This window comes from Triticum aestivum, chromosome 6A, assembly GCF_018294505.1.
Source record: "Triticum aestivum cultivar Chinese Spring chromosome 6A, IWGSC CS RefSeq v2.1, whole genome shotgun sequence".
In the NCBI taxonomy this organism is placed as follows: domain Eukaryota; kingdom Viridiplantae; phylum Streptophyta; class Magnoliopsida; order Poales; family Poaceae; genus Triticum; species Triticum aestivum.
The window spans coordinates 29,286,956-29,359,044 of NC_057809.1; the positions used below are offsets into that span (position 1 = coordinate 29,286,956).

General features: G+C 46.0%; 2 protein-coding genes and 3 pseudogenes across 2 annotated transcripts; 3 read left to right on the forward strand and 2 right to left on the reverse strand.

Moving 5' to 3' along the window:
• Nucleotides 1–5,106: 5,106 nt before the first annotated feature.
• On the forward strand, nt 5,107–5,245 carry LOC123132810 (uncharacterized; annotated as a pseudogene).
• A 3,912-nt stretch (nt 5,246–9,157) lies between these two features.
• On the forward strand, nt 9,158–9,296 carry LOC123132808 (uncharacterized; annotated as a pseudogene).
• Nucleotides 9,297–14,109: 4,813 nt separating this feature from the next.
• Nucleotides 14,110–14,248, forward strand: LOC123132805 (uncharacterized; annotated as a pseudogene).
• A 9,209-nt stretch (nt 14,249–23,457) lies between these two features.
• On the reverse strand, nt 23,458–24,884 carry LOC123130122 (putative F-box/LRR-repeat protein 23). The gene is made up of 2 exons (XM_044550070.1): nt 24,418–24,884; nt 23,458–24,229 (listed from the first exon to the last, which is right to left on the reverse strand). The coding sequence occupies exons 1-2, from the start codon at nt 24,837–24,839 to the stop codon at nt 23,593–23,595; spliced, it is 1,059 nt and encodes a 352-aa protein (XP_044406005.1). The 5' UTR covers nt 24,840–24,884; the 3' UTR covers nt 23,458–23,592.
• Nucleotides 24,885–31,738: 6,854 nt separating this feature from the next.
• On the reverse strand, nt 31,739–37,654 carry LOC123131802 (GRIP1-associated protein 1). The gene is made up of 8 exons (XM_044551482.1): nt 37,347–37,654; nt 37,180–37,255; nt 36,800–36,858; nt 36,148–36,708; nt 34,426–34,682; nt 32,494–32,697; nt 32,266–32,403; nt 31,739–32,173 (listed from the first exon to the last, which is right to left on the reverse strand). Exons 1-5 carry the CDS (start codon nt 37,632–37,634, stop codon nt 34,626–34,628), a joined length of 1,041 nt encoding a protein of 346 aa, XP_044407417.1. The 5' UTR covers nt 37,635–37,654; the 3' UTR covers nt 31,739–32,173; nt 32,266–32,403; nt 32,494–32,697; nt 34,426–34,625.
• Nucleotides 37,655–72,089: the final 34,435 nt, after the last annotated feature.

Consider the following 72,089-nt stretch of genomic DNA (forward strand, 5'->3'; position numbering starts at 1 on the left):
GGTTCGGCATGAACCGGCACTAAAGTGCCACCACGTGGCTTGAGCTCACGTTACCAACCGGTACTGAAGGTTTTTTTTTTGAAAATTTTGAAAAAAAAAATTTGATTTTTTTTATTTTTAATTTTTCTGAATTATTTGATGATTTAGTCCCTAATCACCTCTCTTAACTCCTAAAGTGTGGATCACTCATTCCAAATCATCTAACTTCCCGATCGGTCACCCACCCCTCTCACTACTCCAGCCCGAGCACGCTTAACTTTCGGGTTCTATTCTCCTTCATTTCCAAGTCTGCACTTATTGTTTTTCTGACAATAGTAAGATGTTAATCCTATTAACCCTCAGGAGTTTAACTTGAGCATGAACTCACACATTTCACCGTTTGAGTTTGAAACTATTATTCTAAAAAAATAGTAATTATTTAGTAACGCTAATATTTCTTGAATAAGTTTGACCATAGTTTGACCACAGTTTGACCATAGTTTGACCAGATTTGACCAAAATTCAAAAAATTGAAATAATTATTTAGTAACACTAATATTCTTGAATAATTATGTAGTAACATTAATACTTCTTGAATAAGTAGTTTGACCAGATTTAACAAAAAATTTAAAAAAACTGAAATTTGACTGTATCTTTTTTTCCTTTTGGAATTTGAGGATTCTAAAAAATTCCAAACAGGCCGTAGGCCGTCTCCATCGGATGCGGATTTTCGTGCTGAATTTTTTGATATATTATACGTTTTTTTACATCGTATGCAAAAGTTATAGCCGTTTTACATTTTCCCTACACTTTTTGCAAAACATGTCCAAATTTAAGTTTTCAAATTTTCCTAACTAGTAGATGTAGTAATATAACTACCTCTCGAAGGATTTTATTTTTTGAAGTTTTTATCATTTTCTTTTGATTTTTTCAAAACTGAAATGGTGATACACGGGGGGGAGGGGGGGGGGTAGAGTTTGAAAATTGCCCTATAGTACCAGTTTGTGTCTTCAACCGGGACTATAGGTTAAGACTCTGTAGTGCCGGTTGGTGACGCAAACCGGTACTATAGGTTAGACCTTTAGTACCGGTGTGTGTCACAAACCGTCACTAAAGGGGCTCGTGGGGCCCTGGCCTGACGCCAGCCTGCCACTACCCCTTTAGTACCGGTTCGTGACACGAACCGGTACTAAAGGTTCATTACGAACCGGCACTAATGCATAGCCATTCGAACCGGCACTATTGATCACATTAGTGCCGGTTTTTTTACAAACCGGCACTAATGTGCTTCACGTTTGACCCTTTTTCTACTAGTGAGGGTGCGATGCCCATTCGTCCCGGTTGGTGGCACCAACCGGTACTAAAGGTTAGACCTTTAGTCCCGGTTGGTGCCACCAACCGGGACTAATGGGCTTTGAGGCATTAGTACCGGTTCATGGCACGAACCGGTACTAAAGGTCCCATTTTCAAACTCCCCCCCCTGGACCGTCTTTTCAGTTAAAAAAAAGAAAATGATGGAAATGTCAAAAAAATAAAATAAAATAAGTTTCCCATGTGATATGTGGTCTAGTTGTTGGGAAAATTTACAAATATGAATTTGGACTTTATTTACAAAATCTCTCTGGAATTTGTAAAATGGGCATAACTTTTGCATACGAACTCGGATTAAAAAGTTTTTTATATGAAAAATCATCTACTCAAAAAGTTACATCCGATGGAGACCGCCTACGCTTTGTTTGCAAATTTGTAGAATCCTCAAATTCCAAAAGGAAAAAAGCTATGCTCAAATTTTAGTTTTTTTAAATTTTCATTAAATCTGGTCAAACTATGGTCAAACTACTTATTCAAGAAGTATTAGTGTTACTAAATAATTATTCAAGAATATTAATGTTCTTAAATAATTATTTCAGTTTTTTGAATTTTGGTCAAATCTGGTCAAACTATGGTCAAACTGTGGTCAAACAATGGTCAAACTACTTATTCAAGAAATATTAGTGTTACTAAAAAATTATTGTTTTTTAGAACAATAATTTCAAACTCAAACAGTGAAATGTGTGACTTCATGCTCAAGCTAAACTCCTGAGGGTTAATAGAATTGACATCTTACTATTGTCAGAAAAACAAGTGCAGACTTGGAAACGAGGGAGAATAGAACCTGTAAGTTAAGCGTGCTCAGGCTGGGGGAGTGGGAGGATGGGTGACCGTCCGGGAAGTTAGATGATTTGGAATGATGAGTGGTGATTAGAGATTAGAGGTTAAAATAATTCAGAAATTTGAAAATAAAAAAAAAGTCAAAAAAATTCAAAAAGACTAAAGGTGGACCGGCCACGTGGAGGGCCTTTAGTCCCGGTTCTGGTTTGAACCGGGACTAAAGGGTCAGGGCATTAGTACCGACCAGGAACCGGGACTAAAGGCCCTTACGAACCGGGACAACATGCCCTTTTTCTACCAGTGCCAACCGGTTACCCTAGACCCAAGTGTGGTGGTTTTGGGTAAATAACTCGCATTTTGTTAGTCTCTTATGGCTTTTGTTTTTGTGGGCTTTAACTAATTAATCTATTTGTTAATTAGGATGATGCCCATAGTGTTACTGATGCGGATGATGATGAGCAGAATGGAAGTGATGAGGATGGTGACGAACAGAGTGGAAGTGATGAGGATGGTGACAAACAGAGTGGAAGTCATGAGAATGCTAATCAGCAGAATCGAAGTGACGATGATGATGGGCAGAGTAAAAGCGATAAGCATGATGAGGATGGGGACGAGGATGAGCAGAGTGGACGTGATGTGGAAACAATGAGTAATGCAGTTCAAAAGCCTCTCTGGAACATCAAGAGGAAGAGAGATGTTCGTAACGCCCAGGTCGCCAACAGCAAAAGCCACATGGAAAGCAATGGGTAAATACTTAACTCCTGCTGCAATGTTTATTTTTTACAGTGGCATGTAGAGCACGTATTTGGCCATAGTCGACTATGAAAATTTAGACCTTTGTTAGATAGTGCCTGTCAAATAAGTGGTAACATCTGGTGGAAGTCGACATATAATTACATGCAGCACAACCTGCCATCTAATGCCACACACAATCCTTCATACATGCTACATAAGCTCTTGGAAACACTGCGCCCTTAATGTGCATTGGGCTCTTAATTTATTCTTTCGTTTTTGATAATGAACAACTGGAACATACTGGCAAACTAAACTCAGGCGTACTTCTGCCATGAGTAGGAAGATATGTGAATCAAAAACATTAGCAAGCCCAACTGATAATGTCTAGTTCTCTCAAAAGTCAATGTTCGTGATATATTTTATCTCTAGATATACCTTGTTGTAGAGAGTAAGCAGGCAGCAAGCACAGTTTTTTTCTAGATATCATTATACAAAGAAGCATAATGCACTTTGGAACTGTGGTGTTCTCGGTATTCTTTCTTTTAATTTTCTTGCGCAAGCTGATATATTTTTATTCTCGTGAATTCTGATGATTACAAGCTGTTGCCAATCTAATTTTATTGTCTTTCTATTCTTCATGGTGTTCCCCGTTTGATCCCCTTGGACCTTGGTTGTGTAGGGTGACTGAGAGGAGCTTGTCATACAAGCCTCCGGAACCACTGCACTGCCACAGGCTGGTTACTACCCAAGACCGACGTTCTGTGTTGTCTAGTGGTAACTGGATGCAATACGTCAGCGATGTGAAGGACAGCTTGGCGGACCAACCTGTCAAGCTCAAGCTGTTCCTCTGGTTCCTACGCAATTTCAAGAACTGGACGTATGTCATGCATAAGCAGTAGCATTAACAACAATTTATCGATTCTTCCTGTTTTTGTGTTGTGGTCGACTGAAGTTGAATCCTGCTACTTTTGCAGAATTAATTTTGCAGCCAGCTCAATAAAGGCCGTGTTAGATGGACACCCCAAGCTCATCCATCGGTTTAACGAGTTCTTCCCTAACAATCATCAGATCGAGGACAGCACCTCAAGGAGCAGCCGGTCTGACCATCCATCTTTGGCCATTCATAGCTCCTGCTTGGTAGGAAACACCTCGTATCATTGATTCCTGCCGCTGGTCTCTCTTTTGAATTTGTACTGCGTGTTTTGCAGTGGAAATATCACGGTCGCGGCCAGGGCCAGGGCCATCCTTTGCCCAAAGGAGCACAGCATCAGCCTGTGATGAAGCTCAAGGAGAAGTAACAGCAGCCGAAGATGGTTGATGAGTGGAAGCCTGTTAACTAGGAACAAGTCATCTGGCGGTTGCCGCCGCTTCTTGTAAATGTACCTATGCATGCATGCCATGCCTGTGCGTGTTGCTGGATGGATGAGAATGATTTACCGATGGTGGTAGTAGTAGTAGTAGTTGTTGTTGTTGTTGTTAGATTTGAATGTTAAACGTAGCATTGTAGAGATAGACTAGGGATAGATGTTTAAATGGTTTCGGTGGATATAACCGAATCCTTCCTCTCTCTTATCCCTTCTTCTCCAAGCAATGTAATCTTAACAAACTCTTGTATGCGCTGTTATCCAGGGAGGTGCGCCCCTGCCATATAAACACGCAACGCGTCCCTCCAACAAGGTAAGACGCTTCCCGCATATCGCACATGGTAATCAGAGCCCTTCCTCTCTCCATCTAGCTATCCTGATTCCATCTAGTGCCATAGCCATGTCTTCATCCGGCGCCTTCCAACCTAGCCTCAATGGCCAGGTCACCGAGAAGCTCAACCGCATGAATTACGTGCTCTGGCGCACGCAGGTCACACCCCACCTGTGGGGCGCCGGTGTCTTCGGCTACGTCGACGGCACCTCGCCGGAACCGGCCAGACTCCACGTCACCAAGGACAAAGACGGCAAGGAGACTTCTGAGCCCAACCCTCTCCACCCACTTTGGGTCAAGGAGGACCAACAGGTGCTCGGCTATTTGCTGAGTACGCTGTCCAGGGAGGTCTTGGTCGCGGTCACCGCGATCACCACGGCGCGTGAACTTTGGTTGGCTTTGGCGGGCATGTTCTCGTCCCAATCCCTCAGCCGCGTCAACAACATCCGGACTGCGCTCATCAATGCGCAGAAGGGCAACCAGTCCGTTGCCTCCTACTTCGCCTCCCTCCGCGGCCTCGCTGATGAGCTCGCCGCCGCCGGCAAACCCATCCAAGACGACGAGTTGATCTCGTACATCCTCCATGGGCTGGACGTCGACTACCAGCCGCTCGTCTCCGCTCTCGATGCCCGCGTCACGGCTGTCACCCTCGATGAGCTCTATGCCATGCTGAGCAACTTCGATCAGCGCATGGCCCAATTTCATGGCTCCTCCGGCGGCTACAAGTCCTCGGCCAACACCGCATCTCGCGGTCGTGGTCGCGGTCGTGGCTCTCCCCGCATCAAAGGGTGGCCTGGCGGCTCCATCAATGGTGGTGGCTCCTCCAACTCCCGCGGCGGCCGCTCCCCCAACTCCAAACCTCGCCGTGGCGGCAGCTCCGCCAGGTCCTGTCTAGATGCCCCTCGCTGCCAGATCTGTGGCAAGCTTGGGCACACGGCCAAAGACTGCTGGTACCGCTACGATGAAGATGACTACGACTCCCAAGACAAGGACAAAGTTGCTGCAGCTGCGGAAGGCTCCTACAGCGTCGACAAAAATTGGTATGTCGACAGCGGGGCCACTGACCACATCACCAGCGAGCTCGAGAAGGTGACCACACGGGAGAAATACCGCGGCAAGGACCAGATCCACACGGCCAATGGTGCAGGTATGAGGATTCGTCACGTTGGTCATACGGTTATTAAAACTCCCCATCGTAACCTTCATCTAAATAAAATCTTGCATGTCCCTAGTGCTAGTATGAATCTTCTCTCCGTTCATAGAATTGCCATTGATAATCATGTCTTTCTCGAGTTTCATCCTTCTTTCTTTTTGATCAAGGATCAGGCAACGAAGAAAGTGCTTTATCAGGGTAGATGGGTTCGAGGGCTCTACCCATTGCTTCCGGAGTGTCAAAGATTCAATAAACGAGCCTACGGTGTTGCCAAGCCTTCGTCAACCCAATGGCACGATCGATTAGGCCACGCCTCTTTTTCTTTAGTTGAAAGATTGCTTAGGAAAAATAAGCTCCCGTTTGTTGGTGAGCGCAATATTGAAACAGTTTGTGATTCATGTCAACGTGCTAAGAGTCATCAGTTACCCTATCCTTTATCAACTAGTGTGTCTACAAAACCATCGCAATTAATCTTTTCTGATGTTTGGGGTCCTGCCCCTAGCTCTGTTGGTCGACACACTTACTATGTGAGCTTTATAGATGACTACAGCAAATATTCCTGGATCTATCTTCTTAAGAAACGATCCGACGTTTTTCAAGTCTTTCAAAACTTTCAAGCTCTCATTGAGCGCAAGTTTGACAGCAAGATTATTGTTGTTCAATCAGACTGGGGGGGAGAGTACGAAAAGTTGAACTCTTTCTTCCAAAATCTTGGTATTTCTCACCATGTATCATGCCCTCATACTCACCAACAAAACGGCTCTGCAGAACGTAAACACCGACACATTGTTGAGGTAGGACTAGCCCTCTTAGCCGGCGCCTCCATGCCCCTCAAGTTTTGGGATGAGGCTTTCCTCACGGCTGTCCACATCATCAACATGCTTCCTACTCGTGTTATCAATAATGAAACTCCAGTAGAGAGGCTTCTTCATGTCAAACCTGACTACAAGTCACTTCGTGTGTTTGGCTGTGCGTGTTGGCCCAATCTTCGTCCCTACAATAATCGTAAGCTCATGTGCCGCTCAAAGCAATGTGCGTTTCTTGGCTATAGTCCACTTCATAAAGGTGTCAAGTGCCTTGACATCTCCACCGGCCGTGTCTATATCTCTAGAGATGTGGTTTTTGATGAAACCAAATTTCCTTTTGCTGATCTTCATCCTAATGCCGGCGCTAGACTCCATCAAGAAATACTTCTTTTGCCACCTCATCTATCCGGCCTTGATCACGGGGGAGAAAATAATCGTGATGATCCAATGATGACTAACCCTCCTAACCATGCACATGAGCTTTGTGATGATGCAGGAGAAAACGGATGAGAAAATAGAGAAGAAAATGATGCACAAATTACTCCCCAAGTGCCATATTTCATGTGTCACGATGGGGGGAGCAAATCTGCCTCGGAGTGCGCTGGATCCGCCTCGGGATCTGCGCGCGCTGACGCACCAGAACCGACAGCGGGTCCGCCCGCCCGTGCGACCGGCAGCGACTCCGCGGGTGCCACGCGCCCGTTCGCAGCTGGAGCTGACCCCGCGCCTGCCCCGCACCACTCAGCAACCGACAACTGGCAGCATCCGGGTGGTCGAAGCGGCGCGCGCTTTCCGGACGTATCGTGCTGCTACAAGCGGCGTGTTGAGGCGCGGCTGACAGGCGTTGAATTCGGTGCAGATTCGCGCGGGCCCGCGCAATCGCGTGCGCCTGACAAGCAGGTTGGGAGGCCGGGATCTTCTGCGACGCATACAACACCTGGTTCATGAGCCGAAGCCACAGAAGATCCGGGGCGAGCACAGAGGATTTGAGTACAGACTTTGCTCTTAAGGATCTTGGAGATCTTCATTATTTCCTAGGCATTGAAGTGAAGAAACATGATGATGAACTTCATCTCTCTCAGGAAAAATATGCCACTGATTTGGTAAAAAAGGCTGGCTTGCAAGGTTGTAAACCCTCACCCACTCCTTTGTCAAGTTCTGAAAAACTGTCTCTTACAGAAGGTACACCTCTTAGCAAAGAGGACAACACTAAATATAGGAGCTTAGTTGGTGCATTACAGTACTTAACTTTGACACGACCTGATATCTCGTTTGCTGTCAACAAAGTATGCCAGTTTCTTCATGCACCCACCACTGTTCACTGGACTGCTGCTAAACGTATAGTTCGATATGTCAAAAATACTTTGAGCATTGGTCTCAATTTCAGCAAGTCACCATCTACCTTGGTTAGTGCCTTCTCTGATTCTGACTGGGCAGGCTGCCTGGATGATAGGCGTTCCACTGGTGGATTTGCAGTGTTTTTTGGTCCCAACTTGATCTCATGGAGTGCAAGGAAACAGGCAACGGTGTCTAGATCTAGTACAGAGGCAGAATATAAAGCATTGGCAAATGCAACAGCAGAAATTATATGGGTTCAATCTATTCTGAAGGAACTTGGTGTGAAAAATACCAAAGCTCCATGTTTGTGGTGCGATAAACTTGGTGCTACCTATCTGTCTGCCAATCCCGTGTTTCATGCCAGAACAAAACATATAGAGATAGATTTCCATTTTGTCAGAGAAAGAGTTGCTAACAAGCAACTTGACATTCGGTTTGTTCACTCTAAAGATCAAGTTGCCGATGGATTCACCAAGGCTTTGCCCACATGGAGTTTTGAAGATTTCAAGCATAATATCAACTTGATGAAGTTGTGATTACGGGAGGGTGTTAAACGTAGCATTGTAGAGATAGACTAGGTATAGATGTTTAAATGGTTTCGGTGGATATAACCGAATCCTTCCTCTCTCTTATCCCTTCTTCTCCAAGCAATGTAATCTTAACAAACTCTTGTATGCGATGTTATCCAGGGAGGTGCGCCCCTGCCATATAAACACGCAACGCGTCCCTCCAACGAGGTAAGACGCTTCCCGCATATCGCACATGATAATTAGAGCCCTTCCTCTCTCCATCTAGCGATCCTGATTCCATCTAGTGCCATAGCCATGTCTTCATCCGGCGCCTTCCAACCTAGCCTCAATGGCCAGGTCAACGAGAAGCTCAACCGCACGAATTACGTGCTCTGGCGCACGCAGGTCACACCCCACCTGCGGGGCGCCGGTGTCTTCGGCTACGTCGACGGCACCTCGCCGGAACCGGCAGACTCCACGTCACCAAGGACAAAGACGGCAAGGAGACTTCTGAGCCTAACCCTCTCCACCCACTTTGGGTCAAGGAGGACCAACAGGTGCTCGGCTATTTGCTGAGTACGCTGTCCAGGGAGGTCTTGGTCGCGGTCACCGCGATCACCACGGCGCGTGAACTTTGGTTGGCTTTGGCGGGCATGTTCTCGTCCCAATCCCTCAGCCGCGTCAACAACATCCAGACTGCGCTCATCAATGCGCAGAAGGGCAACCAGTCCGTTGCCCCCTACTTCGCCTCCCTCCGCAGCCTCGCTGATGAGCTCGCCGCCGCCAGCAAACCCATCCAAGACGACGAGTTGATCTCGTACATCCTCCATGGGCTGGACGTCGACTACCAGCCGCTCGTCTCAGCTCTCGACGCCCGCGTCACGCCTGTCACCCTCGATGAGCTCTATGCCATGCTGAGCAACTTCGATCAGCGCATGGCCCAATTTCATGGCTCCTCCGGCGGCTACAAGTCCTCGGCCAACGCCGCATCTCACGATCGTGGTCGCGGTCGTGGCTCTCCCCGCACCAAAGGGCGGCCTGGCGGCTCCATCAACGGTGGTGGCTCCTCCAACTCCCACGGCGGCCGCTCCCCCAACTCCAAACCTCGCCGTCGCGGCAGCTCCGCCAGGTCCCGTTCGGATGCCCCTCGCTGTCAAATCTGTGGCAAGCTTGGGCACACGGCCAAAGACTGCTGGTACCGCTACGATGAAGATGACTACGACTCCCAAGACGAGGACAAAGTTGCTGCAGCTGCGGAAGGCTCCTACGGCGTCGACACAAATTGGTACGTCGACAGTGGGGCCACTGACCACATCACCAGCGAGCTCGAGAAGGTGACCAAGCGGGAGAAATACCGCGGCAAGGACCAGATCCACACGGCCAATGGTGCAGGTATGAGGATTCGTCACGTTGGTCATACGGTTATTAAAACTCCCCATCGCAACCTTCATCTAAATAAAATCTTGCATGTCCCTAGTGCTAGTATGAATCTTCTCTCCGTTCATAGAATTGCCATTGATAATCATGTCTTTCTCGAGTTTCATCCTTCTTTCTTTTTGATCAAGGATCAGGCAACGAAGAAAGTGCTTTATCGAGGTAGATGCGTTCGAGGGCTCTACCCATTGCTTCCGGAGTGTCAAAGATTCAATAAACGAGCCTACGGTGTTGCCAAGCTTTCGTCAACCCGATGGCACGATCGATTAGGCCATGCCTCTTTTTCTTTAGTTGAAAGATTGCTTAGGAAAAATAAGCTCCCGTTTGTTGGTGAGCGCAATATTGAAACAGTTTGTGATTCATGTCAACATGCTAAGAGTCATCAGTTACCCTATCCTTTATCAACTAGTGTGTCTACAAAACCATTGCAATTAATCTTTTCTGATGTTTGGGGTCCTGCCCCTAGCTCTGTTGGTCGACACACTTACTATGTGAGCTTTATAGATGACTACAGCAAATATTCCTGGATCTATCTTCTTAAGAAACGATCCGACGTTTTTCAAGTCTTTCAAAACTTTCAAGCTCTCGTTGAGCTCAAGTTTGACAGCAAGATTATTGCTGTTCAATCAGACTGGGGGGAGAGTACGAAAAGTTGAACTCTTTCTTCCAAAATCTTGGTATTTCTCACCATGTATCATGCCCTCATGCTCACCAACAAAACGGCTTTCAGAACGTAAACACCAACACATTGTTGAGGTAGGACTAGCCCTCTTAGCCGGCGCCTCCATGCCCCTCAAGTTTTGGGATGAGCCTTTCCTCACGGCTGTCCACATCATCAACATGCTTCCTAGTCGTGTTATCAATAATGAAACTCTCGTAGAGAGGCTTCTTCATGTCAAACCTGACTACAAGTCACTTCATGTGTTTGGCTGTGCGTGTTGGCCCAATCTTCGTCCCTACAATAATCGTAAGCTCATGTTCCGCTCAAAGCAATGTGCATTTCTTGGCTATAGTCCACTTCATAAAGGTGTCAAGTGCCTTGACATCTCCACCGGCCGTGTCTATATCTCTAGAGATGTGGTTTTTGATGAAACCAAATTTCCTTTTGCTGATCTTCATCCTAATGCCGGCGCTAGACTCCGTCAAGAAATACTTCTTTTGCCACCTCATCTATCCGGCCTTGATCATGGGGGAGAAAATAATTGTGACGAGCCAATGATGACTAACCCTCCTAACCATGCACATGAGCTTTGTGATGATGCAGGAGAAAACGGACGAGAAAATAGAGAAGAAAATGATGCACAAATTACTCCCCAAGTGCCATATTTCATGTGTCACGATGGGGGGAGCAAATCTACCTCGGAGTGCGCTGGATCCGCCTCGGAGTGCGCTACATCCGCCTCGGGATCGTCGCAGGAGCAGCAGCACAGGCAATCTTCGCCGGGATCTGCGCGCGCTGACGCGCCAGAACCGACAGCGGGTCCGCCAGCCCGTGCGACCGGCAGCGACTCCGTGCGTGCCACGCGCCCGTTCGCAGCTGGAGCTGACCCCACGCCTGCCCCGCACCACTCAGCAACCGACAACTGGCAGCATCCGGGTGGTCGAAGCGGCGCGCGCTTTCCGGACGAATCGTGCTGCTACAAGCGGCGTGTTGAGGCGCGGCTGACAGGCGTTGAATTCGGTGCAGATTCGCGCGGGCCCGCGCAATCGCGTGTGCCTGACGAGCAGGTTGGGACGCCGGGATCTTCTGCGTCGCATACAGCACCTGGTTCATGAGGCGAAGCCACAGAAGATCCGGGGCGAGCACGAGGCGAATCTGCCTCAGAGTCTGCAGCGCCCAGATCTCCTGCAGTGTCCGGAACTCCTGTTCCTGGCCCAGGATTCTCTGTGGCTGCCGATTCTGCTGCACCGTTACAACGACAAACACGACTACGACAAGGTGTGATCAAACCTGTTGATTATAAGCATATAACAAAGTATGGCCTAGTTTGTTCTACAGGTGAACCAGGTGAGCCAGCTACACTTGAGCAAGCACTTCATGATGAAAAGTGGAAAAAGGCAATGAAGGAAGAATATTTGGCACTTGAGAAAAATAAGACGTGGCATCTAGTCCCTCCACACCAAGGTAAAAACCTTATTGATTGTAAATGGGTCTTCAGGATAAAAAGGAAATCTGATGGAACCATTGATCGGTACAAGGCAAGACTTGTTGCCAAAGGTTTTAAACAACGGTATGGAATAGACTATGAGGACACCTTTAGTCCCGTTGTTAAAGCTGCAACCATACGCCTTGTTTTTTCCATTGCTGTTTCTAGGGGCTGGAGTCTCAGGCAGCTAGACGTTCAGAATGCGTTTCTGCATGGCATTCTGGAAGAGGAGGTCTATATGAAACAACCTCCTGGGTTTGAAGATGAAAAAGCACCCTCATTTGTATGCAAACTTGACAAAGCACTGCATGGGTTAAAGCAAGCACCAAGGGCATGGTACTCACGCCTCTTTCATAAGATGCAGACACTTGGCTTTGTTCCTTCCAAGTCTGACATGTCACTGTTCATTTACAATAAACTGAACACGTACATATTTGTTCTCATTTATGTTGATGACATTATAGTTACAAGTTCATCTGATGAAGCAATAACTGCATTGTTGAAGGATTTGAGTACAGACTTTGCTCTTAAGGATCTTGGAGATCTTCATTATTTCCTAGGGATTGAAGTGAAGAAACATGATGATGAACTTCATCTCTCTCGGGAAAAATATGCCACTGATTTGGTAAAAAAAGGCTGGCTTGCAAGGTTGTAAACCCTCACCCACTCCTTTGTCAAGTTCTGAAAAACTGTCTCTTATAGAAGGTACACCTCTTAGCAAAGAGGACAACACTAAATATAGGAGCTTAGTTGGTGCATTACAGTACTGAACTTTGACACGACCTGATATCTCGTTTGCTGTCAACAAAGTATGCCAGTTTCTTCATGCACCCACCACTGTTCACTGGACTGCTGCTAAACGTATAGTTCGATATGTCAAAAATACTTTGAGCATTGGTCTCAATTTTAGCAAGTCACCATCTACCTTGGTTAGTGCCTTCTCTAATTCTGACTGGGCAGGCAGCCTGGATGATAGGCGTTCCACTGGTGGATTTGCAGTGTTTTTTTGTCCCAACTTGATCTCATGGAGTGCAAGGAAACATGCAACGGTGTCTAGATCTAGTACAGAGGCAGAATATAAAGCATTGGCAAATGCAACAGCAGAAATTATATGGGTTCAATCTATTCTTAAGGAACTTGGTGTGAAAAATACCAAAGCTCCATGTTTGTGGTGCGATAACCTTGGTGCTACCTATCTGTCTGCCAATCCTGTGTTTCATGCCAGAACAAAACATATAGAGATAGATTTCCATTTTGTCAGAGAAAGAGTTGCTAACAAGCAACTTGACATTCGGTTTGTTCACTCTAAAGATCAAGTTGCCGATGGATTCACCAAGGCTTTGCCCACACGGAGTTTTGAAGATTTCAAGCATAATCTCAACTTGATGAAGTTGTGATTACGGGAGGGTGTTAAACGTAGCATTGTAGAGATAGACTAGGGATAGATGTTTAAATGGTTTCGATGGATATAACCGAATCCTTCCTCTCTCTTATCCCTTCTTCTCCAAGCAATGTAATCTTAACAAACTCTTGTATGCGCTGTTATCCAGGGAGGTGCGCCCCTGCCATATAAACACGCAACGCGTCCCTCCAACGAGGTAAGACGCTTCCCGCATATCGCACATGGTAATCAGAGCCCTTCCTCTCTCCATCTAGCTATCCTGATTCCATCTAGTGCCATAGCCATGTCTTCATCCGGCGCCTTCCAACCTAGCCTCAATGGCTAGGTCACCGAGAAGCTCAACCGCACGAATTACGTGCTCTGGCGCACGCAGGTCACACCCCACCTGCGGGGCGCCGGTGTCTTCGGCTACGTCGACGGCACCTCGCCGGAACTGGCCAGACTCCACGTCACCAAGGACAAAGACGGCAAGGAGACTTCTGAGCCCAACCCTCTCCACCCACTTTGGGTCAAGGAGGACCAACAGGTGCTCGGCTATTTGCTGAGTACGCTGTCCAGGGAGGTCTTGGTTGCGGTCCCCGCGATCACCACGGCGTGTGAACTTTGGTTGGCTTTGGCGGGCATGTTCTCGTCCCAATCCCTTAGCCGCGTCAACAACATCCGGACTGCGCTCATCAATGCGCAGAAGGGCAACCAGTCCGTTGCCTCCTACTTCGCCTCCCTCTGCGGCCTCACTGATGAGCTCGCCGCCACCGGCAAACCCATCCAAGACGACGAGTTGATCTCGTACATCCTCCATGGGCTGGACGTCGACTACCAGCCGCTCGTCTCCGCTCTCGACGCCCGCGTCACGCCTGTCACCCTCGATGAGCTCTATGCCATGCTGAGCAACTTCGATCAGCGCATGGGCCAATTTCATGGCTCCTCCGGTGGCTACAAGTCCTCAGCCAAGGCCGCATCTCGCGGTCGTGGTCGCGGTCGTGGCTCTCCCCGCACCAAAGGGCGGCCTGGCGGCTCCATCAACGGTGGTGGCTCCTCCAACTCCCGCGGCGGCCGCTCCCCCAACTCCAAACCTCGCCGTGGCAGCAGCTCCGCCAGGTCCCGTCTGGAAGCCCCTTGCTGTCAGATCTGGGGCAAGCTTGGGCACACGGCCAAAGACTGCTGGTACCGCTACGATGAAGATGACTACGACTCCCAAGACGAGGACAAACTTGCTGCAACTGCGGAAGGCTCCTACGGCGTCGACACAAATTGGTACGTCGACAGCGGGGCCACTGACCACATCACCAGCGAGCTCGAGAAGATGACCACGTGGGAGAAATACCGCGGCAAGGACCAGATCCACACGGCCAATGGTGCAGGTATGAGGATTCGTCACGTTGGTCATACGGTTATTAAAACTCCCCATCGCAACCTTCATCTAAATAAAATCTTGCATGTCACTAGTGCTAGTATGAATCTTCTCTCCGTTCATAGAATTGCCATTGATAATCATGTCTTTCTCGAGTTTCATCCTTCTTTCTTTTTGATCAAGGATCAGGCAACGAAGAAACTGCTTTATCGAGGTAGATGCGTTCGAGGGCTCTACCCATTGCTTCCGGAGTGTCAAAGATTCAATAAACGAGCCTACGGTGTTGCCAAGCTTTCGTCAACCCGATGGCACGATCGATTAGGCCATGCCTCTTTTTCTTTAGTTGAAAGATTGCTTAGGAAAAATAAGCTCCCGTTTGTTGGTGAGCGCAATATTGAAACAGTTTGTGATTCATGTCAACGTGCTAAGAGTCATCAGTTACCCTATCCTTTATCAACTAGGGTGTCTACAAAACCATTGCAATTAATCTTTTCTGATGTTTGGGGTCCTGCCCCTAGCTCTGTTGGTCGACACACTTACTATGTGAGCTTTATAGATGACTACAACAAATATTCCTGGATCTATCTTCTTAAGAAACGATCCGACGTTTTTCAAGTCTTTCAAAACTCGTTGAGCTCAAGTTTGACAGCAAGATTATTGCTGTTCAATCAGACTGGGGGGAGAGTACGAAAAGTTGAACTCTTTCTTCCAAAATCTTGGTATTTCTCACCATGTATCATGCCCTCATGCTCACCAACAAAATGGCTCTGCAGAACGTAAACACCGACACATTGTTGAGGTAGGACTAGCCCTCTTAGCCGGCGCCTCCATGCCCCTCAAGTTTTGGGATAAGCCTTTCCTCACGGCTGTCCACATCATCAACATGCTTCCTAGTCGTGTTATCAATAATGAAACTCTAGTAGAGAGGCTTCTTCATGTCAAACCTGACTACAAGTCACTTCGTGTGTTTGGCTGTGCGTGTTGGCCCAATCTTCGTCCCTACAATAATCGTAAGCTCATGTTCCGCTCAAAGCAATGTGCGTTTCTTGGCTATAGTCCACTTCATAAAGGTGTCAAGTGCCTTGACATCTCCACCGGCCGTGTCTATATCTCTAGAGATGTGGTTTTTGATGAAACCAAATTTCCTTTTGCTGATCTTCATCCTAATGCCGGCGCTAGACTCCGTCAAGAAATACTTCTTTTGCCACCTCATCTATCCGGCCTTGATCACAGGGGAGAAAATAATTGTGATGATCCAATGATGACTAACCCTCCTAACCATGCACATGAGCTTTGTGATGATGCAGGAGAAAACGTACGAGAAAATAGAGAAGGAAATGATGCACAAATTACTCCCCAAGTGCCATATTTCATGTGTCATGATGGGGGGAGCAAATCTGCCTCGGAGTGCGCTGGATCCGCCTCGGAGTGCGCTAGATCCGCCTCGGGATCGTCACAGGAGCAGCAGCACAGGCAATCTTCGCCGGGATCTGTGCGCGCTGACGCGCCAGAACCGACAGCGGGTCCGCCCGCCCGTGCGACCGGCAGCGACTCCGCGCGTGCCACGCGCCCATTCGCAGCTGGAGCTGACCCCGCGCCTACCCAGCACCACTCAGCAACCGGCAACTAGCAGCATCCGGGTGGTCGAAGCGGCGCGCGCTTTCCGGACGAATCGTGCTGCTACAAGCGGCGTGTTGAGGCGCGGCTGACAGGCGTTGAATTCGGTGCAGATTCGCGCGGGCCCGCGCAATCGCGTGCGCCTGACGAGCAGGTTGGGAGGCCGGGATCTTCTACGACGCATACAGCACCTGGTTCACGAGCCGAAGCCACAGAAGATCCGGGGCGAGCACGAGGCGAATCTGCCTCGGAGTCTGCAGCGCCCAGATCTCCTGCAGTGTCCGGAACTCCTGTTCCTGGCCCAGGATTCTCTGTGGCTGCCGATTCTGCTGCACCGTTACAACGACAAACACGACTACGACAAGGTGTGATCAAACCTGTTGGTTATAAGCATATAACAAAGTATGGCCTAGTTTGTTCTACAGGTGAACCAGGTGAGCCAACTACACTTGAGCAAGCACTTCATGATGAAAAGTGGAAAAAGGCAATGAAGGAAGAATATTTGGCACTTGAGAAAAATAAGACGTGGCATCTAGTCCCTCCACACCAAGGTAAAAACCTTATTGATTGTAAATGGGTCTTCAGGATAAAAAGGAAATCTGATGGAACCATTGATCGGTACAAGGCAAGACTTGTTGCCAAAGGTTTTAAACAACGGTATGGAATAGACTATGAGGACACCTTTAGTCATGTTGTTAAAGCTGCAACCATACGCCTTGTTTTGTCCATTGCTGTTTCTAGGGGCTGGAGTCTCAGGCAGCTAGACGTTCAGAATGCGTTTCTGCATGGCGTTCTGGAAGAGGAGGTCTATATGAAACAACCTCCTGGGTTTGAAGATGAAAAAGCACCCTCATTTGTATGCAAACTTGACAAAGCACTGTATGGGTTAAAGCAAGCACCAAGGGCATGGTACTCACGCCTCTGTCATAAGATGCAGACACTTGGCTTTGTTCCTTCCAAGTCTGACACGTCACTGTTCATTTACAATAAACTGAACACGTACATATTTGTTCTCATTTATGTTGATGACATTATCGTTACAAGTTCATCTGATGAAGCAATAACTGCATTGTTGAAGGATTTGAGTACAGACTTTGCTCTTAAGGATCTTGGAGATCTTCATTATTTCCTAGGGATTGAAATGAAGAAACATGATGATGAACTTCATCTCTCTCAGGAAAAATATGCCACTGATTTGGTAAAAAAGGCTGGCTTGCAAGGTTGTAAACCCTCACCCACTCCTTTGTCAAGTTCTGAAAAAATGTCTCTTACAGAAGGTACACCTCTTAGCAAAGAGGACAACACTAAATATAGGAGCTTGGTTGGTGCATTACAGTACTTAACTCTGACACAACCTGATATCTCGTTTGCTGTCAACAAAGTATGCCAGTTTCTTCATGCACCCACCACTGTTCACTGGACTGCTGCTAAACGTATAGTTCGATATGTCAAAAATACTTTGAGCATTGGTCTCAATTTCAGCAAGTCACCAACTACCTTGGTTAGTGCCTTCTCTGATTCTGACTGGGCAGGCAGCCTGGATGATAGGCGTTCCACTGGTGGATTTGCAGTGTTTTTTGGTCCCAACTTGATCTCATGGAGTGCAAGGAAACAGGCAACGGTGTCTAGATCTAGTACAGAGGCAGAATATAAAGCATTGGCAAATGCAACAGCAGAAATTATATGGGTTCAATCTATTCTTAAGGAACTTGGTGTGAAAAATACCAAAGCTCCATGTTTGTGGTGCGATAACCTTGGTGCTACCTATCTGTCTGCCAATCCTGTGTTTCATGCCAGAACAAAACATATAGAGATAGATTTCCATTTTGTCAGAGAAAGAGTTGCTAACAAGCAACTTGACATTCGGTTTGTTCACTCTAAAGATCAAGTTGCCGATGGATTCACCAAGGCTTTGCCCACACGGAGTTTTGAAGATTTCAAGCATAATCTCAACTTGATAAAGTTGTGATTACGGGAGGATGTTAAACGTAGCATTGTAGAGATAGACTAGGGATAGATGTTTAAATGGTTTCGGTGGATATAACCGAATCCTTCCTCTCTCTTATCCCTTCTTCTCCAAGCAATGTAATCTTAACAAACTCTTGTATGCGCTGTTATCCAGAGAGGTGCGCCCCTGCCATATAAACACGCAACGCGTCCCTCCAACGAGGTAAGACGCTTCCCGCATATCGCACATTGAATTCTTTGTATGCTTTAACGGCATCTCGCTGCTGCCTTGCGTCGCGACGAGCACCGTGGTGCATTGTGCGAGGTCGTGCGCTGCCACAGTAGTGAGGTTTACGAGCAGACCCAGTTTGTCGAGCTCTCGATACATTTTGCCCCTGCAATCCTCCTTTGTTCCATGTCGCAGCGGCAGGCCTCGGTGGTGTGGCTCACACTGGCAATTTTCCTTTGAATGTGCATGCATTTCGTTCCAGCCATATTTGCCATGCAATCAGGGCGATCATTGATTTGGTGCATATTGATGCTTTTGTGGTCAAGCCCGGCCGCGAGTTGAATAGGTGCTTGGATTTGAATTCCGTCAAAGACCTCCTGCGTGTAGAGCAAAATTTGTCCTTGTTGACAAAACTGGAATAGGTGTCTCTGCTTGCTGTGTTTCACACAGTCAGAACCACGCGGGGGTGCACTCTTCTTCTTTTCTTTTTTTGCGTGGTTAAAAGCGATTTCATTTCTTAAGCTGGATGGAGATCCTCTGAACATAGTTGTTGCCATGGTTTTCACTTTCAGTGAGGTTTCGATGAAATTCACTGAATTTACACTTAAATAATTACGTTTCGGCCAAAATATTTCAGCAATTTCAGTACTGCACAAGAATTCAAAAATAAATAAAAATAGTTTTAAAAAATGTCAAAACTTTAAGTGAATTCAAATAAATATTTCATTCATTTGGCTGAAATGCAAAAAGAAATCACTAAAATTCACTGAATTTCGGTGATTTCGGTTGGTGCTGAAATTTTTATGAAACTGGGAATTGAAAACTATGGTTTTGGTTTGTGGTACATTAACAGAGCCAGACCGAAGCCAACTGATGTCCTAGCTTCTACACGACCAAAGGAAGCTAATCTATGACTGGCAATATTTTGGTGCCTGCTAATACGAGCAATAGAGCTACGCCTTTCACCTAAAATTACCTTGACTTCGCTAATCATCATCGCGTTCTGTGACCAGTGCTCAGTCCGTGCCCAGATTGATTGTACCGCATCAAGGCAGTCCATCGCCACATCAACCGGGAGCTGTGACCATTGCATAGCAAAATTCAGACCTCCAAACGAGCCAAGAGCTCCGCTTGTAGAGGTTCGGCGCAGTTGTGCACACTCCTACACACTGACAAGATGATGGCGTCGTTGGTGTCTCTCAGGACCTTGTCAGCGCCCGCCTCACCCAATTCCTCACAGAAAGATCCGTCGACGTTCAGCTTCACACATCCTTGGGCAGGGGGTTGCCACCGCGAAGATGGAGATTTTTAAGAGAAGGTGCCCTGAAAGGTAGCATGAAATAAGATAATGCTTTGACTAATAATTAGGTACGCAATTAGGAGTTTTGCTTTGTACACCCACTTAAAAATTTACATGAATTTAAAGTTACTTAAAAGGGCATTCTCATACATTCATGATCAGCTAAGTCTAATCCCTATTCTTCCAATGCCTTTACCAATAGATCAGAACAATCTATATTTTTGATTGAAAGGGTAATTTCTAATCTTGGAGGCGCTACCAAGGCCTTTAGCTGCGCCCCTCTTTGGGGTCAGGGGGAACCCTACGCCTGGGTCCCCGTACCGGATAGTGACAGCATCACGGTGTCGTCTTCCTTCTTGAAGGCACTATTGCTTGCTCGCAGTGTCCCTGATTTTGGCTCAACGTTGTTTAAATTCTTGTTAGTTTGGCATCACCACTCTTAGCTCGGGTTTGGTAGGTTAGCTGTGATGTATCCTCTGTTCGGGCCGAGCATCCCTTGTCTCTTTGCTCCGAGCACCATGTTCATGCCTGCCTGCGTTCGTGTCATGTGTACTCCACTGTACTCATTCTTCTCCTTCTATCAATGAAATGATACGCAAGTTTTGCATATTTGCGAGAAAAGAATCCTCGTCGTTAATTTGCATCAAATTTGTGAACTTATCTATGGATGTACCAAAGAAAAACTCTGCAATTAGTTAGGAGACGTTACCCTTCAAATAAAACTGCATGTATTCTCCCGCAATTCAATAATACACATTGAGGGTTTGAGGATAATAGTTAATTATTAGGGAAAAGAGAAGAAGGAATGAAACCGTACTTCTTTTAAATTGGCTTGCAGGAATCTTTGAAGAGGTTGATGGGGTGGTTCCAATGAATGCTCCGCAAAACTGTAAGATGACTTGCCATGATATACAACAAGAGTTGATCAAAAGTTGTGCCCAACTAACTACTAAACTAGTCATTGAAGATCTTGATGGTGAACATTTTGCAATACTTGCAGACGAGTCTAGTGATGTGTACCAGAATGAACAGCAAGTTGTTTGCTTGTGTTATGTGGATATGAAAGGAAGGACAGTTGTGAGAGTTCTTGGTCTTGCCATGTTGAAGACACTTCCTCTTTCAAACTTAAAGCTACAATTGAGGACATGCTTATGACATACAATCTGAGCTTTGCAATGGTCCGTGGGCAAGGATATGACGGGGCTAGTAACATGAAAGGTAATGCTAATGGCCTGAAGAAACTAATCATGGATGAGTCTCCTTATGCCTATTATGTCCATTGTTTTGCCCATCAACTACAATTAACTCTTGTTGCCGTTGCAAATAAGAGTGGTGATTCTTATTGGTTCTTTCAACAGCTGGCATGTTTGCTAAATGTTCTAGGTTATTCTTGTAAAAGATGAGAATGCTTTGAATAGCTCAAGCTGAGGAACTTATTGCTGCATTAGAGTTGGAAGAAGTAGAAACCGGGACAGGTTTGAATCAAGTAATGGGTATTGGAAGGCCATATGATACTCTTTGGGGCTCTCACTACAAGACTATCAACCATGTTATCTCTATGCATCCCGCAATAAGGTGTGTTCTCATCAATATTACAAAAGAGTATAATGACACGGAGGCTATGGCAGCAATGACTATGTTGACATCATTTCGGACAATTGAATTTATTTTCATGTCACACTTGATGCAAGAAATATTTGAACACACCGATGACTTGAGTAGAGCTTTGCAAAAGAAAGAAGATATTGTTAATACTAGGAAGATTGTTGATCTCACAAAGCTACACTTGCAATGCTTGTGAGAAGATGAAGGGTGGAATGATTTTCTTCATAATGTCACTTCTTTTTGTGTAAAGCACAAGATCAAAGTTGTTGACATGCTTTATTATCCTGCCGGGAGACCCAAAAGAGGGTTCTTTAATGGCGCAAAGAATTATCATCGCTTCAAGGTTGAAATGTTTGCGGGTGTCATTGATACGAAACTTCAAGAGTGGATGCAAGATTTGATGAGGTAAACACTGAAGTGTTTACTTGCATTAAGCATTCAGTCCACGTGATTCATTTGTTGCTTATGATAAAGAGAAGTTGGTTAGGTTTGCTAGAAAGTTTTATGCTAAGGATTTCACAAATGATGAATTGTCAAGACTTTCATGGCAACTAAGCATGCAAATTTCTCGTGTGCATATGGATAAAAGGTTTAGCAATTTGAAGAATCTATGTGAGCTTTCAGTTTTGATGGTTGAGACAAGAAAAAAGTGAACAATATTATACTGTTTACAAACTTCTTAAGTTGGTGCTCATTCTTCCGGTAGCCACTGCTAGCATTGAGAGGGTATTTTCCTCAATGAAATACGTGAATAATATGCTAAGAAACAAAATGGGTGATGAATATTGGAACAATTGCTTGGTTACATTCGTTGAGAGAGAATTCTTCAAGCAAGTGAAAGATGAGGATGTCATCAATCTCTTCCAAAAAGGAAATCATAAAGTTACATTGCAGTTTCCTTTGTCATTTGTAATCTTTCTTACCACAATGATATTTTTCTACTATTATCGTTGTATAGTCATTGAGTCATTGATGTTTCCATCTTACTATACATTTATTGTTCTATTATATTGCTTTGGCAATTTTTTTACAAGAATACCTAGTAGCAAATTCCTGGCTCCGCCACTGCTTGGGAACCACGAGGAGGGTATCATCATTGGTGAGGTCAGACAGGAAGATCTCACACTGGCCCACGCTGAGCTACATGGCAGCCCACACCATGGCATCGAGGGTCAACTTGGGGTGAAACGGCGGGACGAGCCACAGACGCCCGTGCAGATTGATGTGGCGCCACGGCTCCGGCTCCTCCCGGGCGGCCCATTGCCAGGAGCAGCACACGCCGGCCGCGCCGTTGAGCAGGAGCTCGGCCTAGTCCAGCCTGTGGAGGACACGGGACATCAGGTCCGGGTGCAACTCCTCCCATTCCCTTTCCGGCAATGACACGGGCATGAACTTGAACACCGACACGTGGAACGTCTGTGTTTTTTTCTTGGATTACGGCTTCGTGGTGCCGCCACCCTCCCAGCAGTGATGATGTCGGCATTTCGGTTGCGATGTGAATGACATGGCGAGCTGGCAGTATGTAGGTCGATTTGCTGGCCTGATCATGGCCCGTCTAAAATGTTGAGATATCTATTGCGCTATAAGAGCAAGTACAAAAATGGGCCTATATATGACAAGGAAACATCATATATAGCCATCAATTGGCTATACTATTAACCATGCTCTAACGGGCTATAGAGATTCCAAGGCAGCTGTCCACGGTAAGGCATTGGCCAAGCTCTTCTGACCTGTTTGGTTTTGCCCTAAAAAGTAACAAGTTGAGAATTGGCATTTTGTACTTCTACGTGGCACCATTTACGGGTCATTGGCAGCAAACTGAACGGGTCTATGGAGAATTTTGTGGTGCATCAGTTTTAGCATTACCAAATGTTGGCTAATTAAGCAAGCCAAACGAGCCTCTCTTTGTTGTGTGTGATTCCAGAATTTGATGTAAAGCTGAGTTAACAATCTGCTTGTGCTAGGGGTAGGAAGGTTTTGCACCGGGAGAAGATGACAAATGTTTCAGTCAGAAGGTAAAGGAATTAGAAAATAAAGAACACAATTTGGCACATTCACCTCACAAGCACTTAAACTAGTTTTGAGCGAAATGAAACAAAAGATGTAAAAAAAAATCAGGAGTATATTATTGAGCGAGTTTGCACGCCTTTGAGAGAGGGCATTGAAACATTATTGACATATGTACACCCTTACATTAGCTTAAGTACCTACGCATGCTCTTGATGTCAAGGATATTCTCATATTCTTCGAGATTGGCATCATCAACATCATCACCGTCACCAAGGTAGTAGCAGTAATCATAATAGGGATCGTCTTGGTAATGCAGATATGACCAGGTACGACAGTAGTTACATCTGGGCTTGTAGGGATGGCAGCAGTTACAACCAGTATAGTCATTGTAATAGTTGCTCCAGTACCAATAAAGGTCATTCATGCTCATCCAGGCAAGATTTTCTGGTGGGTTATCAATGGCAATAGGGTCGCACACTGACATGTTAAGGTACTCTAGGTCATGGCAATTGTCTAGGATAGATAGCAGAACTTCCCTACCGAAGGTGCAACCGACAACATCCAAGGAACGTAGTTTGCGCATCCTTGGAGCCGCAAATGTTATCGCATAACCAGCATGGCAGTTCTTTCCCGAGACATGTCTGAAGTGCTTTAGCAGTGGGCATGCTGTAGCGACAAGTTCATATACCTCCCTACTATATATTTGCGGACATTTCGAAATCTCGAGCTCCTCAAGTAGAGGTAACATCTTAATCACCGCCGCAAATCCTTCATCGGAGACATAGCACCTATGGAGATGGAGGCACTTTAGCGCAGGTGCCCTGCAATATATGACAAATAAATAATTAAGAATGCAATTAATCAAAGAGAAAGAAATGAAGATGCATCGTATTTTCCCTAGTTAATCCAACCAAACTATAAAAAAAACCCTAACAACGGGGGACAGACTTTCGGAAGGTTTGGGATATATATTAATTATTAGGGAAAGAAAGGAAGGAAGAAATCTTACTGCTTGGCGAGCAAGAGGAGGATATCGTCGTCGGCGAGGTTGGTCAGGAAGGCCTCGCACTGGCCCTGGCTAAGCCGCAGGGCGGCCCGCACCATGGCCTCGAGGCTGAACTTGGGGTGGAACGGCGGTACGAACCACAGGCCGCCGCGCAGGTCGATGCAGCGCCACAACTCCGGCTCTTCCCGGGCGGCCCGCCGCCAGGAGCGGCACACGCCCGCCACGCCGCCGAGCAGGAGCTCGGCCTGGTCCAGCTTGTGGAAGATGCAGGAGATCAGGTCAGGGTGCAGCTCCGCCCAGTCCCTCTCTGGCAGCGGGACCGGCGTGAACCAGAACACAGACACGTGGTACGTCCGTGTCTTTTTCTTGGATCGACGGCTTCGTGGTGCCGCCGCCGGCGGCGGCGACGGCGGTGACGATGGCATCGTGTGTGCGATGTGAACGATGTGGCGAGCTGGAACTGGCTTCGATATCGGTGGATCCATGGGATGGTTTTATAGAGTGTGCGCGCGGTACGTAGGTCGGTTTGCTGGCCTGATCACAGCCCGTGTAAAAACGTCGCTGTTATCTGATTCTGACAGACGTAACAGATTGGAGATCCACTTTTTCCGGAGCGACTTGAACCGCTCCCGATCCACATTTTCGGGCGACCTTCATAAAAGGTTACCAAACATGCCGAATGAACAGGGACATCAACCATACTATGCCTGATCGATGCACCCAGAGACCCGGATAATTGGCATGCAGGAGGATTACCATCACAAACACACTAGAGTACTGTTACGCCATGCAGAAGAAACGGGATTTGTAATCTGGGATGCACGCCACTGATATAGATTGCTAGCCTATGGTCGGAACAAATATATGTCATCACAAACTTGATTAAAACACATAGTAGCAAGTCCAAAATCCCAATTTCGTCATGTTCGATTTTATTCGTTCGTCCACAAATAAGATGTAGCTACGATAAATGTAAATTTCTCGCACATGTACACGGGCCATAAATGTATCTTACTCTAATCTGACTCATTAGGCGTTTCAATAGAATATGCTGGGATATCATGCACAATTAATGGCAGAACCAAGGTCAATGTGATGATCCCCGTGAAGATGGGACGGCGAAAGATGACGTCGGCGGATCGAAGAGCATGCGTATGCAGTGCGTGTTGTGGGTTGGCTAGACCTGTTCATGCTCTCGGCTCACCGCGGGGCAGCCTCGTGAGGCCAGCAGATTAGATGGTGTGAATTGGTGCGGTCAGAGCACATCATCAAGCTTGTTGGTGTAGCGACATAGATCGCCAGGAAGGTGGCTTTGGGTTGATCCTTGTATTTATTTTGTCAGACTCTGTTCAGTAACACAATAAAGATGGATGTATGCATCACTCGATGCAGAGGCCGAGGGTTATCCTTCTTTTCAAAAAAAAATTATTGCAACCTCATCTTTTGTTTAATGCAAAAACTAGCTAGCAGGGACAAGATTACATAGAAAACAATATGAGGCTAAAGATTACCAAACATGCTGGGAAAAGGACAACCATGTTTGGTAATCTTCAGCCTCATATTGTTTCACAACCATACCAGATAAATGTTAGGCCGTGCAGAACAATATTAACAAACTAGGGATGCACACTATCCGATGATTGAAGCAGATGCCACCGGATAAAATGATTAAACACATAGTCCAAATACCAATCTTGATGTGCACTGAAACTGCAATTCTGTTCGGTTGTTCCATAGATATAAGATGTATGTCAACATTGCACTAGTACATTGCCCCTAATGAAGCTATATAGTCACTAACATGTTTGGTAGTCTTCCTACATGCTTGTTATCTGGGATTGGGAGCATCAATCAGATTCAAGCAAGGTTTGCTTGATGCTCCTGTTCATCCATACCTTTTTGCCTTGTGTTGTCCATTCTTGTTCTTTTGATTAGCTGTACTGAAAATAGAACCAGCATACATGATTTCAGTTGTGTTGTTGATCCAAGCTGAGCTCATATCAGGCGCTTAGTTCATCTATGTTCTCTAGATCATGCAACCTTTTGATACTAGTTCAGTTCAGTAACTTAAGTTTAGTCATCTGTTGCTGCTATCTATGTTTAATTTGCGGAGAACCGTGGCTATATTAAATTTATATGGATCATCACAAAAGCACATGAATATTATTACACCATGTAGAAGAAACCACGATTCACAAATGGGGGGTGCACGCAGGGGCTGAGCTACGTAGATTCCTGAGGGGGCTGTGCCCCCCCCCCCCCCCCCCCCCCCCCCCCCCCCTCTCACATACAACAATTTGTGAACTTGGGAAGTTCCTCTCCCACAATCATGTTGCCTAGGCTATAAAAGTGTATCTGTGACAACTACCACCGCTTTACAACTGACAGCTAAGTATGTTGGATTTTGATCGCTAGATCAAACCGCCCAGGAACTATGCAGGCGAAGTGCAAAGCTAGCTAGACGCAAGCTAGCCTCACGAAGCAGACAAGCACACAGCTTAATTGAAAAGTGCCCAGCACATGCACGTCAAGCCGGAGCCTCCTCGTACATGAGCTTGAGGTAGCGCTTCGATCGCTCAGACTTCAGCGTCGTCGACGGAAACCACTTAGCGAACAAATAAGCTGATCGGGAAGACTTTTGTTGATTGCAACAGGGGCGTGTCGCTCCTGAGCTTTTTATTGCTTTGAACTGTTTCGTTGTGGTACAAGGGGCAGGGTACAAGCATATATATATGTATAGGACAGCCTAGTAGCTAACCGACTTGTACTAGTAATACTAATCCTACTCGGTATCATATATGCTGTACCACTCGGACACATACGCTAATGTGTACTAGGACGTCGGGTTTAATCTCAATAAAGTACCTCTCTATTTTTTACGCAAGAACATTTAAACTACAAGTGTACCCACCACGTCGTCATCCTTTAGGCTCCATTTTCCTCATGCCTCTAGCCAAAACTTTCTAAGTAAGCTTCAGATTAGGCAATGGAATACTGGGGCTTGTTTCTCTTTTCCTGCACTTGCTGACTTTCTTTTCTTTTGCTTCTCGTACCCTTCTTGGGTGCTCTCTGTGACTGGCCTTCCCTTCTAATCAATGAATTTGACAGAGCATCTGCCAACATTCGAAAAAATAAATACTGGGGCTTGCTGCTTGTTTCTCTTCATCTCTCTCCCTCATCCTCCTCTCTATCACTCCCCCACGCGTCTTTCTCTTTCCCCCTCCTATCTCTCTCTCTCTCTCTCAGTGCAAGCAGTGTGTTCTTTCATCCCCCCTCTGTCCCTCTCCGATTTATGTTGTCAGGGGTGCAATAGAGGTCGAATAAGCGACATTAAGGTACAACTCTTTGATTTGCTTCTAAGCTTACACAATTGTACCTTCATGCCTTGCAGAAGGTGTTTTCCTTTTCTCTGACTAATTAGCTTTGCTGATCATAAATTTGTGAACTGGGTAAAAGAATAAAGTGAAATATGTTGTGTGTTGGGACAAACCCCGGACTACCTCGCTATCACACTCGCATAGACGTAGGTGAAAGAAAAGGGACACAAATATTTTCCGACGCATAAACGCCTCGCCGCACGAACGACGCCTCGGCCTCATGAACAGTCTTACTTTACTGGCCACACATCTCAGCTCGGTTCATACCGTCAGCGTGGCTTGGCAACACACCCGCGCAGTACATCAATACATAGTGGGGGTTTTTATACCCAGAGGCGCACACACGCACACGGCCACCACACACGCCACTAACACGCACTAAGCTAGCTAACTAACCTCATCCAGCTGACAACTCATGCATGCATGCTGCTCGCCGATAAAGCCGATTCTGAAGCTGCTGGACTTAGCGCCCATGCCAGCCGGACACGGCTTACCTGCTCCCGCGCCTCTGCTCCCATCCGTGCTCCCCCGCATCGGACGCTCCTCCTTTTATCCCGAAGCGTTATTTTCTTTTGAAATATTCCCGGAGTAGTAAAATACAAAAGTGGCCATCGCTGCCGCTCTCATCTTTCCCGGAGCAGCGGCGACCAATGGCGCTGGCGCATCCATGTACATGTGAGCAGCGGACTAACACCTAAGCAGATGTGCAACTGTGCAAGCCTGCATGATGGCCATGTCGAGGACGCTCACAAATTTACTCTCGTCAAACTCCTCGGCGATGGGCGGATGGCCTGACAGGTTGTGAAGAGAACGAACCTGAACTTGAGGATTGGCTCTGTAGTTTTTGAACTTTGCAGTATAGCTTCCGGCATGCTCCCATGGGATGGCATCAGGCGCAGCCAATCGAGCACATGGACATCGGGGGGAAGCCCTCGGAGGCTCGGAAAGCGCAGCAACCAAGAGGCTCATAATGCGTCCGATCCTGGCAGCCGCCAAGATCATCGTCGGCTCGTCGCGTGCACCACCGCGTCTTGAGCCTCCGACACAGAATGACGCGCCAGCGCTATTGGTCGCCGCTGCTCTGGGGAAGATGGGAGCGCCAGCGACGGCCGCCAGATAAAGAAGCGCCGGTAGCGCCGGGCAAGACTGGTACTTCCGACTTTTTTTATTTATTACTTCAAAAGAAAATAACGCTTCGGGATAAAAGAAGGAACGTCCGATGCGGGGGAGCACGGATGGGAGCAGAGGCGCGGGAGCAAGCAAGCCGCGTCGCACGTTCCTCCTTTTATCCCTAAGTGTTATTTCCTTTTCTTTTGACTAGCAAAAATGCATGTGCGTTGTAACGGGTGAAAACAGCCCAGACGCCCTCATCCATTGAGCATGACTAAAAACCTCACCCTCATGCCCCTAACATAATAAATATGACGAATACCTCATTCTCAGGTCCACATCTTCCATTTCAATATGACATGACACCCATGTTTCCGCTTGTCCTCTTTGCGTCCTCGTCGCCGGTGGACGCAGTACCAGCTGTCACTAACCAAGGTTGGTCAGATCCAATAGCTGGATCGTGGAGCCTCCTTCGGATCCGGTGAAATCAAGAGCATTGAGCAAAGATTTTTTTATCATCCGGCTAATATAATAGGGAAAAGCACCGCACATAATATATCTGTGTTATCATGTAAATTGAATAGAGTGTTATCATGTAAACTGATTAGTGTGTGTCAGGTAGGCCATGAAATCTTAGTTGGACTCCTATTTTTTAGGTGTATTTGGACTCTTTATGCATTGTGACAGGTGTCACTGGGCCGAGCGAGGCTGGTCATACCTGAAGACACGATGAAGAAAAATATTCCTTTCGTATCCCTTGTTTAACAGACCGAACTAAAACAATGCATCGGGGGCATATTTCAAAAAATCAGCTAGTTTTATTAGTAGTATAGATAAAAAAAGTTAGCTACAGTACCGCCTAGTTTTCAAAAAGTATTCATGTTTTGAAAAAATGTTTGCCTTTTCAAATTCAAAGTCCAAAAAATATTTGTGTTTCAAAAAATGTTCGCAAATTTAGAAGAAACATTCACTATAGTACCTCCTAGTTTTTAAAAATTGTTCGTGTCTTAAAACAATATTCAGCTTTAAAAAAACAAAAAACCATTTTATTTTTAAATGTTCAAGATTAAATTTATTGTTCAGAACTTTGCAAAATATTTGTGTTCTAAAATATATTCCTCTTTGGAAAAAATATTTTTGTTTTGCACTCGGTATATGACACGGCTATAGCTTAATTTGCGAAGTCACGCTACCAAGTAACAGCAATCCTCATTTAGTAGAGTGGCTAGCAGTTTGAGGCCCTGTTTGGTTCAGCTTTTATCGACGGATTCCGCTGCCGCGCAGCAGAATCTGAACCAAAGGGAGAACCCAGCAGAATCCGATTTCAGAAATCCGTTGCCAAAATCTGAACCAAAAGCGGAAGCAATCCAGAACGTGCTTTCCAAAATCTGATTCCGTTGCGGGCCAAAATCTGAAGAAAAAAATTGTATCAGCTGGTTTGTCAAATGACCTACATCTTTTTCACATCAGATTTTTCACAGCTGTTTTTCCACAGCATATTTTTCACAGCTGCTTTTAAAAATCCAGAGCCGAACCAAACAGGGTCTGAGGTGTCCAACGTGAGCACCTGGGTTCGATTCCTAGCGAAGCTATTTTTTTCTTGAACGTTTTTCGCTGTTGGTACAGGATCCGCTAATGGGCCGGCCCATCCCGGTTCTGTGCGTCGTAGTTGTTTTGGCAGAAACAAATCGGAGAACGTGGGTGCGTTGACGTACGAAAAAACATGGGTTCGATTCCTAGCGAAGCTATTTTATTTCTTGGACCTTTTTCGCTGTTGGTACAGGATCCGCTAATGGGCCGGCCCATCCCGGTTCTGTGCGTCGTAGTTGTTTTGGCAGAAACAAATCGGAGAACGTGGGTGCGTTGACGTACGAAAAAAACATGCGGGTCCCATCATAAACCAAAAAAAGTGGAGAAACAGTCCTCCCTTAAATATTAGGTAAAGATAAAGATAAAGATAGAGATAAAGATAAAGAGGTAAAGATAAAGATAAAGATTAGGTAAAGAAATAGGGAGGAGGGAAAGCACGCATTGACGGCTTGAGTCAGCGACCTGACGTGTGTGCCCTTTCTGAGGTCAACTCAGTCAAAACCACCCTTGTTGGCGAAAACTGGCTTATGCCAAGCTCAGGGTTGAGTCTTGAACGAGATGGAAAGTTGGAGGGTGCGTGCGCAATAACCGGTTTCAGAGGTGAGGGCTGAAACTTAAACATAGGGTTGAAAAATGGACTTCCCTAAAATATTGTTAGCGGGACAAGTTACTCGGAAGAAAAAGTACAAGTGGATCTTCAACATATTTTTGTTAGCCGATGCAGTTTCCATTCGTCCTTTCACCAGTCCATGGAAGCAATGGTGCAGCTCCAAGAGGTCGACCTTTACAACTAGAATAGTTGTGAATAAAAGAGCTCACAGATCTTGTATTTGTCCTCACACAACGAGCCCTTGATCATAATGTGGTGAGAACCCGTGCTACCTTGGCAATGCATGATCACATCATCACAAACATATAGAGGATCAAACAATTCGTCGTTTTCCTGCAATTGCGATGCAACATAGTACATATTTGTTGTAAAGCATTTGCATTGGTTCAGTAGTCCTTCTCTCTTTTTCCTCAGAAAAGATGGAGTGAATCTTGCACCGTAGATTCCTCTCTTTTGACCAGGGATGGAATGAATCATTGATCTTTAATCTACAGAAGAAATGAATGGTCCACAGAAGCATTTTGGTTCTCTGAGAGCGTCACTGTGACCGCGACTCCATCCGTCGTGCTCGACTTTGACGGATCGTGCTTGCTCCTCAAGCATCCTGTCTGTTATCACCGTGTGATGAAGGACCAAAACAAGATGCCCTCGGGTAAATGCACAAAGTATAGTTGGAAACACAACACAGGAACAAACTGAATTTGCTGACAAACCTCGCCTGCCCCAATAATCACATTTAGTAAACTCGAGAACAATGAACACCTTGAGCAAAATCAGTGGAGGAGCCATGCTAACTAACAAAAAATGAATATATGTAGTCTTCATGCATGGCGCCGCTTGCATCGGATGTTCCTGTAATTCATCCAGCAGCTAGCATCTATATCTAGACAGAGCAGGCACAGGCATGGCACAGCATAAACATCCATCTACAAGAAGCGGCAACCAACGATTGTCAGATGACTTGTTCCTCCTAATTAACAAGCCTGAATTATCAGTCAGCTAAGATAACTGAACCCTTGGGCTGCCGCCCTCCTTCAGCTTCACGAGCCCAGCCACGGCACTGATATTTTCACTGCAAAACATTCAATACAAAGTAATTCAAAACAGAAACAAGCGAGCTGATCCTCACAAGCGTAAGTTATGAATGGCTAAAGAGGATCAGACCGGCTGCTCATTGGGGCGCTGGCCCCCTCCTCCTTGACCTTGATCTGACAATTGTTAGGCAAGAACCGGTTAAACTGGCGGATCAGCTGGGGGTGTCCTTCTAATGCCTTTTCCATATAACTGGCCGCAGAACGAATTCTGCAAAACTAAAAGGATCACCTTTAATCCATCATAACTCAAAACAGAAAGAATTGGTGCTGTAGATGCTACTGCCCATGCATCACCGACCTACAGATCCTGAAAAAGCGCAAGAAGTTGACAAACTCCTTGTGCTTGACAGGTTGGTCTGCCAAGCTGTCGTTCACAAGCCTGACGTAATTGCCCCAGTGGCCGGTACCCTCCAGACAACGCTGGCCATTGACAATACGCAGCTTCCGTGAGCGCAGCGGCTTTGGAGCCATCCTAGTCAAGTAGTGCCTTCTTGGGATCGATCTTCACAAACAAGGCGATCAAACAGAGGAAAACATTAGAAAACAAGGACATTTGATCAGATATACAACAGACAACAGAATTTATTTGTCAAAAACTCAACGAAAATGTTAACGCCCACACGTGTGGGCGTTAGCCAACTCGTCCACACGCCTCAATCACTGTCCAGTAACTTCTGCACGAATCTTGGCACGAATTAGCTGATTTTGTATGCCACGTAGGACAACTCGCGTGTGTGGTGTGTGAGAGAGGTCGCCCACACATCCGTTTTACCACACGGAGGGGCCGGTGTGTGGGCGTTTAGCAGTTCGCCCACACACCAGTTTTTCAGTCACGCACAAGGGCTGGTGTGTGGGCGTTTGCCATCTCGCCCACACACCCGCCTCCTCTCCCACACCCAAGCTGCCAGTTGCCATGCGTTTTGCATAGTACATGGCAACTGCCCTAGTATGATTGCAAGCAGATGGCAACTCTCTTTTTTTTACCCGAACATGTCAGTTGCCATATGTTTTGCATGGTACATGGCAAACTGCCCTAGCGTGCACGTAAGCAGATGGCAACTCTTTCTTTTTAAATGGCAACTGCCCTAGCGTGCTTGTGAGCACATGACAACTCTCTCTTTTACCCGAACATGTTTTTTGCCATGCCTTTTTTTGTAGCGCTACATGGCAACTGTCTAGTGTTAGTAGGTGGCAACTTCTAAAGTTTTGAAATCATGGCAACTGCAGTAGACCAAACCACACATGGCAACAGCTGTAGTTGTCCAAAAAATGGCAATCTGGAACCTTGACCTGAGATGGCAACTGCAGTTCAGCAAACATGGCAACTGTAGTTGTCCGACATGGCAACCGTAGTTCAACGACATGGCAACTGCACTTAAACGAACATGGACGAGGGTCCGGCCCATGGCAACTGCGGGGCGCGCGGTAAAGTGTCACGTGGGGCATGCGGGACCACGAGGTACGAGGCCTGACGTACCGGGCGTGTGGGCGTTATCTATTTCGCCCACACGCACGCGTGTAAGAGGGACCGGGAGGGGGAAAAAGAGGCGTGTGGGCGCTAATTGTTTTGCCAACACACAGACGTGTGGGCTGGTCTTCTTAGGCACGACACAGAATGTGTGGGCAGATTCCTTAACGCCCACACGTGTGGCAGTTATCGGCATCCAAACTCAAAATGCGACAAGTCAACTGCTGCTTGCATGAGAAAATCAGAAAGAACAGTTGCTTTAAAGTGTGTTCTGTTTTTTGTATTAACGATATGCAGAAAACACTTGCTGTTGCCTGTTTGCTTACTTTCTATAACAGGGTACACAGTAATCTCCTCGATTGACAAGATATCAGGATCATGAAACATGTATTCATTACTTTCTGCCACAAACATCAGACTATCTATTGACAATAATGTGGTCTCTCTACCATCTCTGTTTGTATGTACTTTTTCCAATTGGGTTTCCACACACACACACACACACACACACACACACACTTCATATATGTGAACCGATGTAATTAATTTCGTTAGCCCATCTGAGTTAAATTACTACCCGATTGTTTCACCTCTCTGAGGAAGGAGAGAGAGTTCTACATACGATAGAATTCATTGGGGTGGGCCAACAATCTGAATTTGACAAAAAAATGGAGTTGGGTCTTTCAAAGGTATTGGAGGGAGTACACGCTCTGCAAACCACATTATAAAAAGTAAACTATGCAGCAGAAATTGAGTACTTACTGAAAAATAATAAATTTATTATTGCCGTGGGACTTCCTGAGAGGATTTATGCTTCTCTTGGGCCTCCAGAGAGGATTTTGAACTTGATTATTGCTTCTACTCTGCCCATCATCACCACTTCTACTCTGCTCATCACAATTGTCATCGCTTCTACTTTGCTCATCACCATCATCATCACTTTCACTCTGCTCGTCACCATCCTAATCACTTCCATTCTGCACATCATCATCCTCAACACTTTCACTCTGCTCATCATCCTAATTAGCAAATAGATTGGTTAGTTAAAGCCCACAAGAAAAACTCATAAGAGACCAATAAATGGAAAACATTATAAGAAAACAAAGTCTGAATCATTTCAAAGGTAGTGTTGAAAATCAGGATAAGCAAATCCTGGAAATCAGAACTCAAGTTGTTCATACTGCAACAAGATGAGAGACCTTGCCCTAGAAATTTGGTACCATGCGAGCCGGTCGCTAACACCCTCACACCCGCCAAGAGTGAGTCGAGAGACAGGTGAGGTCATATTTTTTACATGGGTGGGTGAATATGGAGGAAGCACAAAATACACGAGTGGGGGAAGGGAGGGGGTAATGCTAAGAAAAAAGCTCCATGCAGCAGGAGATACAAGGTTATGCTATCTACTTCATCTTCTCCCACTAAGATTCAGATCGGGAATGTAGCACCTGATATGTAGCCCTTTTCAAAGAAGACAATTCAAGCAGACAGCCTAAAGAATTTGGGTGATTACAATCATATTTAACGGCAGGGGGGAGGGGGGCTAAAGAACACCCAGGAAAAAGACTTTTTATGATGCACAAGAGATATTTACCTCATGATCAGACAACATGAGGCCATTCTTGGCAAGTAGGGAATCTGGATTAAAATCACATTTAATAAAGCAGGTTTACTTAGTGAACTGCACATAGCAATGTCTCTCCATTGACTATACACAAATGTCAAGGCATGGACATTAAACAAATTTATTATATATCCTATATAGACAAACCCCACTAGCATTAATAGCTATTTTTCTGCTCTCAAAATGGGCCCTAACAGTGGGTGTGTGCGTGGGAGGGGGCATCTAACGGTAAGAAAAATGGTCCATGTGGCAAGCCATACATATGATTATGAGGGTTGACTACTTCATTCTCGCTCTAGGATCAGATCTGATAGCCAAGAATGGCCTGGAGCTGGTATGTAGCCTCCCAACAGAAGACAAATCGTGCAAGCATCCTTTCAATTATTTTGGATGCATATTGTCAAAGTACTCCCTCTGTAAACTAATATAAGAGCGTTTAGATCACTACTTTAGTATTCTAAACGCTCTTATATTACTTTACGGAGGGAGTATATTGTACCACCTCTCCCCATCAGCTTAGGCTTTTGGGTGAGTTGGTCGGTACATGTAACTTAAGTCATATACCATTAGCCAGGATTATTATATGATTCTTGGTGTAAAGGAAAACAAGTCTTTTTATTTATGCATATTAGCACAACGCTATGATCACACAGCACGAGGTCATCAACTAACTTGCAAACAGTAAATTTGGATTAAAAAATTGATCAATGTTATGATTGATCAAGCAGATTTACTTAGCAAACTGGACATGGCATTGTCCATTGACTATATGTGTATAGAAAGTCAGGCCACTAAATAAATAAATAAAGGAAACAAGGTTCACTGTGTGAGCCAAGCCACACAATTGCAAACGTAATACTTACATTTGAAGTCGAGGAGACACGCCTGCGCTTCTGATTAGCTTCATCTTGCCCATCATTAATTGTTTGGATCTCATCATCTTTCTCCATGACCAAGGATTGCATTTCCCGTAGCTTCTTTTCAGCAGCAACAACTTCTGCTCGCAATCTGTCAATCTCATCATCCTTCTTTTGGGCCGCCGCCTTAAGATCATCCACGCTCTGCTGAAGCTTTTGAGCTATCTGTAGCTTCTTTTCGGCAGCAACAGCTTCTGCTCGCAATCTGCTAATCTCATCGTCCTTCTTTTGGGCCGACACTTTAAGATCATCTACACCCCGCTGAAGCTTTTGAGCTGCTTCAGTAGTTTGTGCTGCCTCCCCGTTCTTGTTCCTAAGAAGCACACCATAGGCTTTTCGCATTACAACCAACTGGTTACGTGCACGTTCCTTTTCTGAGAGTAATGTAGAAACTTCCATGTCCTTCTGTGAGCTCAGAGTCTCGTACGCTCGCTTTAGTTTTCTTAGCTCCGTGCTTAAATCACTTGCAACGCATGCCTGATCCACAGTGTTCTGACTGAGTCTTGCCTTTGGTTACACAAAACAACAATCGTGTTAATCAACGAGATGTGCAAGCTTGGCTGCATGTTTTGAGCTATGCAGCTCAGGGGGTAAGTACCTTAGAGTTGGGGGTTTCTGCACAAGTTCTGGAATCCTCCATGTCGACATCTCTGAGTTCTAAATTGAACACAGAAGGCAATGGCGATCAGTAGCAACACAAATTGGTGCTCCACTGGAAAATCAATCTTCATTTAACAAAATAAAAAGGGAAAAAAATGGTATTCAGTTCATCTAAGTCAACAGTTTCTCTTCGGCGCTGCCCAACAAAAATCGACAATTCCGCGCCGCATAAACAGGCAGAAACTGGAGAAAAGGGAAGAAAATCCCTAAGAAATCTAATGATGTAAGCGACAAGTGGGGAAATGTGCAAGATTTCCACCTCCTGAAATATGCTGACATGAACAACAGGGATTAACACAAGAAGCGAAGGTTCCTCACCGGCGAGCTTCTGGTTGGCACCGAGAATCAGATCCACGTAGGCCGCCTCCCACCTCATCCTCCTGTCCGCATCCGCCTTCCTTCCGCAACAACACTAGCTAGCATCAGGAGAGATCGAAACCCAGAGAGGGATGGGGGAGGGAGACAGCAATTATCGAGTGAATCACCTGGCGCACTTCCTGCAGCTTCTTGCTGGCGTCGGCGGCTTCTGCTCGCAATCTCTCGATCTCGGCGTCCTTCTCCCGCGCCGCCGCTTGCAGCTCCTCCACGCTCCGCTGAAGCCTCCGCGCCGCCTCCCACGACTCGCGCTGGACCTTGCTGGCCGCCTCCAGGCGCGCGCGGTCGGCGGCGAGAGCCTCGGCCTGCGCCTGGACCCGGTCGTAGATGGGCTGCCACTCGGCGCTCCCGCCGCCCTCTCCGCCGCCGCCGTCGCCGTCACCGTCGCCGTCGGCCATGAGTGAGGGTGAAGATGATGGGCCGCAGCTGCCATTCAGTTCAGGACCATAGAAGAAGAGTGCCTCTGTGGTGGGCTTTAACATTCCTTTCAGCCCACCAAATCAAGTCCAGATGCTGTACTGTATAATGTTTGTTGAAAAAACTGTAAAAAGAGCACAGTGGATATATTAGTATCACTAAATGATATAGTACTATCTAGTTATATTTCTTGCGAAAGCTCTGTTATTTTCACTTACATGTCCAAATAAAATTATATTTCACTGCACTCTTTTCTATGACTCATGAGTTTACAAACTGGATGCTACATTTTAGAGGGCTTTTACAACATCCATGGATCGTCTAACTATCATCTTTTGTATTTTCTCTCTTTCATTTAATAATATTTTGTAAAAAATATTTCAACTACCATGTGTAATTTATCCAGAAAAAATAGAAAAAACTACCAGTGTAATTCCCTCAAATAATACTACCATTTGTAACGATTATATTGACCCTAGCGGTTTGAACCGTTTCCTTTGACCCTCTTTCTTGAATTTTGTGTGTGTGTGTGTGTGTGTGTGTGTGTGTGGTGGGGTGGGGGTGGGGGGGTGGGGGACGTATGTCAAGGCAGCGGGCTATTAGGACAGACTGCCGCGCGTTGTCGATGGCACGTTACATTCGATGGCCGAGTTATACCCAATGTAATCCCGATTTTAACGGGAAAAAAAATATATGAGACCAGATCTCACGATTAGCAGGTGAGACTCGTCCTGATGGATGACACGTGGCATTCACAAATCACAAAGCATCTAATCTTTTCCTCCCTGATTTTAAGTGGGGGTGGGGGATGCTTTGTGATTTGTGAATGTCACGTGTCATTCATCCGGATGGGTCTCGCGTGACACCTGATCTCATAGAATTCTTTTCCGATTTTAACACAGCGGCCTCTCCATAATTTCCAAAATTCCTTGTCATTTTCTGTTCCCCGAAATATCATACCATTGTGCCCTTGTCATTTTAAAATACATGTTTTTCAACATTTTTTCAATTACGTGTTAAACATTTTTTTGAATGATACAAAAAAAGTGTTTTAACTATGTAAATATTTTTTTACATTGTATAAACATTTTAAAAATGTCAAGAACATATTTTAAAAATATGAACATTTTTAAAATGTAACATACATTTTTTTGAATGGTACCATACATTTTTTAGTAGCATATATAGCAGCAGATTAATCTGACCCAACTGAAGTGGAATCATAAGTCTGCATAATAAAGTAGCTAGAGATCATAAATGAAGTAAACCACTCATAGGGGGAGCATGGCTTCCAACATCAATTCAAAGGGCTCCCACCCCTTTCCGATCGCTTGTCGGCAGCCTCGATTCGAGCGCCTTATCCACGTCGCCGCCGTTGTCCGAGGACAACTTTCTGGTCCTTCTTGCCCACATCTCTCACCATGGCGGTCGCTCCACTTGGCGCTCTCGCTCCCTGAAGCAGGAGGTGACAGGTGAGTCTTCTTCGGGAGGAAGAGAAGAGCGCAAGGTTGGAGTTTTTGGAGAAGGCGAGTGCGGCTGGTGAAAAAGAGGACGGAGGGGGCACGTGTCTGGCGGCTGATGAAGAGAGCAGCGAGCGTCAGGGGAATCCTGCCTAGCAGGACGGGCCCACCAAAACCGCCTCTCACCTTGCCCTTTGACTTCTTTTGACCGGGGGGTCGCGTGCTCTCTCCGCTACCACAATAAGACAATGCTCACTCTCTATGTAATATTCGAAATTTGAAAATACTAGTAGATGAATACAATTTGAGAAATGCACCAATAAGTGTTTTCCTCCTCCCACCCTCGTGCGATACCCTATGAGCTAGGATGGCAGCGTCTATCTGCCTCCTCCTCGGCGAGATCACATGCACCATCTGCCTCCATTCGCCACTTCAGTGATGACGAGTGTGGGGACCCTGCTGTTTCGGACTGGTGGTGGTAGGGTTAGATTTTAGTTTTGGTTCTGGTCCCTAGTCATTGGTGGTGAGGCAATATCGCCGCTGTCGAGATGGAATAAGTCCTCCCCGCCTTGTTCTTGTTTTGATGGCATTTCTTGGCATCATTAGGAGATGTGTGGAGGATGGTGTGTTCCTAGATCTAGTTCTTCGGGTCGAGGTTTTTGTTCTGTAGGTTTGTCTCGGCGGCAGTGTTCTGCGGAGCGAATGGTGTGATCATGCTTCTTGGTCCCCCGGTTCCAATTTCGACCTATGAGGGTTGGCTAGTTTCGGCCTCGTCGGAGAGCATATGAGAGTTGTGTTCCCCGACTCTGTCTCAGCAAACCTACGGTGCTACATAGGCACTCTTCGGCGTTTTCTTCTTTCGGGTGGCGATTTGTTGCCAATATTGCGTTTGTATTCATCCTCTGGTCTACATCAATGAAGCCCCTATTGTTGCTTCTACAAACTTGGTTTCAACAAGTTTGTTCCGCTGAGATGGAGGCCCAGAGGCAGCGACGAGCTTTGCTCGCAACGCGCCGCCGGTGGATGTAGAGGGAAAAAAGACATCAACAACCCAATGCTTTGGATTGGATGTAATTGTAATTTTCAATTTTTATAAGAGTGTTTTGTAAGGGTCCGTGCTCCTTAATATATGGCTTTATCCTTTCCCAAGGAAATTCTAGGTAAAATTCAAGCTTTTATCATTAGAGTTACGGGCAAGTGCAACACAGATCACAAATCCAAGCTTGTTTGAGACGGGAGGTGGATGTTCTTGAACCATTGGAATAAGTAAAAGTTTGCGCTTGTGTAATTATCTATATGTGGTAAGTTGTATCACAACGAGTGGGTTTTCTCTTATATGTTTTTTGTAGGGGATTCCATGCTAGGAGACTGTATTTGTGATGCTTAATACTAAAATCTGTATGACATCGTGCATAATTCAAATTGCTAGCATGTCAACGTATTCATTTCTTTCAGTGAACCTATTGTTAACTAATCCATCAACATTGTGTTTGGTGATCCTTTACGTTAGTATCAGGAATGATCAGATCAAATAGCTTGGAGTATTCTGAATATACTTTTTTTTGCGGTGCAGTATTCTGAATATACTGATGTTCATATTAGGGGCCGCATGAAAAATGACAAGGAGTCAACATTTGATCAGGTTTATTCTTCCTAAGAGCTGAATAAAAGGACAAACTTTATGCAGCAGGCTTACTTAGCGTTACCAAATAGCCATATTTTACAGATTTTGTAACAATGCAGAGACAATTAGTGGATCCATTCAGTGATGTCGAAGATGTTACATCAGAGTAGTAGTTTGCTTATGGAAATCCCAGATCCTAATGAGATGAACTGAACTCCCCAAACCACTCCACTGTAATAGGTTTTAAAACATTAGAGCTTTGATTGGATGACACTGCATCACAATGACAAATGGGAAACACTTCAAGACAGACGTCTGAAGACTCTCAATTTTCAGACTACCATTGATCTGTTTTCCATTTTATGGACAAACTTTATGCAGCAGGCTTACTTGTCATATTTGTTTTTTTTATATGAATGGCACACGTCGACATGTTTTATACCTCTATGCTTTTATCAGTAGGTGTTATGAGCCTATTGTATTTTGGTTGTTGCGTAGTCATGCAATTACTCACAATTTTCAACACCACAATTTGCTAATGCTTCTCCAGTATGCAGTGACTAGTTTGGACTAATCTAGCTCAATTGATGGTGATTTCCCATGGAAATATGATGATTTCCCATGAAAATAAATAAATGAATTATGGTGATGTGGAAACAGCATTCTCCTCTCTGCCATTTTGTTTATGACATTTTAATAATTTGTAGAGGAGAATGTTGTCTCTAATGTACACCGTACCAGTGAAAGATGTTTTATAGTGATTTAACTTACGATGATGTTTTAGTTTGGATATAAGTTTAAAACAATACACAATGAAACCTCAACTCACGACAATCATGCCAATAGTGTACAAACATTTATATTTGTTCTCATATGCAGTTTGCTCTCCCATTTATGTAATTTAGGAGGAACTAAATATTATATTTACTTTGCTTAAATACAACAAGGAAAATTAGTTAATAGTCGTAATGCCACCATATCTTTGCGCATTTTTTACTTTAGCTCCCCTCTCAAACCTTGTAGTGGTACACGCGCACACCTGGGCCTGCCACCGCCCACAGCAAGGATAATAATCATCTGGAGAGAAGTCCTTAGCAGATCTGATGTACTTGTCATGATTTTTTTATGTGAATGGGGCACATCGACGTGTTTTATACCTCTATGCTTCTATCAGTAGGTGTTATCAACTGGTTATGTCTTGGCTATTGTGAAGCCATGCAATTTCTCACAGTTCTCTCTCTCTCTCTCTCTCTCTCTCTCTCTCTCTCTCTCTGATTTATGGTGTCAGGGCTGTAATAGAGGTCAAACAGGAGGTAACATAGATCAGCAACGGAGCTGCATGTACTTCTGGGGGTGAGGGGCCCTGCCCCCCCCCCCCCCAATTGTCGCCTTGACATAATTCATGAAGAAATGTTTTTGTAGATGCTTAAATTAAGTTGATATTCCCGAAGGATGTGATTTTGTTGCATTTTTTATTTAGTTGAGTTATAACCGAATGCTGAAACAAAGTGCTTTGTGTGGTCTTAAGTTCTTTTAACTTCTAATTTTACCTCCATTTCAGGGTTCATGTATTGCAATACTACACACTACTCATTTTTTGTTCTCATTAAGTGCTTCTTTAAATTGAGCCATCTTTAGAATGTGCTAGCACAACTTTAATGATTGTTTTCTTTCTTTCTTCCTGATTTTGCATGATTGTGTATTGATTGATATGCTATGACAAAAGATGTTGTAACAGGTTCCATTTAGGCGTGGGGAAGTTGTCGGGGATTTTCTGGAGGGGTGAATGGCCCGGCGCCTGCGGCAGATTCCGTTTGGGATTTCAGCTTGCATCGTTTGACGAACCCAGATGTTCTTATCATCTGCTCCATGATTATAATGGGTCCCATAGATCTTTTGCTCATTTGGCAAGCCTGGCAACATTGGATTGCGTGTCGGACCATGCAGGCTTTAGGGATGGCGACATACCCGCCTAGAGGAGACAACGAGGAAGCTCTGGTCGACATCAATGGCAGGTGCCCTATTTGTCTTGTTGACTTCGTGTAGGATGAGGAGCTAGTCGTTCTCCGTTGTCAGCATATCTACCATGCGCCCCGCTTATGCCAGCAACTCCACAGGGGCTATAAGATGTGCGGCCTATGAAAGGGTACTATGGAGTAGGCCCATGCTCCCCTAGCAATATGTGATATTCATATTTGCGTCATATGTTCAAGATGTCATGCATTGTTTATAAAAGACATATCTAGAGTTGTGCCCATAGCTTATATGTGATGTTCAAAGTTGTGCCATATGTTTGAGATGTCATGCATTGTTTATACACATATGTCTAAAGGTCAAACATGCAACATAGATCAGCGGGGGTGAGGGGGGCACTAGCCCCCCTCCCCCCGCCTTAACATAATTAGTGAAGGGATATTTTTGAAGATGCTTAAATTTAGTTGATATTCCCGAAGGATGTGATTTTGTTGCATTTTTCATTTAGTTGAGGTGTGACAGAATGCTAAAACAAAGTGCTTTATGCGGTCTAAGTAAGTTTAATAGCTTCTAATTTTTCTCCTCTTTAGGGCTCATTTTTTGTTCTCATTCACTCCTTCTTTAGATTGAGTTATCTTTAGACTATGCTAGCACAACTTCAACGATTGTTTTATTTCTTTCTTCTTGATTTTGCATCACTTTTATTGATTGGCATCGGGAAGTTGTCGAGGATTGCTGGAGGGGTGCATGGCCCGGCGCCTATGATTCCGATTGGGATTTTAGCTTGCATCGTTTTACGAATCCAGATGTTCGTATCAACTGCTGCTTGATCGTATTGGGTCCCCTAGCTCTTTTGCTCATTTGGCGAGGCTACGACATTGGACGGCGTGTTGGACCATGCATGCTTTAGGGACGGTGACATACCCGCTGATAGGAGATGGTGAGGAGGCTCCGGTCAACTTCAACGGCAGGTTCCTTATTTGTTTTCTTGACTTCGTGCAAGATGAGGAGCTAATAATTCTCATTTGTCAGCATATCTACCACGCCCCCTACTTATGCCAATAGCTTCGGAGGGGGGGTACAAGATGTGTGGCTTGTGCAGGGGTAGTGTGGCGCCTGTAGCTATATGTAATGTTCAGATTTGTGTCATATGTTTGAGACGTCATGCATTGTTTATAGACATATGTTTGCAGTTGCGCCCATAGCTTATATATGATGTTCAGATTTGTGTAATATGTTCGAGATGTCATGCATTGTGTATACACATATGTCTAGAGTTGCACCCATAGCTTATATGTGATGTATTGATTTGTGTAACTAGTCATCCACCCATGCATCTGCACGGGCTAGAAAATTTTCAAACTTCACATGAGAATTTTTGTGTAATTTATTTTCTTGTAGAAATTAGAACTACAAAATATTAAAATGAACATTGGACTACTTATTTTAAGGAATATATAATATTTCCTATGTTCCTATTATGAAAGTGGAAACAACAACGATGGTGTTGATTAGCCTATACTATTATGAATTGAACCGATTTACAACATCAGAATATATAAGCAACATTTTAAATTGCATAGTATAGTTTAGTTATATGTTGTACCTTTTATTAGAGAGGGACGCGTGATTTCTTTGTAAATGTAAGTTAATGTTTTCTATGTAAAACTATAATTATTGATGTTAATGTTTTTGGTAGCATGGCCTAAGACCAAACTCCAAAGTAGTTCCTTGGATTTAGATCACAAATATTTAGTGTAATATGCTCAAAATACCGGTTGGTATCTCAAAAGCAATACCTTCTAAAAATTTAGACCTATTATATGACCTTTTTTGGATGTATATTGGATATAAATTATTATTGGTAATATAAGTATTCTGGAAACCATGTCACGGACCAGGGCAACAACTTAACTCCACGATTGGCACAACCACAAAATAAGAAATTACCGACTACTTAATTTTAAGAACATATATAATATTTCCTAGGTTCCTATTATGAAAAATCGAATCATATACAACTGTGATGTTGACTAATCTGCACTATTATAAATTGAACTTATGAACAACATCCAAATTTATAGGTGCCACTTTTTTTAAATATCAGATATATGTTGTGTTTTTATTAGAGTTCCTTGCAAAAAAATCATATAAGATATATGTTGTAAAATCGAACCATATGTATGTGTTTATTTTTTTCAAGAACCATGTACATGATAAGATTGAATGCCAAAGTAGCTCCATGCATTTATATCACTAATAGTTAGTGTGGTATAGTTCAAAATCTATACATTCTCACACTCCCACTTGATATCTGATAAGAAATATCTAGTGAAAGTTAGATACATTATGTAACCATTTTTTATAGATATATCAGGATAGAAATTACTGGTAAAAATATATTCTGGACACAATGTTATTAATCAAAGTGACAACCTTTGGAAAATTGGCTTAGCCATATGCAGTACTACTTTATTTTTGGAATGTATTATTTTAAAGTATAAATGCCAAGTCACTAGTAAAAAAAGGGCCTTTAGTCCCGGTTCTGGAACCGGGACTAAAGGGTCGTTACTAAAGCCTCCCCCTTTAGTCCCGGTTCTTACACGAACCGGGACTAAAGGCCGTCCACATGGCCGCTGTCTGGAGCTTCACCATTAGTCCCGGTTGGTAACACCAACCAGGATTAAAGGTATTTTTAAAAAAATTATTTTTTTATTTTCAAATTTCTAAATTATTTTCCCAATTTAATCTCTAATCACCCCTCGTCACTGCTCTATTTAACCTCTAATCTCTAATCTCTAATCACCCCTCATCATTCCAAATCATCTAACTTTCAGGCCGGTCACCCATCCTCTCACTACTCTAGCCTGAGCACGCTTAACTTCCGACTTATATTCCCCCTCGTTTCTAAGTCTGCACTTGCTGTTTTCCTGACAATAGTAAGATGTCAATCCTATTAACCCTTAGGAGTTTAGCTTGAGCATGAAGTAATTGACCATAATTTGACAATAGTAAGATGTCATTCCAAAAAAATAATTATTTAGTAACACTAATATTTCTTGAATAAGTAGTTTGACCACAGTTTGACCAGATTTGACCAAAATTCAAAAAGATTAAATAATTATTTAGTAACACTAATATTCTTGAATAATTATTTGGTAACACTAATATTTCTTGAATAAGTAGTTTGACCAGATTTGACCAAAATTCAAAAAATTGTAATAATTATTTAGTAACACTAATATTCTTGAATAATTATTTAGTGACCCTAATATTTTTTGAATAAGTAGTTTGACCATAGTTTGACCACAGTTTGACCAGATTTGACCAAAATTCAAAAAAATGTAATAATTATTTAGTGACACTAATATTCTTGAATAATTATTTAGTAACACTAATACTTCTTGAATAAGTAGTTTGACCCAAGTTTGACCTGATTTAACCAAAATAAAAAAACTAAAATTTGAGCATAACTTTTTTTCTTTTAGAATTTGAGGATTCTAAAAATTTGCAAACAGGCCTTAGGCCGTCAAAACCGGATGCAGATTTTCGTCCTGAACATTTTGATATATTATACATTTTTTTTCCGATATCGTATGCAAAAGTTATAGCCGTTATACTTTTTCATGACACTTTTTTGCAAAACATGTCCAAATTTAAGTTTTTTAATTTTCCTAACTTGTAGACGTAGTAATATAATATGACTACATCTCGAAGAATTTTATTTTTTGAAGTTTTTATCATTTTCTTTTGCTTTCTACAAAACTGAAAAGGCGATCCACAGGGGTAGAGTTTGAAAATGGGACCTTTAGTCCCGGTTTAAGACACGAATCGGGACTAAAGATTGCACCCTTTAGTCCCGGTTCATGTCTCAAACCGGGACTAAAGGTGTAATCTTTAGTCCCGGTTTGAGATACGAATCGGGACTAAAGGGCATCACACCCTTTAGTCCCGGTTCGTGTCTCAAACCGGTACTAAAACGCTCATTTGAACCGGGACTAATGCCTTTAGTCACACGAACCGGGATCAATGCTCACATTAGTCCCGGTTCGTGACTGAACCGGGACTAATGGGTTTATCTGGCCGGAATGAAAGCCCTGTTTCCTACTAGTGAGTTATCTACAAAACACCTACAAATCTTCACAGAAAATAGCTTAACCACATGCACGATTAAAGAAGGATAAAAAATAGAAGCCTTTGTTCCGTCTTACCATATGGGAAATAGAAGAACTAAAGAAATGCAAGAATTAGGAGTGTGTTAGAAAAGACTTCAGCCATGTGAATTAGTCAAGGTGTTATAGAGTCGTCTAATATATGCAGATCAACTTTGTTTTCTCTATCTTATATTGCACTAAACCTGACCGCTGCTACCATATTTCCACAAATTAGATAGCTAACTTGCAATCCATTAATGCAAGCCAATCCAACATTTTCTGTGCAGGTGAAATAATTTGAATTCGAAGTGCATAATTAGTAAGCCTATCATCTAGTTGTTTTCCTAGATTATACAAATGGCTTGTCATAACCTGTGCAGTGCTCATCCTATTATATCTTTGAAAGCACGTTAGTTGTTCATTTAAGTAAATCTACATATCCATCGCAAAAAAAGTAAATCTACATATGATTAAAAATATATCAAAATTAATGAATTCAGTTGTGTAATATTGGTATTTAAAACATGTAGTACTCTACTATAGTTGGCAGATGCATATACTATATTTTGCCATGACCACTACTTCCTAGTGTTTAATTTAAATACCTATATATGATGGAAAATCTTTCAGTGATATGAAGATATTTCCTTTTGCAGTTTATGGACACGTACACATATCTACTCGAAGCATGCTTAATTCATAGATAACTTTCTACTGATTAAGTTTAGCTACGTAAAATGTAGTTTAGCAAACCTAGGCCTAGATATGGCACAATTTTAGAAAAATGTTACCTTGCGGTTCTTATTAGGACCTAGAAACATTAAATAGCAAATCACAACTCACATAAGTCAACATGTCCAAAAAATTATACATGATTGATTTGAATATATATGTATGTGTATATTATTTTACATGTAACATGTAAATGTATATTAAACTTAAACACGGATATAGCATCATTATCTGTATGTGATTACTTGGATATTATCCAATAAATGGCTTTCCCTATTCTGACTAATATATGATTCCTTGATATTTTGGTGTTCTTTATTATGCCAAAAATTACAACCATTTTATGTTAATAATTATGTAATAAAGTTTAAGAAGAAGTTCTTGTATCACCACTACCCCATTTGAACTCATTCACTGCAATCTCTAGACGTCTCCCGTTACTAGTTTTCTAGTTATGATTATTATCTCATTACATTAGACGACTTCACTCATCACTCTTGTCCTTCCCCTTGCGCCAAAAGTCCGACACCTCCCTCACCCTATAGAGCATTTTCATGGTAGTAATGCTCTGGCCCGACTCTCACCATGAGGGACTCCCGATCGGTAGTCTAGGCTTCTTTCATGTACCATTCATGCAATTGATACATTCTCGTTGATAGAAGCTTGATCTCCCCAGGCTTCACCAGAGGTTGGCCGCATGCATATTTCCATTTTAGTTGCTCCTCTGTAGACGTTTCCATGGGCTCGATGCCTAGGAGTTGTTCTATGGTGCATCCGATCTCTTCAGACTGCCTTCTATGATTGTCGGGTATTACCAGCTAATCGGCGCTGGTACTCACATGTGTTGGTACAATGAGCCAGGGGATCGATTGCACCGCCTGTTCTCCCACCTGGGGAACCGTTTTCCCGCTTTTTCTGGCAGCTGCTTGGCTGGAGCTCGAGCTCGACTCATTTTTGTGTGCTTGATATGACTTCTTGATTTGGCACTCATAGTTTGAGTCCCTATGCTTGGGAGATGGTGGTTCAGCCATACGAATAAAGTGGTCAACGACATACTCAGGTACTTTCTCCTTTGGCGGCGGTGGCGGTTTCGGTCCAAAATGGGCCCTCAATTGGGCTTGCACTTCGGCTTCATTTTCCTCCTTAGTCAGGTCGTAAGGCCTCTTCGGAAGAGGCTTGAGGCTTGGACCAAATTGGTATCTCTTGCCTCCTGTTGTACCGCTAGCCGACGTAGCTGCGGCGCCTCTCTTCCGTTGTTGCTTAGGCGGCGGAGCCCACTGAGACGACGAAGACGGCTGACGCGGTGCCTGACGACTTGGAGGAGGAGGACTAGGCTGACGCGGTGCCAGACTTGGAGGAGAAGGAGTGGGCTAACGCGGTGCCGGACTTAGAGGAGGAGGAGTGGCCTGACGCGTTGGCGGACTTGGAGGAGCAGGACTCTGCTGAGGCGGTGGCTGACTTGAAGGAGCGAGAGTCTGCTGACGCGATGGCAGACTTGGAGGAGGAGCCGGCTGACGCGGTGTCGGTGGCCTTGGAAAGATGATGCAATCCTTTCTCCATAGAATGATACGATGTATGGTCTCTCCTAGTGTGCGCTCGTCGTCACCTCCAGGGATGTCAAGCTCTAGCCCCGAATATTGTGCCACCACTTCATCAACCACACCATTAACGAACCAGGGAGAGCATCGGTCATCGTACATCCATTGCCGGCTCATCTTCATTACACATCACCGAAAAGGCCAAATTAATACAAGTTCATACATAAAGTTCATACACACTTATTCTCATAAAACAACATACGAACTCTCTAGCTAAAGCATTTAATGCAACAACAAATGCGATCAAGATCGCAACTAAGATAACAATTGATCCAACAACATAATGATACCAAGCCTCACTATCAGGCATATTTTCTAATCTTTCTAATCTTCAAGCGCATTTTCTCCATCTTGATCTTGTGATCATCGACGACATCGGCAACATGCAACTCCAATTCCATCTTCTGCTTCTCAATTCTTTTCAATTTTTCTTTCAAATACTTATTTTATTTTTCAACTAAATTTAACCTCTCGACAATAGGGTCGGTTAGAATATCCGGTTCACATACCTCCTAGATAAAAATATCTATGCCAACTTGATGGGCATAATTTGTCATAAACACAAAATGCAACAAATAGTTATAAAAGAGACTATACCACATCCGAATCATAAACCGGACGAGGGCCGACGGGGACGGGTATGAGAACCATGGCACTAGGTATAACAAACAAACGTACGGGTAAGAAAATTATACGAGTAACTATATATCTAAATCACACAAACATGATTTTTTTTATATAAAAAAGATAAGAACAAGAGGCTCACCATAAGGTGGTGCGGGCGACGGGACGGTGCGGGCGATCGACGGTGGTTAGGACGGAGACGGGAAGGCACTAAGTAAACCACGCCTACATATGCAAACTAAGAGTTATTTTGATCTCAGATTGCATATAGATCAAATAAACTACCACATATAATTCCTCTCAAACTAAAACCCACAAATCACTATACTTATAGAGCATTGCAATAGCTAATCTAGCAATGAGAGATGAAAGGACAAAGTTGCTAACCTTTGTGATCACTTGGATGGATGGGGTGCCTTCAAATCTTGACAAATTTTGGCAACAATGAAGGATGAGCTCGAGAGGAGAGGAAAAAACAGAAAGGAGAGGAAAGGGGAAGAACAGAGAGCTTGGGCTCGACGAAGGGTTTATATAGGATGATCTTTAGTCCCGGTTGGTTCCTCTAGTCCCGGTTCGTGCCATGAACCGGGACTAAAGGTGTTGGTGGGGCCCAGCCTAACACCAGCCTGCCACCACCTATTTAGTCCCGGTTCGTGGCACGAACCGGTACTAGAGGTTCGCCACGAACCGGGACTAATGAGCGCAACCCGCCTAGCCACCGGAACCGGTACTAATGGTCACATTAGTGCCGGTTCATTTACAAACCAGGACTAATGAGCTGAACATTAGACCCTTTTTCTACTAGCACTAATAGAAAAGGGGGCAATGGTCCAGGCCGGGTCAGCCCATTAGTCCCGGTTCAGTCCAGAACCGGGACCAATGGGGGCATTGGACCCGGTTCATGAGCCCAGGGGGCTGGCCGGGCCACGTGGGCCATTGGTCCCGGTTCGTCTGGACCTTTTGGTCCCGGTTGGTGGGACAAACCGGGACCAATGGGCCTGGCTCCTGGCCCACCACCATTGGTCCCGGTTGGTGGCCTGAACCGGGACCAATGAGGTGCCTATATATATACCCTCGCCCGCGAGCAGAGCACTCCAGTGCTCTGTTTTTCTCTGGCCGGCGAGGGGAGGGGTTTGTGTGGTGCTCTAGCTCACCTCCTATGCACATGAGGTGTTCGATGAAATGCCCGAGCCACACTAGTTAAGCTTTCTCCTCTCGAAGCTCGACCTCAAAGCTACATTTTCCTCGAGATTTGTCTAGATTTAGCGGTCCGTCACGCCCCACCCCTGTCTTCACCATCGTCGATCACCCGCGCTGATCTCATCACTGACACCACCGTGGTGAGCCTCTTGTTCTTATCTTCTTTCTGAAAGGAAAAATATTCTTACTTGTATGTTTAGATAGATACTTGTATCATTTTCTTACTTTTATTATTGCATCTTATATAGTGCGATGGTTTTGGTATCCGCCCCCGTCAGCCCTCGTCCTGTCTATGATTCAGATGTGGTATATATATTATCTTTATAACTATTGGTTCATTTATTGTTTATGAAAATTATGCGGACCAACGTGACATATATTTTATTTATCTAGGATGTATGTGAACCGGAAATTCCAACCGACCCTATTGTCGAGAGGTTAAATTTAGTTGAAGAAGAAAACAATTTCTTGAAGGAAAAAATAAAAAAAAATTGAGGAGGAGAAGATGATATTGGAGTTGCATGTTGCGGATGTCGTCGATGATCACAAGATAAAGATGGATGCAATGCGCTTGAAGATTAGAAAGATTAGAAAATATGCCATTCATACCGAGGCTTGGTATCATTATGCCGTTGGATCAATTGTTACCTTGGTTGCGATTATGATCGCCTTTGTTTTCATATTTAAATGTTTTACATAGTTTCAATGTATGGTTTAATTAATTAGATGCTCTGGAGAGCTATATGTTGTTAGATGAGAACTATGTATGTACTTTGGTTTTAATGTGATGATGAACTTCTATTAATTTGGACACTTAATTATATATAATGCACGTAGATGAACCGGCAATGGATGTATGGTGACAGACACACCTCCGAGTACATTAAGGGCGTGCATGAGTTTCTCGATGGGGCTGAGGCAAACAAGCAGAATGGTTTTATGTATTGTCCATGCACTAAATGTGGGAATACGGTGTCTTACTCTAACCAGAAAATCCTTCACACCCACCTGCTTTACAAGGGTTTCATGCCACACTATAATGTTTGGACGAGGCACGGAGAAATAGGGGTTATGATGGAAGATGACGAAGAAGAAGAGTACGATGACAACTATGTGCCCCCTGAATACCGTGATGCTGCAACGGGGGGAGCTGGTGAAGATCAAGAGGAACCAGACGATGTGCCCAATGATGTTGCAACAGATGAAGCTACTGAAGATCAAGAGGAACCAGACGATGTGCCCGATGATGATGATCTCCGCCGGGTCATTGTCGATGCAAGGACGCAATGCGAAAGTCAAAAGGAGAAGCTGAAGTTCGATCGCATGTTAGAGGATCACAAAAAAAGGTTGTACCCCAATTGCGAAGATGGCAACACAAAGCTCGGTACCGTACTGGAATTGCTGCAGTGGAAGGTAGAGAATGCTGTGCCTGACAAAGGATTTGAGAAGCTACTGAAAATATTGAAGAAGAAGCTTCCAAAGGATAACGAATTGCCCGATAGTACATACGCAGCAAAGAAGGTCGTATGCCCTCTAGGATTGGAGATGGAGAAGATACATGCATGACCTAATGACTGCATCCTATACCATGGTGCATACAAGGATCTGACCGCATGCCCGGTATGCGGTGCATTGCGGTATAAGATCAGACGAGATGACCCTGGTGATGTTCATGGCGAGCCCCACAGGAACGGAAACGTCTGTTCAGAAACGGAAAGCATGCCAAGTCGATGCGATGGCACAGTGAGGACCGTAAGAAAGACGGGAAGTTGAGAGCACCCGCTGACGAGTCGCAGTGGAGAAAAATTGTGAGAAAGTACTGGGATGAGTTTGCAAAGGACCCAAGGAACGTATGGTTTGCTTTAAGCGCGGATGGCATTAATCCTTTCGGGGAGCAGAGCAGCAATCACAGCACCTGGCCTGTGACTCTATGTATGTATAACCTTCCTCCTTGGATGTGCATGAAGCGAAAGTTCATTATGATGCCAGTTCTCATCCAAGGCCCTAAGCAACCCGGCAACGACATTGATGTGTACCTAAGGCCATTAGTTGAAGAACTTTTACAGCTGTGGAATGGAAATAGTGTACGTACGTGGGATGAGCACAGACAAGAGGAATTTAACCTAAAGGCATTGCTGTTCATGACCATCAACGATTGGCCCGCTCTCAGTAACCTTTCAGGACAGACAAACAAAGGATACCACGCATGCACACACTGTTTAGATGACACTGAAAGTATATACATGGACAAATGCAGGAAGAATGTGTACCTGGGCCATCGTCGATTTCTTCCGACCAACCATCAATGTCGAAAGAAAGGCAAGCATTTCAAAGGCGAGGCAGATCACCGGAATAAGCCCTCCATGCGTATCGGTGATCACGTACTTGCTATGGTCAATGATTTACACGTAATCTTTGGAAAGGGTCCCGGCGCACTAGCTGTTCTGAATGACGCTGAGGGACACGCACCCATGTGGAAGAAGAAATCTATATTTTGGGATCTACCCTACTGGAAAGACCTAGAGGTCCGCTCTTCAATTAACGTGATGCATGTGACGAAGAACCTTTGCGTGAACCTGCTAGGCTTCTTGGGCGTGTATGGAAAGACAAAAGATACACCTGAGGCATGGGAGGACCTGCAACATTTGCACGAAAAAGACGGCATGCCTCCGAAGCGGTATGAAGGTCCTGCCAGCTACACTCTTATGAAAGAAGAGAAAGAAATCTTCTTTGAATGCATGCTCAGTATGAAGGTCCCGACTGGCTTCTGGTCGAATATAAAGGGAATAATAAATATGACAGAGAAAAAGTTTCAGAACCTAAAGTCTCATGACTGCCACGTGATTATGACGCAACTACTTCCGGTTGCATTGAGGGGGCTTCTACCGGAAAACGTCCGATTAGCCATTGTGAAGCTATGTGCATTCCTCAATGCAATCTCTCAGAAGGTGATCGATCCAGAAATTGTACCAAGGCTAAGGAGTGATGTGGCGCAATGTCTTGTCAGTTTCGAGCTGGTGTTCCCACCATCCTTCTTCAATATCATGACACATGTCCTAGTTCATCTAGTCGATGAGATTGTCATTCTGGGGCCCGTATTTCTACACAATATGTTCCCCTTTGAGAGGTTCATGGGAGTCCTAAAGAAATATGTCTGTAACCGCGCTAGGCCAGAAGGAAGCATCTCCATGGGCCATCAAACAGAGGATGTCATCGGGTTTTGTGTTGACTTCATTCCTAGCCTTAAGAAGATAGGTATCCCTAAATCGCGGTATGAGGGGAGACTGACTGGAAAAGGCACGCTAGGAGCAGACTCAATAATATGCAGGGACGGGCATTCTTGGTCTCAAGCACACTACATAGTTCTACAGAACTCTACCTTGGTGACCCCGTATGTCGATGAACACAAGAACAGTCTGCGCTCCAAACACCCTGAGCAGTGCGACGACTGGATTACATGTGAACACATTAGGACTTTCAGCAGTTGGTTGGAAGCACGTCTCAGAGGTGACAACACTGTTTGTGATGAGTTGTACTTGTTGTCCAGCGGACCATCTATGACTGTATTGATTTACAAAGGATACGAGATAAATGGGAATACATTTTACACGATTGACCAAGATCAAAAGAGCACCAACCAAAACAGCGGTGTCCGCTTTGATGCAACAACCGAGAAGGGAAAGGACACATATTATGGTTACATAGTGGACATAAGGGAACTTGACTACGGACAAGATTTTAAGGTCCCTTTGTTTAAGTGCAAATGGGTCAATCTGTCAGGAGGCGGGGTACATGTAGACCCATAGTACGGAATGACAACAGTCGATCTGGACATGTGGCACAGGTTAAATCTTGGGTACACTGACGAACCGTTCGTCCTAGCCAATGATGTGGCACAGGTTATCTATGTGAAGGACATGTCTACCAGACCGAGAAAAAGAAAAGATAAGGAAGTGAATACATCATACGATGAGCCAAAGCGCCATATAGTTCTTTCAGGAAAAAGGAACATCCTGGGGGTGGAGGGCAAGACAGACATGTCTGAAGATTATGAAAAGTTTCATGAAATTCCTCCCTTCAATGTCAAGGCTGACCCAAGCATCCTGATAAATGATGAAGATTATCCATGGTTACGGCGCAATAAGCAAATGACACAAGCAAAGAAAAAGTGAAGACTTTCTCCCGCAACTATTATGATGATACCATGCCAAATTTGTAACAGACGAGTATGCTATGCCAACTTTTTCAGAGTTCATTTGAAAACTATGAATTTAGGCCGAATTTTATCTATAGGTGCATCTATGTTCATTTTTTAGTAAAGTTAATCACAAACTTGTGATTCACACAAATTTCAAAGAATTCAAATTTTAACTATTCAAATTTGAAAACTAATGGCACTAACAGAAAGTTTATAATTTTTCTAAAACTAATGGCACTAACAGAAAGTTTATAATTTTGCTGACCTAAAAGCAAAAAGAATTAAAAAATAAAGCAACAAACAAAAGAAAATAAATAATACAGAAAACAAAACAAAAAAACTGGAAAAAAATAAAAATAGCAACAATAAGTATTTTGTTGTAAGTAGAAACAAAATAAAATAAATAAAGCAACAAAGAAAACAAAAAAAACTAAAAAAGTGTTTTCAAATTTGAAAACTAATGGCACTAATAGAAAGTTTATAATTTTTCTAAAACGAAAAAGCAAAAAGAATTAAAAAATAAAGCAAAAAACAAAAGGAAATAAATAATGCAGAAAACAAAACAAAAAAACTAGAAAAAATAGCAGTAATATTAAATAGCAGGAAAAAGAATGACTCAAAAATCAATTTTTATAGTAAAGTTATTCATAAACTAGTGATTCACACAAATTTTGAAAAAATCAAATTTAAACTATTCTAATTTTAAAACTAATGGCACTAATAGAAAGCTTATAATTTTTGTGACCTAAAATAAAAAAGAAATCACTACAAAACTATAAGTATTTAGTTCTAAGTAGAAATGAAAAAAATAGCAACGAAAACAATGCCACCTACTGGCCCACCACGGCCTGAATACGACTAGAAACCTTACCATGGGCCAGGATTTAGGCCCGTAGCAGGCCCATTAGGCCCACAGGCATTGCAGTGACAGATTAGGCCCGAAAGCCTGCAATTGAGAGGAGCTCGAGAGGGTGGGTGCAGCAGCGCTTATAAACCACTCCCGAGCCCTCTCAACTAGCGAGGTGGGACTAAACTTTTGGGCGCGGGGCAGCACAAGGCCATTGGTCCCGGTTGGTGGGAAGAACCGGGACCAAAGGGGGGCATTGGTCCCGGTTCGTCGCACCAACCGGGACCAATGGACCCCTTTGGTCCCGGTTCGCCTCACCAACCGGGACCAAAGGCCGCCACTTCCCGCCCTTTGGGCTGCTGAAAAGAGGCCTTTGGTCCCGGTTGGTGGCACCAACCCGGACTAAAGGGGGGCATTGGTCCCGGGTTGAGCCACGAACCGGGACCAATACCTTTACTATATAACCAAACACTTAGGAAATTTCCCCCACCCGCCATTCTTCTCTCCAAACGCCGCCAAGCTGCTGCGCTGCTCCTCGACGCCGGCTGCCCCGACGTCGCCGTCGCCTCCCCTAGCCGCCCGAGGTCGCCGTCGCCGCCCACTCGTCGTCGCCCGTGCCCTCGCCCGACGCCATCGCCGATCGCCGCCCTGCCCCGACGCGCGTCGCGCTCCCCGGCCTGCCCGTCGCCGTCGTCCTGCCTCGCCGGTCGCTATCGCCCCTGCCCCGCCCGTCGTCGTCGCCCCGCCCCGCCCGTCGCCGTCGCCCCGCCCCGCCCGTCACCGTCGCCCCGCCCCGCCCGTCGCCGTCGCCCTGCCCGTTGGTCTGGCCGGCGCCCCTCCCCTGTTTTTTATATATTATATATGCTTGTGTATATTGCCTCTTTGTGTATATTATGTATATATGTCAGTATATGTATTGTGTATATTGCTTCTTTTCAGATTTTTTTCATATATATGTTTGTATTTTGTATTTTGCTTTTTTATAAAAATGTATATATGTTTTTATGTTCTCTGTGTATATATGTTCATATATGCAAAAGTTAGATTTAAATATTTAGAAAAGGATTATCTATATATGTTCTCTGATTTAGTACATTTTAGGTTACTTTCATTTTTAGAAAAGTTTTATATATTTAGGAGAGGAAAAAGGAAAATAAGAAGAGGAAAAAGGAGAAGAAGAGGAGAGGAAGAAAAGGAAGAGGAGAAGAAGAAAGGAATAGAGGAGAAGAAGAAAAAATAAAAAAATCTATTTTTTCTTCTTCTCCTCTATTCCTTTCTTCTTCTCCTCTCTTTTTTCTTCTTTTTTTTCTTCGATCTTCTCCTCTTTTCCTTTCTTCTTATCCTCTTTTTATTTCTTCTTCGTTTTCTTCAACACGAGGGGGGGGGGGGGTGGATATAACCCCCTCCCGATAGGAAAGTTTTATATAGAAAGTTACAATTTTAGAAAAGTTTTTATATATGCAAAAGTTACAATTTTAGAAAAAGAAGGATAGGAAAGAAGAAAATAAGAAGAGGAAAGAAAGAAGAAGAGGAGAGGAAAAGAAGAGGAGAAATAAATAAGAAGAAGAAAAAAGAAGAAAAAGAAGAGGAGAAGAAGAAAGGAATAGTGGAGAGGAAGAGAAAATAGTATTCTATTTTCTCTTCTTCTCCACTAATATTCCTTTGTTCTTCTCCTCTTTCTTCTTCTTCTTCTTCTTCTTCTTCTTCTTCTTCTTCTTCTTCTTCTTCTTCTTCTTCTTCTTCTTCTTCTTCTTCTTCTTCTTCTTCTTCTTCTTCTTCTTCTTCTTCTTCTTCTTAATTTTTATCGGGAACAAGGGTGTCGAGGATCGCCGAGGGGTCGAGGGTCGGGAACTAGGGTAGAGGGTCGAGGGTCATTAAGGGGTCAAGGGTCGAGGGTTTCAGGGTTCTATAGGGTCTAGGGATCGAGGGTCGAGGGTTCCAGGGTCGTCTAGGGGTCGAGGGTTCCAGGGTCGTCGAGGGTTCGAGGGGTCGAGGATCGCCGAGGGGTCGAGAGAGGTTTCCTAGTGTCAAAGTATTGAAGAAATCCATGGCTTCATCATTAGCCGGAAGTAACCAGGGCATGACGAAGTCCTCCAAAGTTATTTTGGAATGGTGTCCCGGATAGGATAATTTGCCTTTTTGTATGAATTTCAGCAAAGGCCTTCCAAATAATGATATTTGGAAGGTTCTTGCTGAACTTTGTACTAAAAAGAGAATTATCCTATCTGGGACTCTGTTCCAAAATAACTTTGGAGAGCTTCGTACCATCATTCACCTATTACTTTCGCTTAATGATGAAGACATGGTTTTGTTGAATCCTTTGACACTAGGCAACCTCCCGACCCCTCGGCGATCCTCTCAAACATGAGAGGAAGAAGAGGATAAAAAAAGAAGAGGAAGAAGAAAAAAAAGAGGAGAAGAAAGAATAGAGGAGTTCTTCTCCTCTATTCTTTCTTCTCCTCTTTTTTTTTCTTCTTCTTCCTCTTTTTTTATCGGGAACGAGGGTCGTCGAGGGACATAGATGTAGTGTCGTCGTTGTCGATATACCCCTCCCGATAGCTTCAACACGTGGGGGGTCGATATTACCCCCTCCTTGAAGCGTTCTCGAGGCCACCCCAAACCCTTAAAGCATTGTCGAGGCCACCCCAAACCCTAGAGAAGCAGCGTCGAGGCCACTAATTAATATATATGATTCCTTATTATGATTAGGTAGCTAGTTCTACGTTTGGCACTAATATATCCATCTGTCATGTTTGAATAATAATTGCCATGTTGTAAATATTTGTAGAAACTATGGACACCGCCCGAGACGAAGCAAAAGAAGCGTTGTTGAGGGACATAATCGCAGAAGGAAGTGATGCCGTCTCGTTCTTTCTCAACGACACCGATGGTCTGGAAGGAGAGGGTGAAGAAGCTGGCTCCGGTGACCTAATGTCAGTGCAAGAAGAAGAACATGGGGACGGCTCCCGTGACCCAATGCCGGTGCAAGAAGGAGACCGTGATGACGGCTATGGTGACCGAACCGAGTCCGGCCAGGTATATATATTAGTTAAGCCTGTGCTGACTAGCTAATTGATGCATTCATTGTTTTGGTATGTACACATATTAATCAAGTCTTGGTTCTTTTTCTAGCCCTCCGGATCGAGCACAACTGAGGTAAAGAGACGAGGCCCGAAGAAAAAGTTGAGCTCGGATGAAAGGTTTGAGATCATAGCAATCGCGCCCGACGGCCAACCGATTGAACCCATCCGAACAAAGAACGCATTTGTTGCTCAGTGCGGGGTTCTGGTTAGGGACAAGATCCCGATCAGCATCCAACAATGGTTAAAGCCGGCTACAGAAGACCCTGAGGTGTCTTACGTCAATGATATGCAGAAAAATGATCTTTGGACTGAGCTGAAGTCAAATTTCACCCTACCGCCAGAGGATGATCCGGAGAAGCCAGTTAAAGAGCAATTAATCAAGTCTTTTGCTCTTAAGAGGATGGCAGACCTATTCAGGAGGTGGAAGAAAGAGCTGAATAGGTTTGTCGATAAAAAAGAGACACCAGAATTCAGGGGCAGATATGAGAAGATCAGAGATCACTGGCCCGCATTTGTGGCCAACAAGACATCGGAAAAGAGTAAGAAGATGTCGGCGACAAACAAGATAAATGCTGCGAAGAAGAAGCTTCACCATCGCACGGGGTCAGGTGGCTACCTCGTAGCTTGGCCTAAGTGGGCCAAGCTTGAGAATGATCTGGTTGAAAAAGGGATCGAACCAGAGACAATGAACTGGCTAGACCATTGCCGGACTTGGTTCTTCGGGGCTGGCGGAACCTTGGACCCTGTAACAGGGAAGTGCATTTGGACGGACGAGTAACTTGACACACCCTTGAAGAAGCTTCGGTACTATATCGCTGCAGTGCAGAAAGGGACGTTCCTTCCAGACAGAGAGAACGACAAGCTCACAAAGGCCCCTGGAAATCCTGAGCACCCTGGACGGACATGAGGCACACCAGGTTCCATTCCGTGGAAGGCTGGGTTTCTGGATGCAGGCGGTTACAAAAGCCACGGGAGGAGGAAAAAATTGCAGCAGACCGGACTGCAGGCGCTGCATGCAAGGGTACAAGCGATAGAGGAACGAGAAGCAAATCGCAACGAATGACTTGCCGAAGCTACCCCGCCATCTCAACAGAGAAGAAGCGTGGCTTCTACCGAGCTGCTTCAGCCGGAGCTTGTCTTGACGGCTCCTGCCAGCTATCCCGTGAATGCTATCACGGAGGCTCAAAATTGCCACCTTATGGCGCAATGGAATAATATGAAGGTCAAGGCGGCTGTTGGCTCTGTTTTTCCTAATGAACCCGGCGCAACTTTTCACTGCCGGCCGATTCCAGAAGGATAGGCTAAGGTGATGGTGGATGAAATAATGGAGGGATTTGAGGACCTCCCGCTTGACCACCCTACCGGAGAAGGGCAGACTCGGCTGGGTTCTTCTCTGAAGACTCCATGCCTATGGCGGAAGGAGCTCATCAACCTTCCAAACTAGACGCCTCCGCCTCCTCCTCCTCCTCCGGCGAGTCAGGGCACTCCGCCTCCTCCTCCGGCGAGTGATGATCAGGGCCCTCGGCCGGCTCCTTCTCCGCCGCGTGGCGGCACTCCGCCTCCTTCTCCGCCTGCGCCAGCGCGCCCGAGCAGCCAGCCTCCTCCTTCTCCGCCTCGTCAGCAAGGGCGGAAGAGACCCGCCACCGCTCCGGCGCATCGTAGTCCTTCTCCTCCGCCTCGTAAGCAAGTAAAGAAGACAGCCGCTCCGTCTGTTCAGCCGGCGTCTAGCAGTACAGCCAGAGGCCGGAGGACATACAGATTCGGTCCTTCTCTGAAGAGTCCACAGAAGTTACCATACGAGAGGACCCCGGAGGAGAACGCGAAGATCGCGCGAACCGAAGTGGATGACTGGTTTCAAAGGTTGAAAGAAAATAGACATCCACCTCCGGAGGAGAAGGTAGATCCGGTGAAAGTGAAGCGCACTCAGGCTGCCCTGGCAAAACCACCCAAGTCTCCGCTGAAAGGCAACTATGAGTGCATTATTGCAAAGAAATGGGCCGAAGCGGAGCGGTGGAGAAGTACAGTCAGTGATCAAAGGCTGAAAGAACGAAGAGCAGCTGGGAAACAAATTGCCCAGCTCGGCGAACAAGTGAAGCAATCATGCCCCCCGCTCAAGGTGCCTAGCGACATCGTCGATTCGAGGATGGTGCCCGGTTATTGCAATGTTGACGATTACCTGCCCGACGATGTACATTATGATCCCATGGAGGTGCAGATACACAGATATGAGTACGGGAAGCCTCTCGTCAAAGATGAGAAATCTTTAACAACGATGATGCGAAGATTGCATGATTGGTACTTGAAAATCTGCAGAGAGTCTGGGGGAGGAGTACTTTGTATGCGAGAGTTAAACCGGAGCATGACCTCGTTTGAATTGAACTGTTGCCTATTCCATTTGAGGAGTTCTATCAGTTTTACAATCAATTGGCCCTCGATAAAACAACGGTCACCTGCTACTGTCTGTAAGTACTACTACTTCTGTCATTAAGTCTCTCTATATAGCTCATCTCTTTCATTGCATGTATTTATAATTATCCTCACTATATTATGCAGATTGAAGATCGCTGATGAAGTCATGTACCTACGGTAGGGACACGGACCCGTCCTAAAGAGTCCTACCATAGGACATCCTCAGAGGAAGTCGCCTTTCAAACAACTTGAAGATATCCCACTCGACGGGTTGAAGACACTCGACCAAGAAGCTGTCACTCGACCAAGAAGCCAACCACTCGACTACCAGAAAGACCTCAAGTCACTCCGCAGGCAAACGGTCGGCTATTAAGTAGCCTTTATGATTATTATGACACTTTATTAGGGACGTTATCAGTAACGCCCACCTTAAATGTACCTTAAACCCTGCATTACTGAGGGCAGGAGAGGGCTGGCAAACTCTATATAAGCCACCCCCCTCCTCAGTATCAAGGGTTCGCACCCTTGTCATTTTACACACGCATAATCCAGTCGGCCGCCTCCGGGCATCGAGACGTAGGGCTGTTACTTCCTCCGAGAAGGGCCTGAACTCGTAAACCTTGCGTGCTTACAACTTCCCAATAGCTAAGGTCTAGCCTCTCCATATACACCCCCTACCTCACTGTCAGACTTAGAACCACGACAGTTGGCGCCCACCGTGGGGCATTAGTCTTAGCGCCTAATTGGAGAAGTTGCGATTTTTCCGATCCACTTGATCATGCTTTCCTGCGGAGCTTTGGCAGAGGGCCGCGAGATCCGTCTCGGCGGACTCACTTTCATCGCCGACGACTCCGCCTGGCTCCAGGAGGCGCTGCTTGACGTCGACGCGCTCCTCGTCCGCGGTGCAACGCACTTCCGCGCGTGCGTCCGTGGCGTCCTCCTGAGGCAGCCGTCGACCCCATATCGGTCGACTCCCGTGTCATCTCCCCGTCCTGTCTCCCGCCAGCACAAGCGCTCGGGTCGGTCGAGGCTCCAGCGGTGGATGAAGCGTGCCGCGGCCCGCCAGTCAGCGACCCCGCAAGTCGCGGCAATCGAGCCTGATGAATCCCTCTGCGGCCTGTTCGATCTGTCGACTGGCTCCACGGAGACCGCATCCGAGTGTGACAACAGCGACCCTTTGGCGGAGGTTCTGGCGGTCGAGGGGACACGCAGTCCCCCTGGATTCCATCGCGCTGATGATGGTGCCGATAGGGGTGATCCGTCGCACCCTCACGACGAATACCTCCCCGAGCCTCTTACGTCATTGCAGCGGGAGGAGCTTCGTCGCCGGAACATGGACGCGCTCTACACCCCTATTGTTGGAGAAACCCCCGAGGCCCGGGCCTTGGAGGACGCGTGCTTGGCTAATCTAGCCGAGCACACTCGACTGGGGAATCTACAGCGAGCTCTCGACGAGCGGGCGCGTCAGCGGGCTCCCGAGTCCAGTCGACGCCAGCAGGCTCCAGAGTCCAGTCGACGCCAGCAAGCTCCCGAATCCAGTCGACGTCAGCTCTTCCCACCACCGCAGGTGTACCGAACCCCGGTTCAGAACCTGGCTGCCGCGGCCCGCATAGCAGAGTCAATCCAGCCCTCTCAGTCGGAGGCTGGCAGAGGATTGCTGCAGATCAGAGCATTGCTCCGAGCGGCGGAAAATCAGAATTCCGCCGTCTCTTAGTCGCGGGACAGGATCCACAGTCGACCCGTCGCAACGGAGACCGTCCAGTCGGCTCACAGCCCGAGATCGCCCCCGAGGCGTGAGGGACGTGGAGACCGGCACGATCAGTATAGGAGAAACGAACAATACGATCACCGACCCGACCGTGATGATGGACGTCGGGTGCCGTCCCCTCCCCTCCCCCGAGGAGTGGATCATATGCACCTCGACATCGAGACGACAGGCGCCCCCATAACATTGGGCAGAGGATTCCAGTCGACCCCAGGGACCCAGGCTTTGACGCGAGATCCATCCTCGTTCAAGGTCTGGTGGACAGGAACAGGGCTCATCGAGAGGGCCACGATAGAGATACGCCCACCGGCAGCAGGACGCACGCCTCGGGGCCTGAGTGTTTCAGTCGAGCCATGTGGGCTGCGGTGATCCCTCCAAACTTCAGGCTGGCGACTGGAATCAGCAAGTTCACCGGTGAGTCTAAGCCTGACACGTGGCTCGAGGATTACCGAGTGGCTGTGCAGATTGGCGGCGGCAATGATGAGGTGGCCATGAAGCATTTACCCCTCATGTTGGAAGGATCAGCTAGGGCGTGGCTGAATCAGTTGGCGCCCAACAACATTTACACTTGGGAGGATCTCTCTCGAGTGTTTATCACAACCTTCGAAGGGACATGCAAGCGCCCTGCAGGCCTTACGGAGCTGCGGTCTTGCGTGCAGAAGCCAAATGAAACTCTGAGAGAATACATCCAGAGGTGGATCACACTGCACCACTCGGTCGAGAACGTGCCAGACCATCAAGCAGTTTGCGCTTTCAAGGAAGGCGTCAAGTACAGGGAGTTGAATCTGAAGTTTGGCCGGACAGGAGAGATGTCCCTTAATCGGATGATGGAGATCGCCACCAAGTATGCTAATGGAGAAGACGAGGACCGACTCCGGAGTGGCAAACTCAAGTCAGTCGCCCAAGAAACCGGAGGAAACTCCAATCGGAAGCAGAAGCGGAAGGCCGAGCCAGCCGCCCCTGAGGAGGCCCTGGCTGTGGCCCAGGGAAATTTCAAGGGAAAGCCCAAGGGCACATGGAAGCCCAAGAAGGTTAAAGATCAGGATGGGAATGATGTTCTGGACCTGCCATGTCACATCCATACCAAGAAAGATGAAGAAGGAAATTTTATTTTCCCGAAGCATACCACTCAACAGTGTCGGCTTCTGATTCAGCAGTTCCAGGGCAAGCAACCCAAGGATAAGGAAAAAGAGCCAGACAGAGTTGAAGACAAGGAGGATAGTGATGATGGATACCCCCAGGTCAATTCCACCTTGATGATTTTTGCTGATGTCGAAAGCAAAAGTCGACTGAAAGTCATTAACCGTGAGGTCAACATGGTTGCCCCGGTGACTCCCAGTTACCTGAAGTGGTCTCAGACTGCCATCACATTCGACCAGTCTGATCACCCGACGCACATTGCCACCCTTGGGAGGCAAGCTTTGGTGGTCGACCCAGTTGTCGAAGGCACTCGACTGACCAAAGTACTGATGGACGACGGCAGTGGCCTGAACATACTGTACGCCGAAACCTTGAAGGGAATGGGCATTCCGATGTCCAGACTCAGCACCAGTAACATGAGCTTCCATGGAGTCATTCCTGGGAAGAAAGCCGAGTCACTCGGCCAGATTGCTCTTGATGTGGTTTTCGGTGATTCAAAGAATTACCGCAAGGAAAAGTTAACGTTTGAAGTTGTGGACTTCCAGAGTGCTTATCACGCCATCTTGGGCAGGCCAGCTTACGCACGCTTCATGGCTCGACCATGCTACGTGTATCTTAAATTAAAGATGCCTGGCCCCAAAGGTGTGATCACTGTTACGGGCAACCGGAAGAAAGCAGAAGAATGTTTCCAGAAGGGATCAAAGATCGCCGACGCTCAGATGGCAGTGGTCGAGTTGAAAGAGTACCAAAAGACTGCCGACCCGAGTGAATTGCTGCGGGCTAAGAAGCCTGCCTCCGAGTCAGCTTTTCAGTCGGCTGGCGAAACGAAGACAGTCCACATTCACCCGACTGATCCCGACGCTGCTCCGACTCACATCTCGACGATGCTCGACTCCAAATAGGAAGAAGCGCTCATCCAGCTCCTCCGTGAGAACAGGGACATCTTCGCATGGAAACCCTCTGACATGCCTGGAGTTCCCTGGGGGCTGGCTGAGCACCGCCTGCGAGTCGACTCAAAGTTCAAGCCCGTGAAGGAACATCTTCGACGGTCCGCCGTCCAGAAAAAACAAGCCATTGGCGAGGAAGTGGCTCGACTCTTAGCAGCTGAGTTCATCCGGGAGATCTACCACTCCGAGTGGCTCGCCAATGTCGTCATGGTCCCCAAGAAGGACAAGTCACTCCGTATGTGCATCGATTTCAAGCATATCAATCGGGCCTGCCCGAAAGATCATTTTCCTCTCCCTCGCATCGACCAGATTGTCGACTCAACTGCAGGATGCGAGAGAATGTCTTTTCTAGATGCCTACTCCGGGTACCATTAGATCCGTCTGTATGGGCCCGACAAAATCAAAACAGCTTTCATCACTCCATTCGGATGCTTCTGTTACGTCACCATGCCATTCGGCCTCAAGAACGCCGGAGCCACATTCATGAGAATGATCCAGAAGTGTTTACTCACTCAAATCAGTCGGAATGTGGAGGCATACATGGACGATATCGTAGTCAAGTCCCGGAAAGGTTCCGACCTGCGGGCTGACCTTGCTGAAACCTTCGCCAACCTCAGGAGGTACGATATCAAGCTCAATCCGTCAAAGTGCACTTTCGAAGTTCCAGGTGGCAAGCTACTCGGTTTTCTCGTTTCCGAACGGGGAATCGACGCCAATCCTGAAAAAATTGGCACCATACTTCGGATGAAGCGTCCTGTACGTGTGCATGATGTCCAAAAACTTACAGGCTGCTTGGCCGCCTTAAGTCGATTCATTTCTCGACTCGGTGAAAAAGCGTTGCCTCTTTACCGACTGATGAAAAAGTCTGACAAGTTCGAGTGGACTCCAGAAGCTGATGCAGCGTTTGCAGAGCTCAAAGCTCTGCTCTCCACCCAGCCGGTGCTAGCTGCCCCAATCAGCAAAGAGCCTCTGCTGCTTTACGTTGCAGCCACGGGACAAGTTGTCAGTACAGTACTTACGGTCGAGCGGGAAGAGGAAGGGAAGGCCTTCAAAGTTCAACGCCCTGTATATTATGTGTCTGAAGTTTTGACCCCTTCAAAACAAAGATACCCCCACTACCAGAAGCTTGTATATGGGATTTATATGACCACAAAGAAAGTTGCACATTATTTCTCTGACCACTCCATTACAGTCGTCAGCGACGCCCCATTATCGGGGATCCTGCATAACAGAGATGCAACTGGTCGAGTGGCCAAGTGGGCGATTGAACTCCTTCCTTTAGATATTAAGTTTGAAGCGAAGAAAGCCATCAAGTCCCAAGCAATCGCGGATTTCATCGCCGAGTGGATTGAACAACAACTTCCGACTCAAGTTCACTCGAAACACTGGACTATGTTCTTCGATGGATCCAAGATGCTGAATGGTTCGGGCGCGGGGGTAGTTTTGGTTTCCCCCCGAGGAGATAAGCTCAGATACGTTCTCCAGATTCACTTCGATTCCTCCAATAATGAAGCAGAGTATGAAGCACTTTTGTATGGGTTGCGCATGGCCATTTCACTCGGCGTCCGTCGCCTCATGGTCTATGGCGACTCAGATCTGGTGGTTAATCAAGTGATGAAGGAGTGGGACATCAGGAGTCCGGCAATGACTGGGTACTGCAATGCAGTGCGGAAGCTAGAGAAGAAGTTCGAGGGGTTGGAACTCCACCACATCCCCCGACTGAAAAACCAGGTAGCTGACGACTTGGCAAAGATAGGCTCCAAGAGAGAAGCCATTCCAAGCAACGTGTTCTTGGAACACATTCACTCACCATCAGTCCAAGAAGATCCTTTCACAGAAGAAACCCCGCAGCCGAAAAGTGCCACAGATCCGACTGAAGTTGAAGTGCCTGCAGTAGTCGACCTAATCATGGAAGTCTTGGCAATCACCCCTGACTGGACAATACCGTACATTGCATATATCCTGAGGAAAGAACTTCCGGAGGTCGAGGAGGAGGCTCGACAGATCGTCCACCGATCTAAGGCCTTCACAGTCATAAGGGGGCAGCTGTACAGAGAGAGTGCGACTGGAGTCGGCCGGAAATGCATAACGCTAGAAGAGGGTCAAATAATCCTCAACGATATCCACTCGGGAACCTGCGGTCACCATGCGTCCTCTTGGACTATTGTGGCTAAAGCATACCGAGCTGGATTTTACTGGCCAAGGGGAAATGAGATGGCGAAAGAGATAGTCGACAAGTGCGAGGGGTGCCAGTTCTACTCCAACATGTCACACAAGCCCGCGTCAGCCCTGAAAACGATTCCGCTCGTCTGGCCCTTTGCCGTCTGGGGATTGGACATGGTTGGCCCCCTAAGGACGGGCAGGAGTGGATTCACTCATGTGCTTGTGGCAGTCGACAAGTTTACCAAATGGATCGAAGCTAAGCCCATAAAGAGCCTCGATGCTGGCACCGCTATCAGTTTCATCAGAGGATTGACATTCAGATATGGAGTCCCGCACAGCATCATCACTGATAACGGGTCGAACTTTGATTCAGACGAGTTTAGAGCATTTTGCGCTTCTCAAGGCACACGAGTCGACTACGCCTCAGTCGCTCACCCCCAGTCGAATGGACAGGCTGAGAGAGCAAATGGTCTGATTCTCAAAGGGCTAAAACCTCGGCTGATGCGCGATCTCAAGCACGTGGCAGGCGCTTGGGTTGACGAGCTTCCGTCAGTTCTGTGGGGATTAAGGACCACCCCTAACCGGTCGACTGGAAGGACCCCTTTCTTTCTGGTTTATGGAGCCGAGGCTGTCCTGCCAAGCGATCTTCTTCATAATGCGCCCCGAGTCGAACTTTACACCGAAGATGAAGCGGAGCAGGCCCAGCAAGACGCAGTCGACCTCTTGGAGGAAGAGAGGGAGATGGCAATGATCAGATCGACCATTTATCAGCAGGACTTACGTCGATTCCACGCCCGGAATGTGAAGAGTCGAGCCTTTCAAGAAGGAGATCTGGTCCTCCGAGTGGATCAACAGAAACCTCACAAGCTCGCTCCCACTTGGGAAGGCCCCTTCATCGTCACCAGAGTCCTCCACAACGGAGCATATCACCTTTACAATGTTGATCGACAGATCGACGAACCTCGAGCTTGGAACGCGGAGCTTCTCCGCCCCTTTTACACTTGAGTCCGTCCTCAAACCAGATGTAATAAGAAAAACTCCTGAAGTTCATTTTTATCAGAAATAAGAGTGTTCCAATGATTGCTGTCACTGTTGTATGTATCCGAAATCCCCCAGTGGGTGGCTTAGCTGCGAATCCGATTCGCCTAAGTTTGAAAAATCCTACCGAGTGGAGAGCAAACCTCCCACTCGGGGGCTTAGCTGCAGTTCAGCACTCGCCTAAGTTCTCAATGAAGAGACTTAGCTACAGTCAGACACTCGCCTAAGTTTGAAAAATCCTACCGAGTGGAGAGCAAACCTCCCACTCGGGGGCTTAGCTGCAGTTCAGCACTCGCATAAGTTCTCCATGAAGAGACTTAGCTGCAGTCAGACACTCGCCTAAGTTTGAAAAATCCTACCGAGTGGAGAGCAAACCTCCCACTCGGGGGCTTAGCTACAGTTCAGCACTCGCCTAAGTTCTCCATGAAGAGACTTAGCTGCAGTCAGACACTCGCCTAAGTTTGAAAAATCCTACCGAGTGGAGAGCAAACCTCCCACTCGGGGGCTTAGCTGCAGTTCAGCACTCGCCTCAGTTCTCCACAAAGAGACTTAGCTGCAGTCAGATAGTCGCCTAAGTTTGAAAAATCCTACCGAGTGGAGAGCAAACCTCCCACTCGGGGACTTAGCTGCAGTCAGACACTCGCCTAAGTTTGAAACCCACCTTCTCCTGAAGAGCTCCGCCACAAATACAATGTGAGCTTCGTCCCACCCTACAGTAACCGGGTGTGGGTCGACTGCCACCTTTTCCTGGAAGAGCTCCGCCACAAATACAATGTGAGCTTCGTCCTACCCTACAGTAACCGGGTGTGGGTCGACTGCCACCTTTTCCTGGAAGAGCTCCGCCACAAATACAATGTGAGCTTCGTCCCACTCCACAGTAACAAGGCGTGGGTCGACTGCCACCTTTTCCCGAGAGCTCCGCCACAAATACAATGTACAGCAACAGGGTGTGGGTCGGCCATCAAGCCCCACACGACAGTTCAAGGCCACGAAGACATTCAGCAAAAAATCAAGTTCGGATAAAGCTTAAAAGGCCCTGGGCCCCCAATCAAAGTACTCGAGCCCTCAGTTCGGCAGAGTTTAAACGATTACAAGTCCACTCGGCATTCCGAGGCTAATTTAAGGGAAGGCATAAAAGTTTTCTCATTCCTCAAGAGGAGGACTGGCAGGAGCGATGAACTCATCCAGGTTAATTCCGTCCGCAATACGAGTGGCAGCAGCAATGAAGGTCTCCATGAAGTCTTGGAAGCTGTGCCTCTTGGTATTGGCGACTTGGATGGCGGCCAACTTTTCTTCTCGCGCCTCCTTGAAGTGGACGCGGACTAAAGATAGAGCCACATCAGCGCCGCACCGGGCAGAGGACTTCTTCCACTCCTGCACTCGATCGGGGATTTTGTCAAGTCAAGCCATAAGAGACTCGAGATCGTTCTGGAGCGTGGACTCTGGCCAAAGTGTCGAGTCGATCCGCGACACGGCGACCTTCAGTCGAGCCAGGTAATCCACGGCGCCGTCGATTTGAGATTCCAGTCGGAGCAGGTTCATGGCAGTATCATCTTTCACCGGAGAATTGATTGGGTCCAGACCCGTTTTGATCCGCCCGGTCTCCTCTTCGAAGTTCTGACAGAATTCTACATGCAAGACCTAAAGATAAGCCAACGATCGCAAGATTGAGTCGACACAAAAGCACAAAACAGTCGAAATTGGATGTGCACCTTCAAGTTTGATGTACAGCCTCTTGGCGAGGCTCCTCAAGTAGCTCTCCAGGTCGTCCCTCCTACGAGCGATGCCTTCCATCTCCTCGCCCAAGAGGAGGTTCTTCTTCTTCCAATTGGCAGTCAGCCTGTTGGCATCAGTCAGAGCGGTCTGCAACCTGGTGTTCTCTTTTTCTAACTGGTCGACCGAAGCCAGCTTCTGTTCGGCCAGAGCTGTCTTATCATCAGCCTCCTTGCGGGCAGCAGCCAGGTCCTGGTCCTTCCTCGCCAAAGCTTTTTCCAATTCTCCTACAAAGAAATGGTGATCGAATCGGAAACAACAGAGGAATGCTCAAGCCTAAAAACAAAATCAGTCGATAAAGTCGCTTTACCTGCGGCGCCCTCCCTGACCTTCTGCAGCTCCGTCCTGGCCAGCTCTAGATCAAGGTCCAGTTGAATCTTCTGATTCTCCAATTCAGCATAGCGAGCGGCAAGTTCGCAGGATTTCTGCAAAAAGCAAAACCAGTCGACAGACGTTCGAGATAAGTTGCTTCCGAGTAACTAAGGACCAATGGTGACGTTTCTAAGACCACAGCCGAATCAAAAACATTCGACAGTAGCCTCGGGGACTACACCCAGTGGGTGCACTCAGCGTGCCCCCACTGGTTCGACCAAAAAAAAACCCGACTGCCCGCAGTCCATAGGACACGGTCCCACTCGACCTAGCCAGACCAAACCGAGTGAAGAAATACAGATTCAGAAACGCAATATAAAGACTACAGTCGACTGCCAGTAGTCCACCGTAGTCTCAGGGACTACACCCAGTGGGTGCACTCAGCGTGCCCCCACTAGTCCAAGAAAGAGAAAACACACCCAGTGGGTGTACAGATACAGATACAAAGATCTTCAAAAAGGAAAAGAAAGAGGGAGAAAGACTCTTCAAACAATCAAGTGTTGAGTCGACTAACCCGGACATTGCTCTGAAGAGCCGAGCTCGCGTCATAGGCGGCTTGGCTGGCCTCCTGAGCCACCTTCACCTGTTCCATCATGACCCCTGCCTGGTGTATGGCCTCCTTCGCAGCGGCCACTTCGTCTTCGGGGACAGAGTACGCGACAAAGAGCGAAGTAGGATTGGCAGTCGACGCTGAGGGCTGCGCACTCGACAAGGGATTGGCAAAGGTCACAGAAGCCCGAGCGGGCTCGCCATTGCCCCGAGCCGCGGCCTCAGGCGCCGGAGTGGACCGTGGGGTCTTGACAGCCGACGCCTTCTTTGTCCTCTTCACCCTCAGCGGCTCGTTATCATCATCATCTGGGAGATGAATAACATGAATAGGGGCTGCAAGAGAAACACTCAATCGACCAGAACTACAAGGGCCAGGCGACTCAAAGCAAAATGTCATTAATCGTACCGGGGTTGGAGGTAACAGCGTCCTCCATCTCTTGGTCGTCGTTCCTGGTGGAAACCTCAGAAGTGGCACCACTGCAAAATCTCAAAAGTCAGCCAGCTGGCAGGGTGAATCGACCAAGGATCCGTCCACGGTCGACAAAGGAAAGCAAAGTTTCTATCATTTACCCGGAAATGGTAGGAACAACTATCTTCATCTTTGGCAGGACTTTGGGCGGCTTGGATGGCGTCGCTCGTGGGTGCTTGGGAGCCTTCACTGTCGGCGGAGGAGGAGAACTCCGAGGGCGCTTCGACGTCTGCCCAGCAGGTGCGGCGGCCTTGCCACGCCCTCGCGCTGGGTCGTGTGTGAGCTTGGATCGCCCCTCCGGGTGGGGGGGTTCAGCC

Coding starts and splice junctions, on each gene's coding strand:
- LOC123131802 (XM_044551482.1), bottom strand. CDS start 37,634: ATGGCCGACGGCGACGGTGACGGCGACGGCGGCGGCGGAGAGGGCGGC. Junction 36,859..37,179: donor TGCCAACCAGAAGCTCGCCG/GTGAGGAACCTT, acceptor TGTTCAATTTAG/AACTCAGAGATGTCGACATG. Junction 36,709..36,799: donor CAGAAACCCCCAACTCTAAG/GTACTTACCCCC, acceptor GTGTAACCAAAG/GCAAGACTCAGTCAGAACAC.
- LOC123130122 (XM_044550070.1), bottom strand. CDS start 24,839: ATGCCATCGTCACCGCCGTCGCCGCCGCCGGCGGCGGCACCACGAAGC. Junction 24,230..24,417: donor CTCCTCTTGCTCGCCAAGCA/GTAAGATTTCTT, acceptor CATATATTGCAG/GGCACCTGCGCTAAAGTGCC.